General features: G+C 43.6%; 2 protein-coding genes and 1 pseudogene across 6 annotated transcripts; 2 read left to right on the plus strand and 1 right to left on the minus strand.

Annotated features, from left to right (window-relative positions):
* The first annotated feature begins 15,740 nt into the window (after window positions 1-15,740).
* On the plus strand, window positions 15,741-48,273 carry ZSCAN23 (zinc finger and SCAN domain containing 23). Of its 5 annotated transcripts, none has more exons than XR_005990344.1 (7): window positions 15,741-15,852; window positions 21,073-21,542; window positions 21,760-21,907; window positions 22,263-22,888; window positions 31,466-31,988; window positions 33,623-33,785; window positions 48,154-48,273. XR_005990344.1 is itself a non-coding variant. In XM_041771810.1 (5 exons), exons 2-5 carry the CDS (start codon window positions 21,150-21,152, stop codon window positions 31,493-31,495), a joined length of 1,197 nt encoding a protein of 398 aa, XP_041627744.1. In that variant the 5' UTR covers window positions 15,741-15,852; window positions 21,073-21,149; the 3' UTR covers window positions 31,496-33,084. The 5 variants fall into 5 exon arrangements, 2 of the variants coding, with proteins under 2 accessions (XP_041627744.1, XP_041627743.1); XR_005990345.1 differs by having other exon boundaries at window positions 31,466-31,676; XR_005990343.1 differs by lacking the exon at window positions 33,623-33,785 and having other exon boundaries at window positions 48,154-48,264.
* On the minus strand, window positions 33,519-35,065 carry LOC121499853 (annotated as a pseudogene).
* On the plus strand, window positions 45,020-53,676 carry ZSCAN12 (zinc finger and SCAN domain containing 12). The gene is given in 4 exon segments (XM_041771811.1): window positions 45,020-45,643; window positions 48,154-48,301; window positions 49,868-50,291; window positions 50,293-53,676. Coding segments are annotated over 4 exon segments (1,845 nt in total). The 5' UTR covers window positions 45,020-45,211; the 3' UTR covers window positions 51,134-53,676.
* The last annotated feature ends 12,416 nt before the right edge of the window (window positions 53,677-66,092 follow it).

Consider the following 66,092-nt stretch of genomic DNA (forward strand, 5'->3'; position numbering starts at 1 on the left):
TTCAATTCTCACACTACTCAGAGTTAGCAGAGACTCCACAATTCAAGAGCTCAGTCCCACAAAAGCGGCCTCCACCTTGGACGCCAATTGCAAGTCCAGACCACTTGTACTTGTGACCCAGCAGCCAAATAAAATGTTCCTACAACCCCATCTTCAGATTTGATAATTGGCCAGAACAGTTCACAAAACTCAAGGAAACACTTTGCTTACTTTAACAGTTTGTTACTAAAACATACAACCTAGGAGCAGCTGAGTGTAAGAGGTGCATATGGCAAGGTTTGGCAGGGAGGGATGGTGGGTGAAGTGTTCATTCACTCTCAGGGCATGATGCCTCACAGTACCTCATACCTGGAAGTTCTCCAAATGCCATTGTTTTTTTGTTTGTTTGTTTGTTTGTTTGTTTGTTTTACAAAGGCTCCACTACATGTTTGATTAAATCATTGGCCATTGTAAATCATTGGCCATTGGTGATTGACTCAATCTCCAGCCTCCTCCACTCCCCAGAGTCAAGGGAGGGGGCCAAAAGTTCCAACCCTCCAATCCCGGTTGTTTCCTCTGGCAATCAGGCCCTTCATCCTGAAGCCACCTATGGGCCCACCAAGAGTCAGGTATGGTTGGATTGGCTTGTTATGAATAACATAGGATGCTCCTATCACTCCATCACTTGGGAAATTCAAAGTTCTGTGTCAGGAACTGGGCACAAAGATCAAATACATATTTCTTATTCTCACACTTCGCTTATGAAAATAAACACCCTTGTTTAAAAAAACACAATTACAACATGCATTGTTAATTATAAAAAAATAAATGTAAATCAAAAAGTTGGTACGGTAAATACTTAATTTGGGTCTATTCTTCATACCATAAATTACAACAAATTAAATTTAAATCAAAAGGTTAACATTATAAGAAGCTTTTCATTAAAAATAAAATACTTTACTGTCACAGTTGTAGAAGAGAATTGCATTTCTGACAATTGAATAAATAGAAAGACCAAACAAGATGAATAGAAATGATAAAGATGTGTGTAACACAATAAACACAAAACAACATAAAAAGTTGATAAATATACAGATATCTTAGGTATAGGAAACATAGGCATACCTTTATGTGACAAAACTTGGTCTTACAAACAAGTTTTTAAAAGTGCAGACGAGGTTGCAAAGTGACATGGACTTTTAACTCCTGCTAATACAAACTGGGAAATGTGACACACATATGAAGGAAAGTTGATGGATCTTAGAAAGTAATATTTTTTATTTATTTAATCTTATTTATTTGTTTGACACAGAGAGAGAGAGAACACAAGCAGAGGGAGTAGGAGAGGGAGAAGCAGACTCTCTGCTGAGCAGGGAGCCCAACTTGGGGCTCCATCACAGGACATGACCCAAGCCGAAGGCAGATGCTCAACTGACTGAGTCATCCAGGCACCCTAGAAAGTAATATTTTTTAAATGTGAGCAATACTTTAGAATATAGGAATTAGTTTTATCCCGTTATCTGGAGGGAATAAATAGCACCCTAGAGAAAGAGATCTGAGGGCCAAGGATCAAGGATAAGCTTGGGAAAACTTTCTCTCCCATGTGACATGAGGCCATCCTGGTCTTCATTTTGAAAAGCTATAATGACTGTTGCTCTTTGAAATATGAGATGTTACAGCCTTTTGGAAAGCAATCTAACAGCATCTTTCATTATTAAAAATACACTGGTGGTTCAGTTTGTTAAGCATCTGATTCTTGGTTAATGCTCAGGTCATGATCTCTGGGATGTGGGATCCAGCCCCACATCTGGCTCCACTCAGTGGAGCTCCACTCCACTCCACACACACTCTCTTTCTCTCTCTCATAAATAAATAAATAAATTGATTAATTACTTAAAAAATCTTTAAAAAGATATATATATATATATACATATATATATATTCTTCCATCCAGCAATCTTACTGTGAGAACTTATCCCCTAGAAATAAAATCATATGTGTGCAGAAGAGATCATGTATAAGAATGTTGCAAAAAAAAGAAATGCTGCAGACTTGTTCATTATAGCAAAAAATATATTTTAGTATGCTTATTGATAGTAAGTTAGCTATTAAAATAAATGCCTTGAGACCATTAAAAATAATGCTTAAGAACTATTCCAGATGATTTGCAAGGATCTACCTGGATGCCAGGGGTTCTTTACAGGTTAATACTCACGAATTCAATACTCACGATAACTGTCTGATGAGTGTACTATTATTTTTACTTTACAGATAAGGAAAATGAGGCACACAGAGATTAAGTAACTGCATTCTGTAGGGGCCAAGGGCAGGCTGCCTCAAGACATGCTCCCTAAGCATGATGATTATTTTGAGTTAAAAAGCGATTGAAACCCAGGAGATTCAGGAAAAGCTCTTTACCTCCCCCACAACTGCCTAAACATAATGTAGATAGAGGTCCTGCTTCAGGAAGGGAGGTGTCACCACGGATAACAACATTATGGTGTGAACTAGGTATGGTGGACAGGGGGGAACCTAGCAAGGCCAGTTTCATCAAGGTCCTCTATGCCCCAGTATTTCTGAGTGGCCAAGAAAACATTTGTTTACCAAACAGTTACTCTTTTTCATCTTCCTGAGGATTGCATTCCTTCCCTGTGAGTCCCAGACCCCTACCAGGTTCTCCTTTGTTGAGGACATTTATATCTTGATTTGCTTGACTGTCTTTGGAATTTCATGTCTGTGTGACTTCCCCACTTGTAGGCTATCAAATTTGATTTTCTATGGTTCATCTCTAAAGGAAATTTATTCAAACCCCACCCCCCCTTCCCCCAGCCACCTTACAGACAAAACTTACAGGTGTCTACACTTGGCCCTACCCCATTGCTTTTCAAGTGCCCTACATCTTCGGAAAATCGACTCCACGTATACAAAACATTCTTCTCTAGTCTGACCACAACCCACATCCCAAGGAGCCCCTGCAGAGCCCCGAGAGGACCTGCCCCTCCCGCTCTACCTGGCCAAGAATGGACCCCCCTGTCCCACCTCCACCGGCGCTCCTGCAACCCTCTCACATCCTTAAAACTCCGGGCCAGCCTAAAAGAACCGAGCCCGCAGCTCTGCGTATCTGGGCCCTCTCCTTCCCCGGAGAGAATCAAATCCGTCCTGCTCGTCGTTCCACTCCTGGTGCAAACCTCTGGCCCCCGGTCACCGGCCACCCCAACAGTCTCATCTGATTCTCCGTCCTCCTACAAGGGCCTCCAAGGCGACAGGGTATCCAGAGCACTAAGCGGGGTTTCCAAGTCGAGCTCGGACACCGAGCTATCCCACTGCAGGGTGCAGATGTGCCAGGCCGGGGGTCACGTGAGCAGGAAGGAAAGGCGGAGGAAGGGGCTCGGGAAGAACCACACACCCGGCGGGAGGGGGCGGTGCAGGCTCGGGGACCCGCAAGTGCCGAGGGGAAGATGCACACAACCCCGGGGTGGGGGCGGGAGGAAAGCATCAGGAACCGCAGACCCAGCGGTCATTTCCGGAGCAGCCCCGCCTCCACCCGGGAGCGTGGGTGTGGGGGGCGGTAGTGTCCTGGGTGCTAGTGTCCTGGGCGGGGGGGGCAGGCATGTACCAGGCGGGGCGCTGCAGGGGCCTGAGCCGCCGGAGGGGGACCCCGCGGGGCTGACGTCGGGCGCCGCTCCGCTGTCCAGCGCGGGCGGGAAGCCAGGGACTCCCGGGAGACGCGTGGCTTTCTTGGAGCCGGTGGGTCCCTGACACACAGAAAACTTTTCTCCAACCCTGGGGTCAGAAATGATTTTGGAACCAGATTTGGAGGGATTGTTTGAAAAGCGTGGTGCTTATATGGTGTTTTAAACGCATAGCACCTCAGGAGTCTAGGGCAGCCGCGTGGGCAAACGTGTTAGTTCTGTACCAGAACATGAGTCACACTAAGACTATAAGCCTACTGTCATTTCAGGACAAGTTTTGTTAATAAACTTATTACTTTGAGAATTGCCTTCTGGTAACTTAAAGAAAATGCTCTTGGTTTTCAGAGCATTCGGGAAGTTCACAACTGTGGACCTATTAATGTTTTCACTGCTGTATTTGTCTAATCATTGATGGCTTACTATGTATCATGCACTGCTCTGGCACCACCTGTTTCCTAATTGAGCTGTTCTGAACAGACAAAGCCCTGCCTGTGTTATTGTGGGAGTGAGGAGTAAACATACAACCTCCGGTGGTGGTGAATGATACAAAAAACATTGTAGTAGGATAAGAGAGTGATGGTGGGTGGAGAGCTATTTTATACAGCACGATCTAGAAATGTCTCTTGGAGGAAATGCTTTTTGAGCATGCTGTAATCAAATGAGGGAATATCCCATGCAAATATCTGCATAAGAGCATCCCAAGCAGGTGTCGAGGCCCTCAAGTAGAACACATTTGACACATCTAAAATTGAAGGGGATTTTATTGGGGTAGAGTGAGGACAGGAAAGACAAGAAGGAAAAAAGATTACTCTTTAATTTCCAAAATAATCATTTAAATTTTCATTACCAAGAGTGTCAAATCCTTAAATCATCTATGTCACTGTTAGCAAAATTTCAAAAACTTCTTCTGTTGTGTTTTTCTTAAAGTATCCTGGGCAACCTTTAATAGTACATGTAGATTTTCTTTTTTAATTGGTGGCAATTTTTCATCTTAATACTTTTCTATATTCTGTGAAAGGGATTCTCCTTGGGGTATAAAGCCATCCGCAGGGACCCCTCACCTGAGAGAAGATGGCTACGGAGCTCATCATCCAGGATGGAAAATAACAAGAACCTGTAATAGTAAATAAAGATGGAGGAAGGTAAGTATTTGTACAAGAAATTGACTTGCAGAAGAACAGCCAGTCCAGTCAGGAGCTCTGCGCCTCAGACAGTTCTGCTACCAGAAACGGGCCCTCACCCGGCTCTGGGAGCTGTGCCAATGCTAGCTGTGCCCCGAGACCCACAGCAAGGAGCACACCTTGGAGCTGCTGGTGCTGGAGCAGTTCCTGACCATCCTGCCCGAGGAGCTCCGGGCCTGGGTGCCAGAGTAGTACCCCAAGAACAGGGATGAGGCTGTGTCTTTGTTGGAAGATTTGGATAGAGAGTTTGATGATCCAGGATTTCAGGACACAAGAGCAGGTGTTCTGTGGTGGCAAAGTGCAGTATCTGCGGGTTAGGTTAATAGGAAAGCAGTGAGATTCCTGGGAGTCCACCCCCCATCATGGTTCATGGTTTCTGTCTCTCCCTTGTTCTGAGTCCTTGAGTCCTTTCCCCAATCCTGTCTCCATGGGAAATGTTTCCTGAAGCTTTAGCTCTGATTCTCACAGCAGCTTCTTCCGAAGCCCAGTAGTCCCTGCTTGTCTCCATGGCACATCCCAAGCAGATGGACAGGAAGTGCTCTGGGAGGAGGTGATGTCCCTGGGAGCCACACACCAGTCACGAAGTTATCCGCTCCAGCACATGCAGACCCTGCTCCAACATGCCTCTCTGAAACCCCATTCCCAAAAAGAGAGAGGTGAGGACAAGAGGAGGAGACTCTCTGGGGAGATGTGTTAGGGGAGCAGGCTCTTTCTTGGCCAATCAAAGCCGTCCGTGACAGCTTACTCATGGGTGCTTCTGCCTGACTCACCCGAAATCCTTACTGTCTCATCTACTTCTCTCTTTACAAAGTACAGCCTTTATTCTTGGCCTTCAAAGCAAAAGGAGTTTGTTTTTCAGATACCTATTTATGCTTTTTATTAAAGCACTGAATTATCACATCAGCCTGTTGCTTCTTACAACCACCTCTCCTTTACCTCCTCAGTGTCTTGCCCTACCCTCTGTCTCTCTAAGTTTTTTCTACCCATCAAGGATAAAGCCACCTTTTAAACCTTTCACTTTGACTGCATTTCTGTCTTCTTCCACATTAAATTCTCTCCTCTTTTCATGCCAATACTTTCCCTTTCATTTCACTCCAGTCTACATTTGGTACCTTTTCCTTTCCACATTCTCGACATGTCATATATGCTTTCCATTTACAAACTACCCCCATTTTATATCCTGATCCCCTTGACAGTCTGTCTAGATAATAGCAATAAAGTGACCAGAAGAGCCAAGAAATCAGTCCTTTTCCAGATTTCCTTTGAATTCAGGTACAATCTTCATTTTAATGAGTTTGGTGGAACACTTATCTCCTTCAGGCCAAATTTCACTAAAACTGTATTTTTCTGTTGTGTTCATAAAGGAATACTGATCTTAGTTAATATGAGGGAATTATTAGTTTACACTGAATCTGCAAGCAATGTCCTATTTGGGGGAAGATTAAGACAAAGAATTTTCTTTCCAAGCAATAGAATAAATACGTTTTTGCCTTTCCTCTATAATTGTATTTGAATGCAGTTTGAAGTACTCTTCATACCCTCAGACTTTTAACAAATGCTTTAATAATTTGTGCCCTTTTCATGGTAAAGATTGCTCCCGATCCTACGTTAGTAAATACGACATAAGTTATTTATTTTAAGATGTGTTTATCTCACCTTTCCTCTCTAGCACTTTCCTTAATTGAGCTGAAGAGATATTTATCAGTTGAGGGAACATGACTAAGAAAGAGACAAATGGTCCCTTGGTGTGTAAGACTCCATCAGTTCAAACAGGTGACACTTCCATTTTGTTTGCTTTTATTTATTTTTTTTTAATTTTTTTTAAAATTTATGATAGTCACAGAGAGAGAGAGAGAGGCAGAGACACAGGCAGAGGGAGAAGCAGGCTCCATGCACCGGGAGCCCGATGTGGGATTCGATCCGGGGTCTCCAGGATCGCGCCCTGGGCCAAAGGCAGGCGCCAAACCGCTGCGCCACCCAGGGATCCCCTTGTTTGCTTTTAAATGTGTAAAACTTTCTATTTAAAAAAAAGCTGAAAAAGAAAGGGACGTTTCAATGATCTATTTCCTATTTTAGATAATGAGACCAAGCCTGAGACTGGGAAATTGGCTGGAAAGCAGGAAGTATCCAAAGAAATGGAATCACAGAAGATGATACTCCATAGAATCTGCAGAGGTAGGAATATTTTTCTGTTTCTCTATTTTGGAGACCTTCATGAATGCAAGGACAGGCTTGGCAGGTGTCAAGGAAATTCAGAGGAAGGACGACAATATAATGTGATCGGTGTGGGAAAAGCTTCATGCACAGCTTGAAGTTCTTGAACATCAAATAATCCACACAGGGAAAAGCCCTTTCAGTGTCAAGAGTGTGGGAGAACCTTTAGTCAAAACACAACCCTGTTTAAGTACCTCATAATTCACATGGGTGAAAAACAGTATCAGTGTAATCAGTGTAGTAAAAATTTTAGTCCAGGCTCAGTCCTTATTAAACATCAGAGAAATCACACTGGGGAGGAACTGAACGGGTGCAGTGAATGTGGCAAAACCTTCAGTAACAGCATAGGACTTGCTGTGGCAAGCAGAGATACCATAGCTTAATAAAATGTTATCAGTGCCGGGAGTGTGGGAAGGCTTTTAGGGAAAGTTCAGACTTCACTCAACATCAGCAAACTCATACAGGAGAAAAAGCCTTAGAATGCAGTGAATGTGGAAAAGCCTTCAGTGTAAGTTCTGACCTTAATAGACATTACGGAATTCACACTGGGGAGAAACCCTGAGTGTGATGAGTGTGGGAAGGCCTTCCATCTGACCTCAGGTCTCACTGAGCACCAGATTATCCACAACAAAGAAGAACTCTACATGTGTAATAAGTGTGGAAAATCCCTCAAACAGAGGTCAGGTCTCTTTCAACATTAAAACACACACACACACACACACACACACATACAACTAAGCAAAACCCATTGCTTTAATTATTGTAGTAAAATTGTTGGGCAGCATTTGCATTTAGGCAAGTCTCCCATGCTTTCTGGGCATCTGTGAATTATGGGATTAAAATAGTAGAATCTGGGCAGCCCCCATGGCGCAGCGGTTTAGCGCCGCCTGCAGCCCAGGCGTGATCCTAGAGATCCTGGATCAAGTCCCATGTCGGGCTCTCTGCATGGTGCCTGCTTCTCCCTCTGCCTGTGTCTCTGCCTCTCTCTCTTCGTCTCTATGAATAAATAAATAAAATCTTAAATAAAATAAAATAAAACAGTAGAATCTCTCAAAGGTCCCTTCCACCTCTAAAAGTAAGTGGTTTTTGCGAATACCGTCAACCCTCTATATTTAATTCCTAAACATTCAAAAGTGTCCTCCACAAATTTGTCCCAGGATTTCCGTATTACTTTCCTTTTCTGGTCTCACTTTGCCTAGCTACCCAAGTACATTCCAGCTTCCATGTCTGTCTTCCATTCCTCCCCCTGCCCTGAATACCCCCCCTTTTTTTTTGGAGGGGGCATTGATTCCCTAAGTTTATGTATGTCCTGCTGTAACCCCATTTGGGATAAATAACCTTTCTGAGTGCTGGGTCTCCCAGAGGTTATAGCAGTGCTTCTGATGTGTCACTAAAAGTGGCCTGGCTTATGGATTAGTGAACTGTCCAGTACCTCCCCTTCAGAGCCCTGGAAGATTTGTCTGCGCACATTCAGTAAATGTGGTGACAGTTGGGATTACCTTCTAAAAGATTTTGCTCTGGCAGCTCTGGTGGCCCAGCAGTTTAGCGCCGCCTTCAGCCCAGGGTGTGATCCTGGAGACCCTGGATGGAGTCCCACGTCAGGCTCCCTACATAGAGCCTGCTTCTCCCTCTGCCTGTGACTCTGCCTCTCTCTCTCTCTCTCTGTATGTGTGTTTGTGTGTGTGTCTGTCATGAATAAATAAATAAAATCTTTAAAAAAAAATAAAAGATCTTGCTCTTTCATGGAGGTCCTAGGAAGTGCTCCTTCCAGGCACTGTTACGTTAATGCTATGTTAATGCAGAGAAAAATAAAATGGGTTGGTTCTGGAGAGGAGTTCTGAGGTCTTCCCAAAACAAAGAGCAGAGAATGGTTCAAGTCAAAAGAATGTAGATACTTTGTTCACTCAGAAGATGGGTAGCAGGGATCAAAAAGAGTATACCCTAGTGAGATTAAACTGGATAAGCTAGAAAATATGCTCCTTTAGCATGGCTCCCACATGAGAGTTAACTTATTTCAGGACCCAGTGACCCTGAGGGCATTAGCTGTCATTTCTATTAAGTGTCATATCACTGTTAATGTAGAGCTATCCTTTTTATATTGATTAGCCAGCATACTTACAAGTGGAAAGACCCTAACTTCCCCCAGGTTTCAAGGGAGAGATCAAACTTCCAAGCATAACAATCTTGGAGGGTAACTCAAGCTATGGACACTTGAGCCTGGCTTGACATTATGGCATTTTTAACATAATTTACTGAGTGGTTGATGAATCACTGAATGCGGTGCCATTTTTTGCCTGCTGTCTCCTCCCTTTTATTCCCTGACTACTTATATTCTTTCTGCCACATCATTGCTGCCTAATTATCTACATTCTTTCCAAATTGTGTTTCCTAAATATCTATGTTTCAGGGAGGAAGCAGAGATAGTTCAGTCAGAGATGAAAGGATCACATTTTACACAAAAAGGAAAAGAAAACCCTAGTTTTCTAAGGTGAGAGAGAGAGAACATAATTTTAGATAATGAGTTTCAAATTTTTCTCATCAATTTTATCAATCATCCTTATTTTTAAAAACACTCAATGTTTCTATATAATCACCTTATGACTTGATAATAATTTTAGGTCACTTTAGACTTAAATATATATATATATCTATATTTGAGAAGCATTTCACATAATTGCTGAGTAAGAAGATTATCATACATCTGTATCTAAGTCAAGGAGCAGACGCCCTATGTCAGAATTTATGATCGACTATTAGTAACAAAAATCTGAAAAATTCACAAAATATATTTCTCTCATGTAAAAGACATCTAAATGCAGATCATTTACAGTTGTTGGTTTATTTCATGGGGTCCTTGGGGATCCAGGTTCTCACATTTTCCCCATCTTCCTCATATATCTTCTCTTCCCATGGCTGCTGAAGCACCACCCATCAATTCTGCATTCCAGGCAGCAGGAAGGGCAAAAAAGGGATTCTGCCAGCTAACAGCATCTTTCATGGAACCTTCCAAGAACACACACATTTCCTCTTACATTTAATTAGCCAGAATTGAGTCACATGACCACACTTGGCTGCTAGAGTAGGTAGGAAAAAGGGCTTGGGTGGCTCAGTCAGTTAAGTGTCTGCTTTTGGCTCAAGTCATGATCATGAGCCCCAAGATGGAGCCCCTACTCCAGCCCCATGTTGGGCTCCCTGCTCAGCCTAAGTCTGCTTCTCCCTCTCCTTCTGCTCCTCTCCCTACTCCTTCTTTCTCTCTCACTCTCAAATAAATAAATAAAATATTTTTTAAAAGTAGCCAGGGAATATAATACCAGATACCAAAGTACACAGATAAAAATTGGAGTTCTGTTACTTAAGAAAACAGAATACTTATTTGGTAGGCAAACAATCTCTGCCAACAGTCTCAAATCTTTTGAGTTCTGAATTGTTAAATAAATGTGTGCTAAAAGACTGATTTACATATGAATGCATGAATGAATGGTAAAGGGTGCAAGGCACAAAATTAGAACTAGGAGATACAGTGGTGGATGGATATTAAGAGATTAGGATTAAAAAAAGAGATTAGGAGAATAGAGCTAGGAGGGACCCCTGGGTGGCTCAGCGGTTGAGCGCCTGCCTCCAGCCCAGAGCATGATCTTAGAGTTCCGAGATGGAGTCCCACATCAGGCTCCCTGCACAGAGCCTGCTGCATGGAGCCTGCTTCTTTTTCTGCCTATGTCTCCGTCTCTCTCATTGTGTCTCTCTGAATAAATAAATAAAATCTTAAAAAAAAAAAAAAAGAAAAAAGAATAGAGCAAGGAGAAAGAAAAGTGGGAAGCAGGGAGTGGGAATAGGTAAAGCTCATGAATTGGAGATTCTTTAAACTTGCCAGGCTTCTTTTATTTTTTTATTTTTTAAAATATTTTATTTATTTATTCATGAGAGACAGAGACATAGGCAGAGGGAGAGGGAGAAGCAGGCTCCCTGCAGGAAGCCCTATGTGGGACTCGATTCTGGGACTCCAGGATCGCATCCTGGGCCAAAGGCATCCCGAGCCAAAGGCAGACGCTCTACCGCTGATACCACTGAGCCACCCAGGCGTCCCTACCAGGCTTCTTTTAATGTTATTAAAAAGACTTGGGGAAAAATACAGCCCAAATCCATTTTAACTTAGTAATAAAGGATATATTTTTTAAGGTTTTTGTTTTTTTTTTTTAATTTGAGAGAGAGAGATTGAACATGAGTGCGTTGGAGGCAGAGGAAGAAACAAGCAGACTCCCTGCTGAGCAGGGAGCCTGAAGGGGACTGGATCCCAGGACCCTGAGATCATGACCTGGGCCCAAGGCAGATGCTTAACTAACTGAGCCACCAGGCACCCCAATAAAGGATATTTTTAAAGAAAAAAATTCCTCTAGATTCTTACCTCCCTAATTTGAGAATTATTTTCATTTATTTACACTATTTGGAGATATATATATATTTATTTATTTATTCATTTGTTTACACATTTATTTATTTATATATTCATTTGTTTACATATAGTAAACAAATATATCTATATATAGATATATATCTAACAAATATATAATATATATAGAGAGAGAAAACATAATTTTAGATAATGTGTTTCAAATTTTTCTGAACTGTTCTATCCATAACCCCTATTTAAAGAAAACATTCCATATTTCTATATAATCACCTTATGGCTGGTATAATAATTTTAGGTCATTTTAGACTTTATATATGTCCACCTCTACTTGGGAAGCATTTTTGGAATAACTGAGTATGAAGATTATCATGTATATGTATCTAAGTATTACTAACAATTGTATTTTTGCCTAATGGACACTGTGTTAAACTTGCAACAAAAGTAATGGCCCCTTTAAGACCCATATGCAAAGATTACTAGCTAAAGGATTTTTCAGAGTCAAGGAAGCTACCTTATCAGGAAACCTGGATTTAAGTCCTAGCTGTGCTGACTTCAGCAACATACTTCACTTCTCTGAAAGTTGATTTCTTCAACTGTAAAACGGTTTGAATTTAAAACACCCGCAGGGGGATCTGGGTGGCTCAGTGGTTGAGCATTGCCTTTGACTCAGGGCATGATCCTGAGATGAAGTCCCATATCAGGCTCCCCGCAGGGAACCTGCTTCTGCCTCTGCCTATGTCTCTGCCCTTCTCTGTGTCTCATGAATAGGTAAATAAAATCTTTTAAAAAATAAAATTAAAATTAAAAACACACACAAAGCCTTTTTATTGACATATACCTATATTTGAAAATATAAGTGTACAGGTAAATGAAATTCATAAAATGAAACTACCCACATAGCCACCACCAAAGTCAAGAAAGAGAACCTTACCAGTTCCCCAGAAGACCCACTTGTGCTCCATCCCCCCTTCCTGTTATGACTTCTAACACCAGATATTAGCTTTCCCTGTTTGAACTTTATGTAAACAGAATCATGAAATATGTATCTTTTTGTGTCTGCCTTCTTTCACTATTATTTTTGTGAAAATTATCGCTGTGGCTTATAGCAGTAGTTCATTCCTTTTTATTGTTGCATAGTATTCTATTGTATGAATAAACTTAAACTTTTGTATGTATTCTGCTGTCAATGGATGTTTGGGTTGTTTCGATTTTAAAGCTGTTAAAATGCTGCTCAGTCATGCCTTTAGATGCAAATATATATTCATTTCTGGTGGCTATCTCTGAAAGTGAAATTCCTGGGTCATGGACTATGCATGTGTTCAGCTTTAATGGATATGTCCAAAAGTTTCCCCCAAATAATAATACTAATGTACACTCTCATCAACAGCATATGAAAGTTCTCATTGCTCCATAATTCTTGCTAACATATGGCATTGTGAATCCATTTTTTCTTATATCCATGGATGGATACTAGGTTGCTTCCATATCTTGGTTATAGTAAATAATGCTGCAATAAACATAGGGTACATATATCTTTTTAAATTAATGTTTTTGTTTTCTTTGGGCAGATATCCAATAGTGCATTTACTGGATCATAAGGTAACTCTATTAATTTTTTGAGGAACTTCCATACAATTTTTTCAAAAGTGGTGACACCAATTTTACATTCCCTCTGACTGTGCATGGAGACCACGTTGCCAACACTTGTTATTTCTTGTCTTCCTGGTCTTGGCCATTCTGACAAGTGTGAAGTGATATTGTGGTTTTGATTTGCATTTTCCTGATGATTAGTAATGTTGAGCATCTTTTTGTATGTCTGTTGGTGATCTGTATGTCTTCTGTGGAAAAATGTCTATTTGTGTCTTCTGCCCATTTTTTAATTGGATTATTTGGGGCTCTTTGGTGCTGAGTTGTATAAATTCTATATTTTGGATATTAACTCCTTATTGAATATGTCACTTGAAAATATCTTTTCCCAATCTCATTCAGTATTTTGCCTTGCTATTTGATCGATATTTTTCTTTGCTGTGCAAAAGTTGTTTATTTTGGTGTAGCCTCAATAGTTTAATTTTGCTTTTGTTTCCCTTGCCTGAGGATATGTATCTAGAAAAATGTTGCTGGGTCAATGTCAAGAAATTACTGCCTATGTTTTCTCCTAGGAGTTTTACAGTATCAGGTCTCACATTTAGGTCTTTAATCCATTAGTTTATTTTTGTGTATGGTATAAGAAAGTGGTCCAGTTTCATTCTTTTGCATGTAGCTGTACAGTTTTCCCAGCACCATTCATTGAAGACATTGTCTTTTCCCTGTTGTATATTTTTGTCAAAGATTAATTGACCACATATGTGTGGGTTTATTTCTGGGTTTTCCTTTCTGTTCCATTGATCTATAGGTCTAATTTTATGCCAGTACAATACTGTTCTGATTACTAGAAGTTTGTAGTATACCTTGAAATCATGGATTATGATACCTCCATCTTTGTTCTTTTTCAAGATTGCTTTGGCTATTCAAGGTCTTTTGTGGTTCCATAAAAATTTTAGTATTATTTGTTCTAGTTCTATGAAAAATATTGTTGGTATTTTGACAGAGATTGCATTAAATCAATAGATTGTTTTGGGTAGTATGGACATTTTAACAATATAGGTTTTTCCAACTCATGAGCGTGGGATATCTTCAATTTCTTCCATTAATGTTTTATAGTATTTGGAGTACCCTATGAATTCATTTTTAACAGGGATTTCAGCATTGGAGTTGTGGTTGCTTAAGAAATACTTAATGAGGGATCCCTGGGTGGCTCAGCCCTTTAGTGCCTGCCTTTGGCCCAGTGTGCTATCCTGGAGCCCCAGGATCGAGTCCCACATCGGGTTCCTGGCATAGAGCCTGCTTCTCCCTCCTCCTGTGTCTCTGCCTCTCTCTCTATGTCTATCATGAATAAATAAATCTTATTAGAAAAATAAATACTTAATGACCTCCATATTGATAAAATTCAAAAGTTTGAAAACATACAGTTGGGGAGGTTATGTGAAAACAGGCACTCTCACACTTTGCTGTTGAGAGTGCAAAATAATATGTTTACAAAGATACTTCCCTTTCTCTCTCCTCTCTTCTCTTTCTTTGTTGTTTACCTTCAGCATTATTTATTAAAACAAAATGTTGGAAACAATCCAAATACCCATCCCTCACAGACTGGCTGGAAAAATTATGGTACAGTTACATGATGGTACTATGACACTGTAAAAAAAAATCAAAGAGGGATATTTCATTGAACAGATAATTTCCAGGTTATTTTAGTAAGTGATAAAGCAAGGTACAAAACAATATGATAGTTTATAGACGGAAAGAAGGTAAGTGCTTGTCTTTGTAAGGGAAAGAAGGGAAAGAGGAAGGAAAGGCAGGATAAGTTAAAACTACTGGAAATGGGGTGTATACAGTTGACCCTTGAACAATGCAGGGGTTGGAGAACTCACCCCAATGCGGTAAAAAACACATATTGACTCCCTCAAAATTTAACTACTAGTAGCCTACTATTGACTGAAGTCTTACTGATAACATAATTAGATTCACACACACTTTGTATGTTATATGTATAAGATACTGTATTCTTATAGTACAGTAAACTAAGAAAAATAATTAAGAAAATACATTTATAGAACTCTATTGTATTTATTGAAAAAAATCTGTGTATAAGTGAATGCACACAGTTCAAACCCATCTTATTAAAGGGTCCACTGTAAATGGAGTAAAGGAGTTAGGGATAGAGGCAAAACTTTGGTTATATCCTTTTATATCGATTTTGAAGATTTTTAATTAGGTGTTTTGCATGTTCAGAAAGGAAATGAAAAGGGATGAAAGGAAAATAAACCCTGAAACAGAAAAACAAACAGAAAGAAATGATCCTAACTGTATACCAAGTTTATAACATAACTATAAAAAGAAAGAATTCATTCAAATTAGGTACTCTATGTTTTTGTATTTGAATTGGAGACATTCTATAAAATCCTAAAGAAAATAAGAATTATTGATAGGGCCTACAAGCAAGTAATGCGGGTCAGTTTCCTCTTCTGTTAAATGGGGATCACTGTACCCGACTTACAGGGTCGCTATTTAGAACACCAAGCCGGCTGTCACTCCGTTTGCCCGCCTGGGGGCTCCAGGCCAGCCAGGCTCTCACTCCACCTGGAGCGGTGACTCCGAGGGGCGACCACCGAGGCGCGAGACCTCCGAGCTTGCTAGAGCGAACGCGGCCGGAACCGCTGTCGCCGGGGGGCGGGCCGCGCCCAGCACCTCCGACTGCCGCCGTTCGCGGTGTGGGCTCCGGTGGTCGAGGACTCGGAGGTGGAGCCGTCTGGCCGAGGGCCTCTCCGCCCACGGATGCCCGGTGAGCTTCGAAGTCCGGCTGCGCCAGGGCCTTGGGAGCGGCGGGGCTGGGGCCGTGAGGCGGGGAGCCGAGGGGTCCCGGCGGGCAGGGCGGCGGCGGCGGCCCTGGGCCCTCACCCCTCGCCCGGCCCTTTCCAGCTCGTCCACCCGTTCGCGGACCTAATTCGCTCGCTGACCTGGTCCCCGGACCGCTTCGCGCCCTCCCTGTCCGGGTCGTAGGACAGTGTTTGTGTTCTCCCGCGGCCGGCAGTCGGCTGGGGACTTGCTCGAAGCAGCGAGCAGGGTCGTTTCGTCCTGTGCCGCAGCCTCTCGCGGTCTGGCCCACAGCCGGCGCAGGCTCTTGCCTTCTGTTGGTTTTTGTTTTTTCGGCGACTTTAAATAGCAGTTATTATGTTCCAGGTAGGCATTGCTGAAAGCACACGTATTAACATATTTACTTCCCATAACTCTAGGAGGTAGGCACTGCTCTAATGTAAGCCCCCTTGCCCCCTTTTTAACATCGAGAAAGAAAATCAGGTCAAGTAACTTTGCTAGGGTCGTGTAACTGCTCAGGGCTGTAGTCACCTTGCAGATCCAGGCTGTCTGGCACCAGGGTCTGTTTTCTTAGACCTTTTGCTCTCTCTGTTGATTCTGCTCTCTCTCTGGATTAGCTTTCCAGCCACAACCCAGGAGGTTACTTCTCTTGTTTGAATCTGATCCTGCACCTTTTGGACCTCAGGAGACCTAGTCTTCTAGCTAGGATTTAAAATTGCAGAAGAATAGATCTGAAGACTTGAATGTCTTGCAGAATATGTCTGCAAACTTGATGAAACAGCGATTTCATTTGTGTGCTCACCTGTGTGGTACCCACATTTCACCACCCGCATACCCATGCTGTGCTTTGGGAAGTAGAAAACACTACAGTCTTGGCTGCTAGGGTAGGTAGCAGCTATTGATCTAGCACCTTAGATCAAAAATTGTATATTATCTCTTTCGAAGGTAGTTGATTTAAAGCTTATTAAGTGCCAGGTTTTGTGCAAAATCCTTTTATATGCATTATCTCATTTAATACTCTTGCACAACTTTACAAAGTAGTTGTCCTCATTTTGTAAGAGAGATTGAAGGTCAGAAAAATCCATCAGGAAACTTGCCTGGAATCACATTGTTCATAAGTCAGGATTCATAACTAGATCTGCTACCTCATACTACCTTCTACTTACTGCAGGTAAACAGGAAACATAAGAGGTGTGTGTGTGTGTGTGTGTGTGTGTACATGCACACATTCACGCCTCTGAGATTGAAGATAAAGTCCAAAGGATCCATTCTTATCTATAACAGTATCTACTTCTGGAGAGTAGAGCTTGATGAAGGAATTTATTCTGTACATTCTGGATTTTTTTTTAATATGAGAAATAACTGCAAGATAGTGACTTGAGGGAAAAGAAAAGGTTCATAATAGAAGAGCTGGGAGGAGGAGGGGATGGACTGGAGTGCATGGGGAAGACCTCAGAGGATTTGAGAGTCAGATCAATGTGCTGAGTTTGGATAGGGTTTGAATAAGTACAGAAAGTAAGACCACAGACATGGAACAGGGAAGAGGAAGGCCTGATTAAAGAACAGTGAGAAGGAAAGCCTAAATGGAGTTGGCAGTTTTTGCATGTGGAATAGAGAAAACAAGAATGTGGCCCAACAATTGAGCTAGAACTGTGACTGGTCTTAAACCAAGCTTGAGGGTTTGAGGATATGTCCGGTAAGTAGTGGGCGGTCTCAGATGGTGACAGAGAGAGAAGAGTGTGGGGATGAATCCAGTAAGTGGTGGGGACCTTGGATGGTGACATCATGGGGGGAATGTGGGCATGTGTCCAGTAGTTACTGGGCACACTGGCTGGTGACATCAGAGGGGAGTGTGGGATTGCATCTTGTAAGTAGTGGGAGCATTGGATGGTGACATCAGAGGGGAGAGTGTGTGGATGCGTCCAGTAAGTAGTGGGAGCCTTTGAAGGTGACAGAGGGAAGAGTGTAGCATGTGTCCAGTAAGTGGTAGAACCTTGGATGATGACATCAGAAGGGAGAGTGTGGGCATGTGTTCAGTAAGTGGTGGGGGCCTTGGATGGTGACATCAGAGGGGAGAGTACGGGCATGCGTCCAATAAGTGGTTGGGGCCTTTGATGGTGACATCAGAGGAGAGAGTGTGGGGAGGTATTATGATAGAGACATTTGTATTGCATGCTGCTTTGTCTTAACCTCTATGCCTGTTGGTAAAGAACATTTCTCTGAGAGTCATGGTAGATTTTGAGGTATTGATCTTGCTGAGGCTCTACAGAAAACTAGCTTTAAAATGCTGATGTAGGGCAGCCTGGGTAGCTCAGCGGTTTAAGTGCCTGCCTTCTGCCCAGGGTGTGATCCTGGAATCCCAGGATCGAGTCCCACGTCAGACTCCCTGCATGGAGCCTGCTCCTCCCTCTGCCTGTGTCTCTGCCTCTCTGTGTGTGTGTGTCTATCATGAATAAATAAATAAAATCTTTAAAAAAATTGAAAAATAAAAATAAATAAAATGCTGATGTGCTTCTTTTTAAACTGAGAGATTATTATGCTAATTATATTCCTGACCTGTTTCCGAGGCCCCAATGATGTAGGATGATTTTTCAACCTAACAATGATGGAAAGTGATAGATGTTCAATGCTACTTCAAATTTTGAGTTTTGATCTTCTCGAGTTGTTTACAAGAAACAACTGATAGACTTAAAACCATTCTGTACCTGTACAACCATTCTGGTTTTTACTTTCAGTACAATATTCGATAAATTACATGAGATTTTCGACATTTAATTACCAAATAGGATATGTTAGATGATTTTGCCCAATTGTAGGCTAATGTAAGTGTTCTGAACACATTTACTGTAGGTGAGGCTAAGCTATGATGTTTGGTAGGTTAAGTGTATTCAGTGCATTTTCAACTTGTGATATTTTCAACTTTGATGGGCTTATGAGGACATAACCCCATTGTAAGTCAAGGAAGACCTGTACAATGGGTGGTGAACCTAAACAATATTAAAAACTATATGTTTGTGACTGGGAGGCTAGGGTTATAAAACACTTGGGAAGCATTTTAGAGGCACTGGGTTCGAAAAGGGGCTAAGATGTGCTAGGGTCATGACTATCAATGAAGCCAGAAATGTCAGAAGTTTGTGGAGGAGGATTATGTTTGCAGATTAAATATAACTAATAATGGCAATATAGATTTAACTTTGTGGTTGTAGTGTGACCTGTATTTAGTTGTAATGTAAATATGCTCCTAGTTTTTTTTTTAATTTTTTTTTTAAAGATTTTTTTATTTATTCATAGAGACACAGAGCGAGAGAGAGGCAGAGACACAGGCAGAGGGAGAAGCAGGCTCCATGCAAAGAGCCTGACATGGGATTCAATCCTGGGTCTCCAGGATCATGCTCTGGGCTGCAGGTGGCGCTAAACCGCTGTGCAACGGGGCAGCCCCCCACCCCCCAACTCCCCCACCCCACTCCTAGTTTTTTTATTTTGTGATGCATGCCAATGCCTAAGAATAGTGTTGGGATACACACACACACACACACACACACACACATGTATGTATGGATATGCACACACACACACACACATATATTTTAAAGATTTGTTTATATGAGAGGAGGGGGTTTGGGGGAGCACAGGAAGAGAGAATCTCAAGCAGACTCCCTGCTGAGTTTGAAGCCCAATGCAGGGCCCAATCCCAGGACTCTGAGATCAGGACCTGAGCTGAAACCAACAGTTGGATGCTTAACTGACTGTGTCACCCAGTTGCCCCAGTATTTACAGTGAATTTTAATAATTTTACTTAAATGTGGAAACTTTTTTAATCTGTATATCATGACTTGTGGATCGTGAAATCTATGTGGTCAGCTGTGAGCAGGGTTTTTTGTTTTGGGGTTTCAAAAAAGAATTTAAAAAATAATAGTATATATGATGTAATTCAGGATACATAGTGTTTTGTGAAATTATTATTTTAGCTATTTGTGTGTGTGTGTGTGTGTGTGTGTGTGTGGTACCTCACTCATGTGCAAACATGCATTCTTGTGCATGTATACATACATGCTCTGGGTCTCAATGTAAAAATGTTTTGTTTCGATATAAAATATTTCTGAGAGTCCTGGTCAAAAAGTTTGAAAGCCTCTGCCAAAACATGATCCTTTAAAATCACTTGGTTTATATAATATTCTTTCAGAAAATTGCTTTCATTAATTACTCTCATGGTTAAGATTTTACCATAAGTTTTACGTGGTCATAGACATTTGTCTCTTTATGTGCTCTAATTTTCTTTTACACACAGTTGCCATCCTCCATCCTCAATATTCAAAGAGAAAACAGTTTTCAGAAAATTAAAGAACAAGAAACAGCTCAAACTCTACCTCTGTTTTAAAATATCAGAACCAATATTTCTTTCATTTTAATATCTCTGAGTCAAGAGCAGTTCAAGAGCATTTTTTTGCCATAATGTTTTGACCGCTAGGATTCATTAAATCTTTCAACAACATTTATAAGGAAAATAATAATATTGGTAATTTATAATACTTGAGAATATCCCAAGCTCCCAGCTTCTTGTGCTCTTTATCCATGGTCTTACTTGATCTCTATATCCACCCACAAAGATAGGTCAGCAGAGGTTGTGCCTGGAGGACCAGGTCTCCATCCGGATTTCTCCCACCCCACACAGACCTCGCTCCTCCACACCCCACCTGACTGCAAGGATGGAGCCTTTCTCCTCATTCTGTCTTTTTATCTTTTTTTGCTTTCTCTCTCTTCTCCATTTTGTTTCCCTTTGCTCCTATTGTTAGTGTCCTCTGTGACCCCTTGGCACCAAAATGTTGGTTTACCTCGAACTGAAAACTTAACTCCGAGTCCAGTATCTTGCCATTCAAATGGAAACCCAGTATGTTCCCGCCGATTTGTTTGAGCTGATTCATTCATGATGATCAGAATGGTCCCTTCCTTCAATAAAACTCTGTGTGTGTGTGTGTGTGTCTGTCTGTCTGTCTGTTGGGATAGGGTGGGTGTTCTATTTCCCTTCCCATATCACCTGCATCAGAATTTTTGTAGTCCTTACCGTTACTCGTGCATTCAGAGTTTTTCACCAGACAGTGACTGCTTTTGGTACAAGTACTCCCTGTGCCTGCCAGCAGAAAGGATTTTCTATATTTTAATATTTTTTTTCTCTGCAATTACTTTATAGATTTTGGGATTTCTAGGAGAAAAGATCAAAAAGGCATCATCGAGCATAGACTCTTTTCCTGAATAGTTAAGCCTAAAATGGCCACAGCCTTGGCCCTTCAGACTCCAGAGATGCAGGAGGGACATCTGGCAGTAAAGGTAGAAGAACAAGAGGGGGATAACCCTCATACAAGAGAGATCTTCCGTAGACGCTTCAGGCAGTTCTGCTACCAGGAGACCCCTGGGCCCCGAGAGGCCCTCACCCGGCTCCAGGAGCTGTGCCGACACTGGCTGCGCCCCGAGACCCACAGCAAGGAGCAGATCCTGGAGCTGCTGGTGCTGGAGCAGTTCCTGACCATCCTGCCTGAGGAGCTCCAGGCCTGGGTGCGGGAGCAGCACCCCGAGAGCGGGGATGAGGTGGTGGCCGTGCTGGAGGACCTGGAGAGGGAGCTGGACGAGCCAGAAGAACAGGTGGAAGATAGGAAAACAGAGGTTTGTACCTACAGGGAGAGTGTGGGTTTCAGTGCAGCAAGAGGAAGAGGAGGATTTCTTTGTTCCTGATGGGGTGTGTTGTGGGTTTTCTATCTCTCTGCCTTTTCCTCTTTGCCAGTTTCTTGGTCCTTTCTTTCTTGTGCAGTGGACCTGAGATGGCTCCCTTACAGTGTCTTCTCTGATATTTGATTCCTAACTGTCCTTAATTTCTCATCAGGTCCCAACCTATGTCTGTGAACAGGGAGAGTTTGTGAAGGAGAAAGCATCCCGGGGAACAGCCCACGAGTTGTCAGGTGGCCGGCTCCAAACCTTGGAAGAGCTGCATCAGTGCAATTCTCGAGAGATGTGCCCAGTTCAGGACATCGGTGAGGATTAGAGTTTCCTCAGGAGGCCTTCCTCACTCCCCGAGTGTCTATCAGTTCAGCACCTCTGTTCCATGTCTGCTGTGTGCCAGGCAGTGTGTTTGGTTTTAGGGATACTGTGACAGGCAGGGGAGACATGCTCCTTGCCCTCAGGAAGTCTGCAGCCTGGTGGGAGAGGCAGACAGTCACAGCAGTTATGGTTCCGTGAGTTTTCTCCCTGGGGGCTGGGCATCATTGTTTACCCAGGGACAGTAAACAGAAACCATGGTTATTTGTCTCCTGCCACCTACTCTCCTGGCTGGTTTTTCCCATTTTCCTTTGGAAACATAACATTCTTGTGATCTACTTATTATTTCAGGTGATGGGGCTGGGACTTGGAATGTGCAGTTAGCCCCAAAGAGGGAGCTTTCTAAAGAAATGAAATCTCTTGTGGAAGCACCTGAAAAATCGAATGGTGATATTATTCAGACGCCTGAATGTGGAGACACCTGTGACCATGAGGGCAGATTGGAAAGGCAGCGGGTGAGCTCTTCAGTGGAGAGACCCTATATCTGTGGTGAATGTGGGAAGAGCTTCACCCAGAATTCCATCCTTATCGAGCACCAGAGAACACACACAGGTGAGAAGCCCTACGAGTGCGAGGAGTGTGGACGGGCCTTTGGGCAGCGGTCAGGCCTGTTTCAGCACCAGAGACTCCACACTGGGGAGAAGCGCTACCAGTGCAGCATCTGTGGCAAAGCCTTCAGCCAGAATGCGGGGCTTTTCCATCACCTCCGGATCCACACGGGGGAGAAGCCCTTCCAGTGTGGTCAGTGCAGTAAGAGCTTTAGTCGACGCTCCGTCCTCAGTAAGCATCAAAGGATTCACTCTGGGGAGAGGCCTTACGAATGTGAAGAATGTGGCAAGAACTTCATTTATCAATGCAACCTCATTCAGCACCGGAAAGTGCATCCTCTGCTGAGTCCAGCCAGCCCCTTGGAACAGGTAGGGCAACATTTCCTGACATTAGACCACTAGGCAAGGTTGCAGGGCGGGTTCTCACTTTGTCTCACTATTACCTTTGAGCAAGGTAATAGTAAAAAGTAGTGTAATCCTCTCGAGTAGGAAGCTCCTAGGAGAGCCAGTGAAATTGTATTTTTCTGCTGAGAGAAGTGTTAATACCGTAAGTACCTCTGTCAGGTTTTCTGGGGTCAACAGCATCCACAGTATTCAGTCTCACACACACCTGTGCAAAAAGTTTTCTAGGTGTGCTTCAGGAAGCCTTCTTCATTCTAGTTCTAGGAAACTTTTTAAAAGTTTTAAAAAATTAAATGCTGCCTGAACACAAATTATGTTAAAAGTAGTTCACTCACTGAGAATTTAAAAATCAATTGAAAAGTAATTGCAGTGAAATATATAATATAAACTATTTGGCTATTTTCTGTTTTCATTAAGGTATGATAAAATTATCATACTTTTCTGACCTGCAACAGGGGGGCAGATGAATTGTCCCATAGACATACACAAAACTTTTCCCTACGGAAGCACTCTGTAGCTTTTCAGTAACTCAGCCTCTGGATAGGATCCAAGGAATTGAACAATCATATGTTACTAGTAGCTCAGTGGCTAGACATAGCAGACATTGCCTGAGATACTCAGTTGGCACAGGCCAAGAAACTTAGCTAAAAATCTGGTTATCTCGCTTCTGATCTTTGTTATGAAAATATAGGCCTCTGTATTTTTCCTGTGACTTACAAGCGTTTTCAGTTTTTGCTTTCTTTAACCCCTAGTTATGAATATTTTCAAATACATAAAAAAGGAGAAAAGTATGATCAGTCTTCTGTGTTGTTGGCCTTTTATAAGCTCCATGCCTCTCAGCACTACCTATTGATTACCACCAAGGTCATGCATTAAAAAAAACTTCTTTCCCCTAAAGTAACGGAGTGTTTACTTTATACTAAGCCCAGGACACAAAGAAATGGAAACTCTCTGGTGATGACAATCTGGATTGGAGTACCAAATACGCCTTAATAATAGAAACACTGTAAGGGCCCTCAGAGATCACTTCTGCGCCCCCTTGTATGATTGATATAGAAATGGAGGTTCTGGGAAGCAACTGTAAGATCATACAGATAGCTAATTAATGAAGCTGGAGCTAGAACTCTGTCTCCTAATTCCCAGTGCTCTTTCTATTAAGCCACTGGAAGCATTTTATCTCCAAATAGAAATTACTAGTAAATGGAACTTACAAGAATTAGAAGGCACTGAGGCTTTGCTTTTTCAGCTCAACAAAGCCTCCCATCTGTGTGTTTTAGTAAATGCACAGCTTCTCTATTCAGTTCCAGGAAAGACTCACCACTTATCCCTCACTTGGGGCATTTTGTTTTTAAGTAATCTCTATACCTCAAATATGGGCCTTGAACTCACAACCCCAAGATCAAGAGTTACACACTCCACTGACTTGAAACAGCAGGCAACCTGATTATTTTTAACTTTTAAATTTTAATTTACTTAGCCAGAGTTTTCAAGAAAAATAACTCATTCTTCATCCAGTTCAAGTATCAGAACAACATTAAAAAGGGAGCCTATCTTTGACCTTATAGCTATTTTCCTAGTATCTTATGTATCCTCAGTGTTTATGTAAATACAAGAAAACGTTAGTATATATAACCTTATTTCCTCTGTTACACAGAAAGATGATATACTCTAGACCTTTCTGTGTTCATGAAACAGTAGTCTTTAGAGTAACAGAGCTTCCTCGTTCTGTTTGCTAGTGGGGACAGTATTTGACTTATTGGTGCTCTTGCAGTTTGACACACTCCCATAGATGCACAATCACTACTTTACAATGTCACAGATTGTTTCATTCTTTTCCCAAATCTGGTTCAAGCCAAACCATTTAAAAGCTAACAACTTCGACATGAGCTAGGAAATAGGGTTTGAGTAACTAGAGTTGCACCTAATTCTTCTACAGAGAAATGCAGAAGTGATGAGGTGATTTTCAGTCTTGTGTATTTGGCTCTATTATATACCCTTATTTATAATATTTCAAACCATTTCTGTCACCATTTGTGGCTAATTGCAGGTCTTTCCCCAAATCTTAAATTTTCTCAAGAGTGTATTTTACTGTGTCTCGAGCTTAAATGATTTCCAAAAGTGATACATGTGGATTTTAAAGTGAAGGAAAATATAGTAGACTTAAGTTTGAAATAAAATCTACTTCTCAAATAAATATATATTCCATATAGTAATTATATATACAATTATAATCTGAGTTCATAAATATCTCAAATGCATTTGCATATACCGAAGCAGCATATATCGGATAATTCCACTATATCAGCTCTTAAAAGATTTAAAATATGAACAGATCAGAATTTTAAAGAATGTATTTCTAATGGATTGTTTTTACACCTGCAGTTGAGGATTGGATGTTTGGTTTGTGTTGTGCTTGTCTTTTTGTTTTGTTTTGTTTTTTTCACAGCTTCTCAAAAATTCTAAATTTTCTCAACAACTGATGAAATACCAAGAAACAAAAGATGTTATATATGCTGTACAGATATGTGCCACTTAGAATGCAGTGATGGTTAATGTGATTAAAATTACTTACAGTTCACTAAACTAACTTTACTTGTTTCTGATACTAATTGTGCTAATTCTCTTATCTGGGATGCATATTTGTCATTCGCTGAAAACTAATGTTTGATGTGGCCTGTAGACAATGGCATGCAGACCCTGGCTATTCTGTGATTATTCCAGCCTTCCTGGCCAGAAGTTCTTGCTTGTGTCCCTTTTACATTCCTAAATTACCCTCGCTTCTCTTCTTTCTCTACCCTGGCTCTTTTTATTCAACCCACGAAGTCTCTGGCAGTGATCTCTGTTAAGCCAGCAACCATCTATCCGTATGCTTTTGAAAGTCTAATCTGAAAGAGGAAGTCAGTTTTACAGCTGAGCAAGGTATAAGAAATACTGATTGAAATCCAATTAAAAAGCCTGTTGGTTCTTGAGGGATAGTCCAGGACCCCTCTGAACAGGAGGAGACTGGACACTGTAAGGAAAAAATGGCTGAGAATTTTGCAACTAACACCTATCTAGAGATGTAGATAAGAGCCCTAAAGATTCTTTCACTGTAATTTTTATTTGAAGGTCAAGACACAAGGAGAACCAAGTCTCTGTCCACATTTTGTATTTGGAAATGACTCCTATTTTCTGTATCTGACAATACTTTTCCTCTAAAAATTATTATTTATAGTGGAAGACTGTTTTATACTTTTCCAGTAAGACAAAGTTATCTCTGAGGAGATTTTAAAACAAAAGTATACCTAAAGTCAAGGTAGCTGGGTGGCTCAGTTGGTTAAATGTCTGCCTTTGGCTTGGGTCATCTCAGGGTCCTGGGGTTGAGCCTTGCATCTGGCTCCCTGCTCAGTAAGGAGCCTGTTTCTCCCTCTGCTGCTCCCCCTGCTTGTGCTTGCTCTCTCTCTCAAATAAAATCTTTTTTAAAAAGTTTATCTAAAGTCAAAATTATAAAATATGAAGTATTTTTCTCAGGAGCAATTTTGAAATATAAAGTCTGTACCACTATACATGTGTGTCTGTGGTTCAATGTTAATTTAAGTTAGAAGTTGAGAGAAAAGTAAGGGTGTCTGTGTGGCTTAGTCAGTTAGGCGGCTGCCTTCCACTGGGTCATGATCCCCTCCTTGGGATCAAGCCCTGCGTCGTCGAGCCCTGTGTCAGGCTCCCCCCTTAGCAGGGAGTCTGCTTCTCCTTCTCCCTCTGTTCCCCCTGCTTATGCTCTCCCACTCTTTGGCAAATAAATGAGTCTTTAAAAAAATTCTTTTAAAAAAGAAGTTGAGAGGAAAATAGATTATTTGTAGAAGGAAATGGAGGATAGAGAAAAGTTTTTGTGGCAGAGAGAAGAGGGTGAGGAGGGCCCGATTAAGATATGCTCAAGATCCACACGTTTTCCAGTTTGGCCAGGTCACGGAGCTCCTGCAAGGAAGTGCAGGAGTGGGGCCAGATTGAGAGATCCTTAAACACTTTCCTGTGCATTTGGTAAGCAGAGTGGAATCACTGAAAGTATTTGTTGTGCTATAGGAGGAGGTTTTTAACATAGAATCAGAGAATTCTACCTTCAAGAAGAAATTTCGAGTTTACCCATTCATATCTACATGAGACAGGTGAAGCCTAGAGTGGTTAAACACTTGTACTGATCTATTTTTTAATCACTTTAAAATTTTTAAAAGCAAAACTATGAACAGAGATCATTGTGAATTATACGTAATTTCATGTAGCCCGGGACACAATTCAGGCATCTGCAAACAGCAGTAGCAACAAAATGAGAGGGAAAGAGGAAAGTGAAGAACAAAATGTGAGAACTTAAGAAGGACTCAGGCAAAATTACACGTTAAAACTGGATTAGACCAACAGATGCTGACCAAAGATAAGGAAAAATAAAAAGATGCAGAGACTGTTACCAAAAAATGTGCTTTATCTTTATAATACCTTTTACTAGAGATCCCTTTGTCTCTGTTAGTCCACTTGTCTTAACAGTGAAAACAGTCCCACTGCTCTTCACCCCTTACTCATTTTGGTGCTTTACATAAAAAAGAAAGAGAAGGGCACAGTGTATACATTACTGACTTTTTTTTAGGTCTCTGGACCCACACCCAGTTTTCCATGCCAGCATCTCAGCTCTTTGATGAAGCCACTGATTTGAATATATACCTGTGTTAGAACCCCCTGCGCTGTTTGAACTGCAGTTTCCTGGGCACTACCCCAGACTGGCTGAATGTTTCTGAGGGCAGAACCTGGGAGTATTTTAGCTAGTTTATCAGTGGTTCTCAGACATAAGGTAATTATATATATAATTTATTGCCCAATTTGGGACACTTGAGAATGAAAGGAACGGTTACTAATTTCACCCAGATAAGAGGCCTAAATCAGCATGTGTGGTCTTCCCACTTAGGACTTTTCCAGCTGAGGAGATAGAAAATGAGATAGAAGCAGACAGAAGTCAATGTTCTCATGAGAGCAAAGGTAGAACATCTATGAAGATCTCCAATGGGAGATTTAGATGAAGCCACCTAGACCAGGGTCACCACCAATTGCCTGGTTTGAAATAACCCCTGTTAATGCATCTATTGGATTAGGTAAGAAAGGGTGAGTATGCCTACAAAAAACACCCAAAAAGGATCCCCTCAAAACACAAACAACAAAGCTGTTAATATAGGTAGTCACCTAATGTGAACCTGTCGAGAGAAGGGTTTACCAGACAAGATGGGTGACATTTCAGAAGCATAAGGGCCGTGCAGTGCATAGGGACTATGGACTAGTATGGGATGTGCACTTTCAAACTGTAGAGGGAAGATGGGACAGTAGGGCACTAGATGGGAACCTTGAAGGAGTAAGGCAGAAGGTGAGCCATTTTAAGCAAGTAGCTCGGATGAATGGGGACCAGATCCTGTGCCAAGTAGCTTCCTGAGTTACTATAGCTGAGCCACTTACTTCGCTGCGGCCAGCACGGACGCTGCCCCCCTGCCCCAGGCCCGTGTGCCGTTGTTCCCGAGGGTAGGGTGGGGTAGGGTAGGGGGTGGTATCCTCCTAGCTTTCTGCCAGCCCAGTAGTCAGGGATCTGATGCGGTTCCGTTACTCAGAAGGACCCAAGTTGTGTGAACAAGGCCTCAGACAATGAAGGGCAAGCCAGCCTTGCTCCGGGGGCTGCTGATTACTGCTTCTGGTCCCGGGGGCAGAGTGGACTGTTATCTGGACAGCGGGCATCTTCAGGGACCCTGCGGGCAGGACCTCCAACGACCAGGGGCCCGGCGTCCTCAGTGGAGTAGAGAGATCTGGGCCCAGGCACCAGGGCTGCCGGACACCAGGCCAACCCGCCTTCCCGAGCGGTTCCGAGCCCACCGCGCCAGCGAGGCCCCGCTGCGGGTGGGAGCCAACTAACCACTGAGATGACGGGCTCTCTAACTTCCTAGAGAGGCGGCGAGGAGCCGGCGGAGGCGCGCTCGGGGGTCGTGACGCACTTCCGGTCTTGCGGGCGCCGCGACCCCAGGGTGCCTCTTCCGTCGCGGGTGCGGCCGTGGGCGGGAGGCTGGTTCTCTGCCCGCAGGCAGGATGGCTATAGCGTGGACCCCCAAGACCTGGGCAGCCTCGGCGGACACAGGCGCTGCGCAGCGCTGGTGTGGTCCGCAGGTGGTGGTTTTTGCCGGAGTGCTAGTGAAAAATCCTGGGGGGATGATCGCGGGACTGCATGTAGTGCTGGGGAGGCTCTCACTGAAATACGGAGCGGGACCTGCCTACTGGCGAGGAGCCAAGGCAGCGCCTCGTGAGATCCTATGGCCAAGAACGGGTCCACAAGGTAGCACGGCAGTCTGTTGGGCGCCGAGCGTGCCTTAAGCACGGGAACAGACATTACCGTGTGATGAGGAAACTATTACAGTATAGTGTAAGTGCCTCAGGGAAGTAAGCTTCATATAGGCCTTGGGAGGCGGGCAGGGGCGAGTTAGAGGTCACCCCCCTGAAGCCATTAGAGCGGTCTCTCAATAGGAGGCAGACAGGGAAGCGGAAAGAAATGGCCCTTAGGGGATTGTGGGTGACAGATGAGAAAATTGAACCGAAAGAAGGCGGGTGTGGTGTAGCTGGGGCCCAGAGGGAAGTAGTAATGACTGGGTATGCCAAGGGTCCTAAACATTGAAAGGCACTGTGCTGCTCCATGTTTAATGTAACAGCTCATACATTTAACATAACAGTTAGTTATGTCAGTGCAGCCGCCTTGCAGAAGAGACCAGGCCGAGGGCTGCAGCTGTGCCAGTTATGCTCATCAGTATGCTGGCACTATCTAGGCACCCGGTGAACTGTGGCATCCACGGTAGATGGGAAGGTCTACTCTACAGACAGCTTAGTAATATAATCCTACCAGGCTACTAGGAATATTCTAGAAGCATTGTGGTAAATGAATTGGAAGGGGGCAAGACTAGAAGCTAGAGAAGAGATGTGCTGTTGTCACAGAAAGAACCAATACTATAACTTGGTGAAAGGCCTCCATGTTCAGCTTGGAGTCCGCTTGTCCTGCTCCCTGTTTCTCCCCTGTTCACCCTCTCAAATAAATACAATCTTTAGAAAAAATAATAAAGCAAAATATAGCCAGGGATAATTAGTTTTTTTAATTAGATGATTAGGTGAATGAATATGCCATTTTTTCTAAATAGGTGCCACACCCAGGATGGAACCCAATGCAGGGCTTGAATTTAAAATGCTGAGATCAAGAGTCCAATGCTTAACTGACTGACCCATGTGACCCAGGTGCCCAGTGAATGTGCCATTTTAAAAGAGATGGGGGAAGGAAGGAGTGAGGTAGGTAGGTAATTTTGGAGGAGACATTGATTATGGGGGAAAAATGAGTTAATTTTGGTGGTGCTGAGATGCCTTTTTTTTTTTTTTAAGATTTATTTGTTCATGAGAGAGACAGAGAGAGGCAGAAACATAGGCAGAGGGAGAAGCAGGCTCCCTACAGGGAGCCCGATGTGGGACTCAATCCCAGGACCCTGGGATCATGAGCTGAAGGCAAACACTCAACCACTGAGCCACCCAGGCATTCCAAGAGATGCTTTTAATACATGCAAGTGGAAGGGTCTGATACACCATTGGACTATAATGGTCTGGAGCTCCAAAGCAAGATTGGGATAAAAAAGAATCATATTTAGGAGTTCTTAGGTGACAACATCTCACTTCTCAGATGCTACTACTGAATGGACAAGGTTGCCCAGCATGAAAATGGAATGAGAAAGACGGCTGGGTCTCAACTTACAGTACCAGACATTTCTTGACAAGCTGAAGAAGAGCCATAAAGTAGACTTAAGAATGAGTTATGACAAGTGTTATATAATACATCCGGGGGATGCCTGAGTGGCTTAGTGGTTGAGCATCTGCCTTCTACTCAGGGTATGATCCCGGGTCTGGGGATGGAATCCCACATTAGGCTCCCCGTGAGGGGCCTGCTTCTCTCATCTGTCTGTGCTCTCATAAGTAAATAAAATCTTAAAAAAAAAAAACAAAAACTCCCTGAGCACCAGGCATTGGTCTAAGCACTTTACAGAGACCAACTTATGGAAAACAGCCACAAGATTGCAGTTCCTTGTAAGACTGGGAGTGGCTAGCAGTGTTAGGTGCTGCAGGGCATCTGATAAGTAAAGGACTGAAAAATACTCACTGGGTTTGTGTACAAAGGGGGCTTCAGTTAATTGACTTGGGACTCTTGACTCAAATTTGGGACACATTGACATGCACACTGTTCTTTTTTAAAACTAAGAACGCCTTGGAACATATCTAGCACAATTCTTGGCAGACAGGTTGATTTGTAAATCTAACTGACTAAACCTGTGACATGCAGCTTAAGCGGACAACTGTTTGCATTGTTTTTTCTTCGTTACCTGAATATTTTGTTATCTGAATATGCCACTGAAGTTTCTAGATCTAAAAGTTACTAGTATTGTTCTTTAATCCTAAAGTAATGTGTTTTGCATAATTTTATGACAGTATTCTAATGACAGTCTGTGTTCATTTTATCTTTTACAGAGCATCTCTACCTTCAAATCACTGGCTTGATCACAGCGATTCACTCTGACTAAATATGTTCTTCCTTTGGAGCTGATCTGTTAAGTGTTGTGTTATGTGTTATCATGAGCCTTAAGCTCCCCCTGCTGTTATAATGAGCCAGTCTTCTGAGCAGTTTGCCCAGGAATGGATTCAATCCAGCCCTTCTGGGCTGCAGAAGAACAGAAGGAATGTGAGTAGCAGAATCTAACCTGCACAGAAGTGGTCCTTCTGACAGGATTTGTTCAGACGAAACTTAAGGCAGTTCTGCTGGGAGGATTCCTCTGGGCCTCAGAAGGCCAACTCCAGACCCTCTGCTGTCAGTGGCTGAGACCAGAGATGCACAGCAAGGAGCAGGGCTTGGACTTTCTGGAGCCAGGGCAGCTACTGACCACCCTGTGGGAGAGCTCCTGGCCCAGGTGCAGGAACAGCCCAGGGGATAGGGAGGAGGCTGTTGCTGGACTTGGAAGGCTTGTCCAGGAAGCTGGATCATCCCAGACAAAAGGTGAGATAAGGAAGAAGTGATCTATCATCGGAAGGCAGGTATTCTTTCTCGAGAGAGATAAGAGAGTTGTGATCTCCTCTCACATGTAGGGAGGGAAATTGTCAAGATGTATTGGCCAGGGACACCTGGGTCGCTCAGCGGTTGAGCGTCTGCCTTTGGTTCAAGGTATGATCCCAGTCCCAGGATCTAGTCCTGCATTGGGCTCCCTGTGGGGGGGCCTGCTTCTCCCTCTGCCTGTGTCTCTCATGAATAAATAAAATCTTAAAAAAAAAAAGATGTATTGGCCAGAGTTGTGTTCCCCTCCCTGTCCTTTTAATCCCTGCCGTTGGTCAAGGAAACCTCTGTCCTCCTGATCTATGTTCCCCATTGATATTGGGATTGAAGCTCTAGAACTCTCAGCATATAGCTCCCTGGTCAAATTTATCTCATTGTCCCTGGGTCCTAGTCCTCCTGCAGCGACAGGAAGGGACCCAGGGGCAAACAGCTTATGTGGCAGCAGCACAGGACTCACCCCAGAGTTGGCTCCAGCCAGAATGGGTCAGCTCACTTCTGAACCTTGGGAGCTGCACCCTGTTCAGGAGAAAGGTGAGGAGATCCCAACGGGGGAAAAGATAGGAAATGTCTTCTTGTGTTTTTCCAAACAAACCTCATCACTAACATTTTTCCCTACCTTTCACTTGCTCTTTTTTTCCACTTTTAACCTGTTCCTCTAAACACATTGTTTTCACCTTGTGATTCTTCCTTCATTTCTTTGACTAAAATTGTTGAAAATTAACTCCTATTGAATGGCTCAGTTCCTCCATTCTAACTTAATACTACCAACTTCCCTGATCCCTACCAACTTCCTCTTATCCCAGAGGCAGAACATTTTTCTTCATTGAAGCCAATAGAAAATGACTCAAAGGCTACGTGCAATACAAAAATTTCTAAATGTGCATTTTGAAAAAATTAGTACAGGAAACAAATTTAGTATTTTTATGTGCTTGTTAGAGAAGCACACGTATATGCTCAAATATAATCATACTGAACATATCAACTGCCACTACTATTAAATTTAATAATACATTATGGACATATCCATAAGAGTTACATGTTATGCATACATATTGCTACCATAAATTTTTTTCTTTTTTTGTGGGACTTGATCCTGGGTCTCCAGGATCATGCCCTGGGCTGCAGGCAGCGCTAAACCGTGGAGCCACCGGGGCTGCCAGATTTTATTTATTCATGAGACACCAAGACATAGGCATAGGGAGAAGCAGGCTCCCCATAGGGAGCCCAATGCAGGATTGGATCCCAGGATTCCGGGATCACGCCCTGAACTGAAGGCAGACACTTAACCACTGAACCACCAGGCATCCCACTTAACAGGTTTCATTTTATGGGTATCAAATTATTGTTATTTTTTGCCTTTGATCAGGTCTTTATTCAAAATTAGCTGTCCAAAATGGTTCAACTGTTAGAGAACAAACAAATTTAAGCTTATGCAGCAGGCTTCTTGTCTTCTGTGATGGGTTTCTTCCCTACAAGCTACTTCTCAGCTACTGGTTTCTTGGTAGCTGTGGCCTTTTCCCACCAAACGTTCCTTCTGCTTCCAACACCAACAGCCTTTTTTACTTTCTTCCCTAACACAGGCTTCTTGCCCAGAAACCCCTTCTCATCTGATTTGGCTTCTAAGGCTGCTGCTCTGGATTGTGACTCGGCCTAGCGAAGAATGATGTTCTGGCACGTGGTCTTTGTGTACAGGTCTAGCTTCACTGTGATTCCCAGGTTTTTCAGTGGATTCCAGGCTTTAAGGTTTTTTTCTTCTTCTTCTCCTTCCTTTTTTTTTTTTTTTAAAGATTTATTTATTTGAAAGAGGGAGAGAAATGGGGGTATGGACAGGCAGAGGGAGAGAATCTTCAAGCAGATTCCCCACTGAGTACAGAGCCCAACACAGGGCTCCATTCCACAATCCTGAAATCATGACAAGCCAAAATCAAGAGTTGGATGCTTTACCGACTGAGCCACCCAGACATCCCAGGCTTTAAGTTTCTTAAGAAGCAAAAACAGCCTCCTTGGTCTTCTTGTAGCCTTCAACTTTATCTTTAACCAACAAAGGAAGTTCAGGAACTTCCTCAGTACAATGACCTATAGACATGACCAGTGCTGGAAAGGCTCATGCAGCCAGGGTAGAGCAGATAGCATTGTTGCTTCTGTGTTGTTTGCTTGGTACAAACGTGCAGCTCCCACAGCACATATTCCCAGAAACCCTGGCTATAATGGTGAGTCCCATCACCTTGTAGCCTGGGAGGCCAGTACCCCAAGATGCAGCACTGGCTAGATGACCTGCTAATTCACTGACAGCATAGGGTCATCTGTTGTTTTTGCACAAGTTGGTGTGAACAGAGTTCACAATATCAGGTTGAATGGGAGCCTTGAGCACAGCAGGCAAGGTAACATTTTTGCCAAATGACCTCTTTTCAGAGTACACAGATATCAGTGGATGAGTACACACCATGAAGAGGAGAGGACTGCACTCCTCTCAACCCAGTGGCTCCTACGGGAAAAGCTCAAATTATTTTTTAACTAGCCATGGAGGGTTTTTAAGTTGCCTCTTTTTTCTTTCTTTTTTTACATACTACCAACTAAAAGCCACAAACTTTTTTCTTCTTTTTATTCTGGAAAAAGTACAAATCTATATATAAAAATTGCATAATGAATCTCCATGAACCTGCCACCCAGCTTCAACATTATCAAATTATGACCATCTTATCTCATTTATAACTCATTGCTGTATTATTTTTTCCATATAATTTTGAAGTACATCTCAGATATATTTTTTCAAATGTAAATATTTCAATATATAGCTCAAAAGATGGATTCTTAGAGGTATGACTGAAAGACAGGAATTTATTTAACCATAATAGTATTATGACATGTATAAATATTAGCAATAATCCTTTGATACCAAATTTCTAGTTGTCTCAATGATGTCATGAATTTTTAAATTTCTTTTGTTTGGGGATCCCTGGGTGGCGCAGCGGTTTAGCGCCTGCCTTTGGCCCAGGGTGCGATCCTGGAGACCCGGGATCGAATCCCATGTCGGGCTCCCGGTGCATGGAGCCTGCTTCTCCCTCTGCCTGTGTCTCTGCCTCTCTCTCTCTCTCTCTCTCTCTCTCTGTGTGACTATCATAAATAAAAAATAAATAAATTTCTTTTGTTTTAGCTTATTTGTTTGAATTAGGATCCCAAGAAGAAAACATACTTTGGTTGATATGTCTCTTAAGTTTTTTTTTAATAGATAGTTTCCTCTTCCTTATCTCCCCACTTGCAACTAATTTATTAAAAACATCAAGTTGGGGACCCCTGGGTGGTTCAGCGGTTTGGCGCCTGCCTTTGGCCCAGGGCACGATCCTGGAGTCCCGGGATCGAGTCCCGCGTCAGGCTCCTGGCATGGAGCCTGCTTCTCTGTGTCTCTGTCTCTGTCTCTCTCTCTGTGTGTGTCTATCATAAATAAATAAATAAATCTTTAAAAAAAAAAAAAAAAAACATCAGGTTGGGGGCGCCTGGCTGGCTCAGTCAAGAGGAACCAGTCAGTGACTCCTGATCTCGGTGTCATGAGTTCAAGACTCATGTTGTAGGTAAAGATTACTTAAAATAAATAAACTGGGGATCCCTGAGTGGCTCAGTGGTTTAGCACCTGCCTTTGGCCCAGGGTGTATCCTGGAGTCACAGGATCGAGTCCTACATTGGGCTCCCTGCATAGAGCCTGCTTCTCCCTCTGCCTGTGTCTCTCATGAATAAATAAAATCTTAAAAAAAAAATAAAACAGCTGGTTGTGGACCTGGGGAACTCAGAAACATTAGGCATTTTACCTTTTAAGTAACATCTTGTAGAACTATTTGTCAGTGTATTTGAGGTGCTCAGAGCCAAACCCCTGGGACTTTGTTACAGTCCTCCCTTCCTCTCTCTCAGACTTTCCTTAGAGCTCTCATGGTTTCTGCTGTTGGTTCTATAAACAATCTTTGTCTCCTCTCAGCCTTTGGTGGAGAACTGAGAGGCAGTCCTGGCTGAGTCCCTCATGTCCTGGCAAGGTGGCCACCACAGAGTTTTGTTGCTAACTAATCGCTTTCTTGTCCTTTTGGGGAGGTCAAGGCCAGGCCCCAACTTGGCTTGAAGGGACATTTTCAGAATTTTCTTCCTGTCACTGGAGTGTCTTTGCTTCTCATATTTCCCTAATAAACTTCTCAACTTAAAAAAATGTAGCAAAAAAAAACATGTAGCATATCTTCCACATCTTTTTCTGGTTAGTAGTTGAGAAATCAGCTCTGCCTATTTGCATCATACTTAAGATGTTTTATTCAGATAATTGACATTGCAGATGAGATAAGAGAATGACTAGAAAATGAGATAATTCTTTTCAAAACAGAGCCATATGGGGGATAAAACACAAGTCAGTTGCCAAAGGATTAACTGAATTGCTGACCAAACTGAATGTGCTGAGTGCCTCATGCAATTCTTTGTGTAACTGCAAAAATGTTGAAAGGTTTTTTTGCCCCCAGTCTGAAGACTCTTTTTATTCAAAAACAGTTTCCACAAAACACATCAAGTCTGTTCAGAAAAAGATGAGTTATGGTTTGGCTACACGTACCTTTGGGCATACCAATGAAAGAAATTTGAATGTTTTTCACCAAGACCTTCTACAGTCTGTTTATGGTCTTCCTGACTTCACCTGGATATAATATGAAGCTCTCTTGGAATCTATCTTGTCAATGTAGCAAAGGATTGTTTTCATACATGGTATGTTTGTTCTTGGAAATAATTTTAAAAACAGCTTTTACCATGTATTTGCTCCATTACCCTAAGATGTGAGGAACAAATCACTAATTAGAAATCTTACAGGCCTAACCTTAAAGAGTATTGGCTAATTGTGAAATCTTCTACCAACATTTTTTAAGCATTATCCTCTAAATTTTGTTTTCAGAAGACTGTAATAAAGGTGTAAATGCTACTCTATCTCTCTGGTACTTCTAGTGAGAAATCCCTGAGTGTGACGCGTAGGGTCCTATTCAGCCCTAAATTCTTCAGTAGGAGGCTGTGTTATGGGAGACCTCAGAGTTTTGCCTGGATTGCCTTGAGTCATTGCTTTTTCTTAGACAAGTGTCTGTATATATTGTTACCTTAAACACAAGCATAGTTTTGATAATATTTTGCAGGATCTATGCAATCAAAAACTAACTTACTAGAGCATCTGAGACCTTCTGAACCTTCTGGTTTGCACAATTCCTTTCCCTTTGTCAACTGTTACCCAGAGCTTCTCCCTGAAGGATGACACAGCTGTTGTTGGTACAACCATGTTTTATCACCAGCATCAAATTTGCTCAGTTCTGCTTGCTGACATTCAATCAGCTGTCATTCACAGGGCCAAAAACCACCATTTGCCATAATCACAATGGATTGTTTCTCCACAGCTAATTTGGAAATATTCTCTTAGATAAAAAAAAAAAAAAAAAAAAAAAAAAAAAAAAAAAAAAAAAAACCTTCCTTATAGTATTACCTTACAGATTGTGGAGGGGCAAAGATACCAGTTAGAGTGCATAAGAATTCAATTTCTCCAGTCAACCTTGAATTTATGAACATCTTAGGATGATTTTCAAGGGGCTCTCATGCAAGAGAGTGGGGTTGAGGCTGGCCAGAGAGTTACCATCTTTATTTAACAACTCTAACTTCTATGTTCAAACACAGAAAATAAATGATGCCTCAGATAAGGATCCCAATATCTGGGATAAAAACAAGAATTTATAGTGATTAAAGGGAAACATGAGAAAAAAAAATTACAAATTGAAAATTCCCTGTAGACTATACCATTTAACCTAAGGAAATTTAATATTCTCAGGGAATCGTCTAACCAAGCCGTAATAGTAAACATGCTCTGGTTATCTCTTGCTGTATAAAAAGCTACCCCAAAACAATGGCTTAGATAGCCATCCCATGATGTCTTTGGCCAGGAATTTTGGAAGGGCTCATCTGGGAGTGTTGGACCCTTGCTCATGGGTGCCAACGTGTCCCGGTGGACGCCCCAGAGACTCAGACCCTAGACAGGCAGATGCAATTAGCAAGAGGGTTTATTGAACGTTTGCGCAAACGGGCTCTCCGCCTCAGAGGTGGCAGAGCCCCGATTAGCAATTACAGGCATCTTTTAAAGGCAAAAAACCGCGGGAGTAGCATAGCATTCGGGTTATGACATGATTGATTTCTTTGAAGGTCAACACGACCATGTTCAGGGACTTTTCCAGTCAGGGCGAGGGGGGGATAGTTTTCTTACCTCGGAAAAACAGAATGTTTTTGTTGCTTGAATTTATGGGAGGCACCTGGATGGGCTGCCTCAGGGTTAGGCCTGGTCCCACTCGGGGGGGGGGGGGCCGTGTGTGTGTGTGTGTGGGGGGGGGTTTCTTCATTCCCTCCTCTTTGTTTGGACTGATTTTAACCTTAAAATCTTAGGGAACTTTTATTTCTTCAGTTTGGAGGGCCCGATATTGTTGAGTTAGTACCAGAGCTTGGGTAATGGACAATCTTTCTCGGATGAACTGGAGCAGCCGGTTGAGGATGCAGGGGCCAAAAGTTAGCAGCAGGAGCAGGATAACTAGAGGGCCCATAATGGTAGAGATTAGGGTGATCATGTAGGGAGACTGGTTAAACCAGCCTTCAAACCAACCCTGCTGTGCCTCCCAGTCCCTTTGTCTTTTATTTAGCCTATCTCTGAGTTTGGCCATGGAGTCCCTGATTACTCCAGAGTGGTCTGCATAGAAACAGCATTCTTCTCCTAGGGCCGCACACAGTCCTCCCTCTTTCAGGAATAGTAAATCCAAGCCTCTCCTGTTTTGAAGTACTACTTCTGAAAGTGAGGTGAGGGATTGTTTTAACTTAGAAACGGACTGCTCTAGTGCCCATAGATCTCTATCTACAGCTGCTTGGAGTTCTAAATAATGTTTAACGTGAGCCCTGAATCAGAGCAGCTGCGCCAGTACCCACCCCAGTTGCGACCCCTAGTCCCAGCATAATGGCTAGGCTTAGGGAGACAGGCTTGCGCTGAAAATGGGTGGGATGTCTGTCATATTGATTTTTTAGAGTTTCAGCAGGGTGATAGAATACCCTGGGCATAATCTGCACCATAACACAGAAGTCCTCAGAGTCATTTAGGACCTGAGCAGATACACAGGGGTGAGGCCTTTTTTGCATGCCCACCAGGTTCCCGGCTGGGGCACCAGGTAAGAGTGAGTCCCTAAAATCAGGGCGGCAATATTGCAGAGTTCGTGGTAACCCGGGTGAGTATAGTTAGCCTTGACAGTGATGTAATCCCAGGAGGAGGAGGGCCTCCCATCCTGTGTCTCCCGTAGTCTCGCACCCCCAATTTTTACAATGGCAGTGTTCCCCCCCCCTCCATAGGTGGGATTTAGCCTGCGATCTCTGTGGTACTCGGGACAGACATAGAAGGGGAGGGTGCGTAACATGGCCCTCCTTAGGCATCCCACATCCTCCCCAGGGGTTTAATCCTTTTCTTCTGGGGGGCTTTAGAGGTGTCAGAATACCCCTCTAGGTCCCATGGGCTGGGGGCCCCTATGGTTAATTTACATAAGTCAGGATATAGGTTGGGCCACCAGGTTCCCATGGGAGTAGTTTTTGTTATTGACCAGACCTTGTCACCCCCAGATGTTAATACCTGCCAGGTTAACTTTTTGGGGGCATGACGGTTACCTTTGGTGGGGGTGAAAAGCGCTAGGAGAGGTAGGAATATAACAATTGTCATTGAACAATTTTTGAAAGTCTTATCTTGAACAGGTTTTGGGTGTGGTGGAGCTTCCATTGGAGTGGCTCGCCCGGTCCATCCTGGCTGGCATCAGCGGTGCTCATTGATGGGGCGCACTTGACGTGTGAGGTGTGGACCCAAGCAGCAATACCGTCTACTTTTAGGGCGGTTGGGGTGGTTAGTAGTACGATGTATGGGCCCTTCCAGCGAGACTCAAGGGTCCTGGACTGATGTCTCCTGACGTGGACGGAGTCACCGATCTGGAACGGGTGTGGGTCGGTTGCATCTCCGGGGCAATAGACAGCTGCCAGGGGTCTCCAGATCTGGTGCTGGATAATCTGGAGCGCCTTTAGCCTGTCCTGTAAACCGGGAGTGTTAGCAAGAGGGTCAATAGCAGAATCTAGTAAGTCCGTTACTGGTGGGGGACCTCCATAGAGAATCTCGTAAGGAGTTAGTCCATGGCGCGTGGGAGTGTTCCGGACTCGGAACAGGACCAAGGGGAGGAGTTGGACCCAGTCTCTAGTGCCAGTCTCCAATGTCAATTTGGTTAGGGCCTCTTTAATTGTTCTATTCATTTTTTCTACCTGCCCTGAGCTCTGGGGTCGGTATGCACAATGTAATTTCCAATTTATCCCCAGTAATCTGGCCACCAACTGACTTACCTGGGAGACGAAGGCAGGTCCGTTGTCCGACCCTATTACCTTGGGCAGTCCAAACCGGGGGAAAATTTTTTCTAGGATTTTCTTGACAACCACCTGGGCAGTTTCTCGTCTGGTGGGGGATGCTTCTGTCCATCCTCCTGTGGGCCTAGTGCAGTGGCTCATGCTGTTTCATCGGCCATCCTGTTCCCCTCTGCTACTGGGTCGTTGCCGTGCTGATGCCCAGGACAGTGAATTATACTCAATTTTCTGCTGTCAGTATAAATGTTGACCTTTTTGTCCTTAGCCTTTTTAGGGCCTGAGTTAGGGCTATAAGCTCCGCCCTTTGAGCTGAAGTTCCAGGCTCTAGGGCACTGGCCCAGATGACAGTTTTTTTCTTTTTCTGTTTTTTTTTTAATTTACCACAGCCGCCCCGGCTTTACGTCCACCATTTCGTAGAAAGCTACTCCCATCTGTGTACCAGGTTGCTTCAGCATCTGGCATAGGCTGGTCCGTCAAGTCCCCTCTGGTGCCATGGACCTCGGCTAGGATCTGGTGGCAATCATGCATTATCAGGGAGGGGGACTCGGTTTCTGGAAGCAAGGTGGCTGGGTTTAGGGATGTAGCCGTTCCGAACCGTATCCGCTCAGAATTCAGTAACATGGCCTGATAATGGGTGACCCGAGCGTTTGAGAGCCATGGATCAGGGGGCTGGCGGATGACTGTCTCTATGGCATGGGGGGGGCCACCATAGTGAGGGGTTGGCCGAAGGCCAACTTATCTGAGTCTTTTACCAGGACTGCCACAGCCGCTATTATTCGGAGACATGGGGGCCATCCTGCAGCCACGCTGTCTAATTTTTTTGAAAAGTATGCCACGGGCCTTTTTCAGGGTCCCAGTTTCTGAGTTAGGACCCCTTTGGCTATTCCTCGGCGTTCATCAGCATATAGTGCAAATGGCTTGGTTACATCTGGGAGGCTCAGGGCAGGGGCGGTCAATAAGCCCTTTTTATTTTGTCAAAAGCCAATTGTTGCTCCTTTCCCCAGTGGTAGGGGGTGTTGGATTTCGTGAGAGGATATAGGGGAGCCGCCAGCTCTGCAAACCCGGGTACCCAGAGGCAGCAGAACCCGGCACTGCCGAGGAACTCTCATAGCCCTCTGGCATTAGTGGGTGCTGGGATCAGGGCTACAGCCTTTTTGCGGCCCTCCGTCAGCCACCTCTGGCCTTCTTCCAGGAGATATCCCAGATAGGTCACTTGTCTCTGGCCTATTTGGGCCTTTTTGGCAGAGGCCCTATACCCCAGTCCTCCCAGTCTCTCGAGCAGGGCCCCGTACCTTTTACACAATCCTGTTCTGTCTTAGCTGCTAGGAGCAAATCATCCACGTACTGCAGGAGGATGAGGTCCAGATGATCAACTCAGAAGTCTGCCAAATCCTGGTGCAAGGCTTCGTCGAACAAGGTGGGGGAGTTTTTGAATCCCTGTGGCAGCCTTGTCCAAGTGAGTTGTCCTGAGAATCCCGTCTCAGGATCTTTTTATTCAAAGGCAAAAATAGGCTGGCTTTGAGAGCTTAACCTTATGCAAAAGAATGCATCTTTTAGATCTAAAACCATATACCAGACGTGGCTCGGGGGTAAGGTGCTGAGTAAGTTGTAGGAATTCGGCACTGTGGGGTGTATGTCCTCTGCCCTTAGGTTAACTTCCCGTAAGTCTTGTACCGGCCGGTAATCTCCTGTGCTGGGTTTTTTTTTTTTGTTTTTTTTTTTTTTGTTTTTTTTTTTTTTTTTTTTACGGGCAACAGAGGAGTGTTCCAGGGCGACTGACAAGGTATTAAGATGCCCACTTGTAATAGTCTCTGTATATGTGGCCGAATGCCCTCTTTGGCCTCTTTGCTCATTGAATATTGCCAGATCGATATAGGGGTGGCCGAGGATTTTAGGTTTATAATTATGGGTGGCTGGTTAACAGCTAGTCCCATTCCAGCCGTTTCCACCCAGGCCTGAGGGTAGTTAGTGAGCCATTCAGAATTTAGGGGCTGCACGGACGGTGGAGAGTCCTCATGCAGCTGGTGTTCATCCTCTGGGCGCAAGGTCAATACCTGGAGGGGCTGCCTTTCTGCGCCAGTAATGGTGGCCCCTTTCTGATGAAAATAGATCTGAGCCCCTACTTTTGAAAGAAGGTCTTTGCCTAGGAGGGGGTAGGGGCAGTCTGGGACCAGTAGGAAGGAATGTGTTACTTGCCCAGTGCTCAGGTGGACCTTCCATTCGGTTGTCCATCGATATAACTTGCCTCCAGTTGCTCCCTGAACCCAAGACGTTTTAGAGCTCAAGGGTCCTTTTGCCTCAGTTAAAACTGAATGTTGAGCTCCCGTATCAACCAAGAAGGTCACTGGCTGGCCCCCCACTTTAAGGGTTATCCGAGGCTCGGGGGGGGGGGCTCCTGGCCCTGACACCCCTAATCTTTATCTTTTAGGGACAGAACGGCAATGGGCTTCTTCTTAGGTCCCTGCGTTTGGCCCTTCTTTGGACAATCTTTAACCCAATGTCCTTTTTCCTTGCAGTAGGCACACTGGTCTCGTTCAACCCGTGGTTTTCTTTTGTCTTCCAGGTCCCTACTCTGTCCTGACTTACTCTGCCCTGAGCCCTGTACTATGGTGGCCAGTATCCCAGTCAGTTCTTTATTGCGTTTCTTTTATCTCTTTTATTCTCTCGTTCCTCTTGCTCTTTACGGATCCTTTCCTCCCTTTCCTCTGGGGTCTCTCTCTCTCTCTCTCTCTCTAAGTCCTGTAAGGTGTATCCCTGAAGTCCCTCCTACCGTTGTAACTTATTACAAATACCCGAGGCCTATTGTCCGATGAAGGACATGATTACATCTGGTTGCCGATCTTTGGCCAAGGGGTCAAAGGGAGTATACATACGGTAGCCCTCCATTAATCTTTCCAGAAAACCTGCCGGCGTCTCATCTTTCCCCTGCACTCTAGCACGTACCTTTGCCAAATTGGTGGGGCATCGCCCTGCCCCTTTGAGACCCGCTAGGAGTACCTGGCGATAGAGACGGAGCCGCTCCCTACCAGCAGCAGTGTCGTAGTCCCAGGTCCGGCGAACCAAGGGGAAAACGTCCTCAATTTCATTAGGCAGCTGGGTCGGCCTCCCATCCGCCCCCCGGGACGCTTTTCCGTGCTTAGAGGTAGACGCGCTGTCTCTCCTCCGTGGTGAGGAGAGTCTGCAGGAGCTGTTGGCAGGCATCCCAGGTCGGCTGGTGGGTCAATAGAATTGGCTCAATTAACCCGGTTAGTGCCAGGGGGTCTCGGGAGAAAGTGGGGTTATGAGTTTTCCAGTTGTAAAGGTCAGAGGCAGAGAACGGCCAGGATTGCGTCTGGCCGCCCACTGATCGGAGGGGAAGTGCCTGGGAGGTCCGGACGTCTTCCGACTCCCCCCGCGCTCTCCTCCAAAGCGGAGGCGACTGGGGGGGGGTGAAGCGAGGGGTCGCCTCTCTACCCCAGTAGAGTCGGGGGATGGAGCTGAGGGAGCGGAGGGAGAGGTAGGGCGGGGAATAAGGGGAGTGATGCAGGGAGGGGGTGGGGGTCTCGGCCCGGTCCCCCCTGAGAAGGGGTGAAGCATTTTATCCAGGGGGGGGTGGGTTTTTAGCGAGATCCTCCCAAACTATGATGTACGGCACCTGATCAGGGTGCCCACTGGGTCCTGGCTGAAAGACCAGGGCCTTCACCTGCAAGATAATACCAATGTTAAAAGTTCCGTTCCTGGGCCACTCTGAGAGTGGCCTGAGTTGAGAGTCGACTCTGAGTTGAGAGCCGGCCACTCTGAGGAGCAGAAGGTGACCCATTTTCATCTTCTGACTTCGACCGAAAGGTTGTGTGCCCGGCCGGCGACTTCTTTCCAGTGATCTAGAGTGAGGCTTAAAGGGGTGGTTGCATTATAGGACAAAGTGGCACCTACTCGAGGTGTGCCGGGCCTCGCCCACCGTGGGGGGGACAGGGAGAGCTACTGCACCTGCTCGCTCGCCCCTCCCTGCGGCTGCCGCGGAGGGCGCACGCGCTCCCACCCGCCTAACTCTCGCGACCTCGCGGGGCCCGCGGGAACTGCCCGGCGAGTCGCCCGCCCACCTGCGGCGGTGGCGGAAGTGCGTGCTCGCGGACCTCGCTGGCTTCCGGCCTTTGTGGGGCGCTGTCGGCTGTTCTGGCTCCGGGCCTATTCTAGGCCACGGCCCTTCGTGCCCCAGAGGGGTAAGTGCTCTGGTCTCTGCCGGCCGCGGGTGAGCGAGCGTGCGGCCCTCTCCCGCCCTCGGAGGGCCGCGGGGAAGGAGCGGAGGCTGCGCCCGCGGGGATAAAGTCCCGCGGCCGCTGCCTGCCAACTTATGGGCTTCCGCCGCACTTCCGGCCGTCCCAGGACAAAGGAGACATGAAGGATGTCTCCACCTTTTATTACTGCTTATTTGCTCTAAATGTTAGTTGTATGCGCTTTGCCCTTTTTTCTAGAACAGAATGCAGGTGTTTCTGCCGCGTCGTATTCGTTTGTAAATCCTCAGACCACTTGGCATCTTTTACTTAATACTTCTTTTTAGTCTGTTCTTAAGTCTCTTGTAATCAGAGCATTTCCCCGAGTATCGTCAATTAACCTGGAGGAGGCTTTCAAAGCACAAAGTAAATTGTTAGTTTGCCATTTTTGCCTGTGGTGTAGCCTGTGTTAGAAGGGATGGCTTCTCCCTCGGGTCCGCCCAGGACGAACTTGACCAGGGATTCTTGCTAAAAGCGTTGACAAAGCTTTTGAAGACAGACACGATGGCATCTACTTGGACAGTCCAGGCCCACGAGGACCCGGATGAGCTTTTGGAAGTAAAGATCGAGGAGGAGGAAAAGCAGTGTAAGGATACCACCACACGGGATCAGAACCTGCAGAAGAACAACACCCACAGCAGAGAAGTCTTCCGGCAGTACTTTAGGCAGTTCTGCTACCGGGAAACATCTGGGCCCCACGAGGCCCTGAGCCGGCTCCGGGAGCTCTGCCACCAGTGGCTGCGCCCTGAGACCCACAGCAAGGAGCAGATCCTGGAGCTGCTGGTGCTGGAGCAGTTCCTGACCATCCTGCCCGAGGAGCTCCAGGCCTGGGTGCGGGAGCAGCACCCTGAGAGCGGGGAGGAGGTGGTGACGGTGCTGGAGGACCTGGAGAGGGAGCTGGATGAGCCCAGAGAACAGATGAGAAAAAGAGATCTGGTTTATGATTGAGAAAAGGTGGATTATGGATTTCTAGGCCAGAGTGAAGTGCAGCATTGTTTCACAAAATGTGTTCTTGACAGTCTGGTGCATCAGGCTCGACCCTCTTGGAAAGTTGGTTAAAATTATATTTTTTTCTGTGGAAGGATCGTGTATTTCTGTACTAGGCTACAGAGTTCTAGTTGGTGAAATGCTGCTCAAAAACATTGGAAACAGATTTCTAAGAGGAAATGTTAGAGAGGTCATGGTAATGGGGTGGGCAACAGTCGTTTGAAACAGACATCACTTCTGTTTTTGCAGTATAGTGTATCTGCTGCCCTGCCTCCATTAAAGAATTAAAAGATGGCAAAATCAAAGTCTCCACCTTGGAGACGTGTGAGGTTGGAGCAGAGTGGAAGGTTAGGATTGAGGGCCAGGGCAGGAGCCAAGTTACCTGGAGTAGGAGAAAGCCCATTTAGGTTGGACAGGCGAGTTGTAAGTAGAAGGGTTGAGAACAGAGAGTCCAGGACCTTGAATATCATCTCTGGAGTGTAGATTTTATTCTGTAGGACACAAGCTTGTTTCTCTTTAAATCTAAATGAGTTTCTCTAACCCCAGGATGTAACCAAAGATATAGAAGCTTGTTCTGTTCTGTTTTGTTTAAACATTGTTAAAAGACAGTGGTTCCCAACCGGTGGCAATTTTGTGCCCTTGAGGCATCTGACAGCATCTTGGGACATTTTGGGTTGTCAGATAGGGTGAGATGCTACTGGCATCTAGTGGCTAACAGGCAGGGACATTGGGGAATATCTTACAGTGTATAGGATGGCCGCATACCACAAAGAATTATCTGACCCAATTTGTCATAAAGTCAAGGCTGGGAAGTCTTGGTAGGAAGAGTGTAAGATAGGTAACTAATCAAACAAGAAGTGCATTCCAGCATTGGAGCAGAAACACTGGAGAGGGATGTGAGTTTGAAATGGAGTTGTGATGGTGAGTCTACAAGGATGAAGCATGTCGTCCATAAGTTAATTGGAAACAATGACAGACTAGTGGATGAAAAAGGCAGGATGAAAACTGTCTACTGAGGATTCTGTTCTAGGCTGAGCACTGGGGATTTCCAGCTTAAGATTTTCCAGTGTGATCCAGGTGCTCCTAACAGAGTTCAAGGTATAGGGGAAGGTGGATTAAGGAAAAGTCCACTCATTCAGAAGACATATACTGAATGTTGATTTTTGTACCAGGCACCATTCTAGGCAGAACCAGAAGAAAGAAGCAGAGTTCTCAAGTGCAGCACAGTAATTTGGTTTTAAACATGTTGAGTTTGTTTACCAACTAGCCCTTTCCCTCAGAGCACGCTGGGGGCAGCTAATGGAATTTAAACTTGATTTTTGAGGCCCTGCCAGAGATCCATGGGTGGAAGGCATAGCTCACTGTACCAGCCTTTTTCTCCTTCCACTTTTGAGGTGGACACATCTTTTTCTGTCCATCTCAGATAGCATCATGCTAATTCTGGCTCTTATTCTGGGGTCAGAGGTTACAAAATGAAACTGAGTCGGAATAGAGGCAGTGTGTGGTGATTTCTTATTTACAAAATTTAGCCACTGTAAGGGATTGGGGAGCAGTTTGAGGACCTGGTGTGTGCCAGTGCCCACCCCCCACCCCACCCCACCCCCGCCCGGGTGAGGTGCTTTGGTACACAATGCCATACGGTCCGAGTAACTGGGCCATGGTCACAGAGCTACTGAACTAAGAAACAGACTAAGCGGTCCCTGGCCCCTGCATTTTGCACCCTGCTGGGGAAACCTATTATTTTCAAATACAAGGGGAATTGTTTTGTCCAGGCATGGAAGCTACAAGGCAGCTTAAACTGATAAATAAATGAGTTAGTTGCAGGAGCAGGGGTTAAGGGTGCAAGAAGGGATGGGGTTGAAGGCAAGGGTGGAAATACAAGCCTCAAACAAGAAAAGGCCTTTTCCTCTAAGTGCGAACCAAAGGAGAAGTGTGTGTGTGTGTGGGGGGGTGATGAAATGAAGGGTGGGCGGTCCCTGATGTGACTGTGACCTTGACTGTGTACAAGGAGAAATCAAGGTCATCTCCCAGAAGGAAGTGGGGTGGGGGCCTGGGCAGGGCAGAGTCTGTAGGGAGGAGACCTCTTCTCCGTCCTCCCCCGCCTTAGTTTCCTTCTGCCTTCTTCAGCACCTCTGTCCTTCGTTCCTCTCCGCTTATCCTCGCCCTGTTTTCCTTCTCCTGTTTTATTCTCCCCCAAGTTCTGTTTTCTTCCTTTCTGCCTCCCTTCCCTTTCTCCACTTCTTTGAGCATAAATGAAGTGAAGGTGGTACAACCAGCATTTTGTAGCTGCGAAGAACGAGAGAAGGGAAGGTTTCCCAGAGGAGGTGCCATGAGTAGGCTTAGGACAGACTGGTGTCTGGAGAGAAGTTCAGGTATCGGGGAGCTGGTGTCACTACCCTGGACTGTATCCTCTTGTTTACTGTTTGCAGAGTGTCTGAACTGTGTCTCGTCTGCCCCAGGTCTTGGTCCACACTGAGGAACAGGAAAAGCCCTTGCAAGACATGGGCCCTCTGGGGACAGAGCAGGAGCCCAGCACGTCCCTTCCACCCCTGATGGTGCAACTAAAATGTGAGTCTCTGGAACCTGAAGCCCAACCAGAGGAGCAAGGTAAAGAAGACAGAACCATCCTGGGAGAAAGGAAAAGGCAGGCTGGCCCATGACATGGGGCCTCTAGTATTTTGTTCTGTGTCTGATCAGTATAGTCAGGAAGGGCTCTCATGCATGGACTCACCCACTTTGGTTTGTCACTCTTCCGTTCTTGTTTTCTCTTTGTATTTAAATTTTTTGTGTGTGAATTCTTGCAATATTTTATTTGAGATCACTTAATTTAGTCCTTCTGATAGTTATTTTCCTGTCCTTATCTCCCTGCTTTCTCTAGCCTTTATCCGATCAGACAGTACTACTGTCTTCACTTTGGCTGTCAGTCAGTAGACAGGCCTCTGCCCCACGATGTCTGCAAGTTCCAGATGGTTCGGGGAAAAAAATGTATAAATGTGTATGCTTATAAAGAGCAGGAACGACAAAGCAAATATAGCAGAGTGTTAAAAGTTGGTGAATGAGGGATGTCTGGGTGGCTCAGCGGTTGAGTGTCTGCCTTTGGCTCAGGGCGTGATCCCAAAGTCATTGGATCAAGTCTCACATTGGGTTTCTTGGATGGAGCCTGCTTCTCCCTCTGCCTGTGTCTCTGCTGCCTCTCTCTCTCTCTCTCATGAATAAATAAAATCATTTTAAAAATAAATGAATACAATCTTTTAGTAAATAAATAAAAATAAAAGTTGGTGAATGGGTGAAAGAACCCATATTTTCCTATCTCTACTTTGTCTATATTTATTTTTTAAAAATAGGTAAAAATTCATATAGTTCAAAAACAAAAGTTACCCAGTGAAAGGTTTTTCATTCCACTCAATTCCTTTGGCAGTCTGGTCTCCTCCCATCCCTGAAACAGATTGTCACTGTTTTTAAGTTCTTATGTGTTCTTCTTAGAAATTTTTTTACATACATATGTTTTTCAAATTCAAAATATGTATTCATATTCAAAATAAGTATCTTTTTTTCTTTTTATCACTAAGATAGTAAAATTTGCAGTTTTTATTTCTTAACAGCAGCTTGATATTAAAGTGTATGGACGAGCCACACAACTTACCCATCCCCCAAGCTGTCCTCAGTGTTTTATTTTAACAGGTAGTGGTGGGGAATGTGTGTGAGTACTTCAGTATAGATTCTTATATGTGGAGTTACTTGGCCAAATGTTGAGTACATTTGTAATTTTGATGGATATTGGCAAATTGCTCTCTGTAAAGCCTGGGTCAGTTTACACTCCCACTGGCGATGTGTGACACCCATTTCATGAACACGATGTTATACTCATGGGCAGAGATGATGGGTGAAAATTGTATCCTGATACTGTTTAAATTTGTTTTTCCCTTATCTTAAGGTGGAGTATCTTGTGTTTAAGAGTTAATTATTTCTTGTCCTGGAGACAGTCAATTCTTCCTTTGACCAGTTTCCTTAGGGTTTGGTCTTTTCCATAATAGTTTTTGAAGTGCTTTATATATTATGTCAGTCCTGTGTTTTAATGCCATTTCATTGTCCTACAGAAACTCTAGGTTCTTATGTATTTTTCACCTGAATAATTTTATGCTGGAAATTAGCTGACTTGGTGATCGATTGTAGTTTCAGGTGTTGAGACTGGAAAGGAGTACAGGAATTTAAAGCAAGAAGTTTCTGAAGAAATGGAACCGTGTGGGAATATGTTTAGGTTTGAAAGTGAAGTATTCTGGTCCACTCGATACAGAAAAGTTAATGAATCTGCAGCAAAAGCAGAAGAGTCTTCTGGACACTCCAGGGAAGATGAACAATCTACAGGTGATGAAAACAGAGTCAGTTTGGCTGGACAGCAGATGGTCTATCTGGGAGAAAAACCTCACGAGTGTGAGGAATGTGGGAAAGGCTTTAGTCAGCACTTGCACCTCATAGAGCATCAGAGGGTCCATACTGGGGACTGGCCCTACAAATGCGAGGAATGTGGAAAAACTTTCCGTGGGAGAACTGTACTTATTCGGCACAAAATAATACACACTGGAGAGAAACCATACAAACAATGAATGTGGCAAAGCCTTTGGCCAGTGGTCAGCTCTTAACCAACATCAGGGGCTTCACATAGGAGAGAAGCACTATCACTGTAATGAATGTGGCAAAGCCTTCAGCCAGAAAGCAGGCCTCTTTCACCATCTCAAGATCCACACAAGAGACAAACCATACCATTGTACTCAGTGTAATAAAAGTTTCAGTCGGCGCTCGATACTTACTCAACATCAAGGAGTTCACACTGGGGCGAAGCCCTATGAGTGCAGCAAGTGTGGAAAGGCCTTTGTTTATAACTCATCCCTCATTTCCCACCAGGAGATCCACCACAAAGAAAAGTGCCATCAGTGTAAGGAATGTGGGAAATCCTTCAGTCAGAGTGGCCTTGCTCAGCATCAGAGGATCCACACTGGGGAGAAACCCTACAAGTGTGATGTATGTGGAAAAGCCTTTATTCAGAGGACAAGTCTTAGAGAACATCAGCGAATTCACACTGGGGAGAGACCTTATAAATGTGATAAGTGCGGGAAGGCCTTTATTCAAAGGTCAGTCCTCACAGAACATCAGAGAATCCACACTGGAGAGAGGCCCTACAAGTGCGATGAGTGTGGGAATGCCTTCCGAGGAATAACCAGCCTCATTCAGCATCATAGAATCCACACTGGGGAGAAACCCTACCAATGTGATGAATGTGGCAAAGCCTTCAGGCAGAGGTCAGATCTTAGTAAACACCAGAGAATCCATAACAGAGGTGGTCTCTGTAAATTTAAAGAGTGTAGGGAATCCTTCAGGTAAACTTCAGCTCTAATTCAACATCAGATTATCCACAGAGGAAAAAAATCTGTTTCTGTATGACAACTATAGGGAAGCTGCCTCACAATGGAGGCTGGAGAGAAATACTAGCTTTCAAATCCTTTAGGGCAAAACGTTAGTCACTCGCTAAAAGGAAACCTCAGATATTTTACAAAGAATTCACTGTGTGCTGCCCATTCTCTCAGGTGCTGTGGAGAACAAGAAGCAGAACACCAAATTATCCTTCTCAAAAGTTTTACAATTTAGTTTGGGATTTCTAAGATCCACGTGTGAGGTTAGATCATCAAATGGCAGCAGGGCAGGAGGATTGATGAGTCCTGTATCTTTGAAGTGGCACCTGGCACACAGTAAGTGCTACCAATTCTGGAGGACAGATCACTGATGCCTAAGCAGGTCAAGAAAGATTCTATGGATGATGAGGGTTAGATGGGCAGATTTGGAAGGCAAAACGGGAAACATTTAGGGTAAAGGAGATGTAAGCAGAGGCAAGAGTGCTCATGGTTTGGAAGCATGCATGCCAACCTGAGGTAGACCAGCTTCAGTTGGACAGTTGATGGCAGTAAGCTGGAAACAGAACTTGGGGACAGATTGGGAGGGTGAAAGAGCCTCTTAACCAAAGGCACTTACAGAACACTCTTACTGAATTCCTAAAATATCTCTGTAAATTAAAATTCTTCTCCTTTTTTTTTTAAGGATTTATTTATTCATGAGAGAGACAGAGAGAGGCAGAGACACAGGCAGAGGGAGGGGCAGGCTCCCTGTTGGGAACCCAATGTGGGACTCAGTCCTGGGTCCCTGGTATCATGCCCTGAACCAAAGGCAGATGCTCAACTGCGGAGCCACCCAGGCATCCTAACATTCCTCTCCTTCTTAAAAGCAAGACTACCCTTGCTTATGGAGATGGTGACATAGCTCTAACATCACACAAAGGGAAAGGCCAGCCCCTGAAGCCTGGGTCTCTGACTTCAGGTCCTGTCCGTTGCTCTAGGGATTCCTCTGAGCATCGGAATCACCCATGGAGCTTGTTGAAATGCCTGTATCCCACTCACAGACATTCTGCTTCATTAAGTCTGGAATGAGGGCCAAGAATCTTCATTTGTATAGCTCTGGTCACCTGATTGTAAATCTGAGAAACATTGCATTGAATCCCAGCTCCCTTCATGGTTGCCTGTGGAGTGATTATGCCTGGAAACAGTCTGTGTAAACAGGGACCCATGCAGATTTGAGGCATAAAGAAAGCCAGGTGCTACCAGTGCTTTAGTGGACAGGGAACTAGACCACTGTCCAGCCCCTAGGGCTTCAGAATGGCCTTCCTACTGTTTCAAACTTAAGGCTTTCAAAATAGACTAACCTACATTTGAAGGCTTCCAGAGGTCATCTGAGCACACGGCTGTGTATGTTTAGTTAAGGGGGTGCCAGAGTTCTGTTTTACTCCTAACCTCTCTTTTTACCCAACTATATGGTTCTCACGTTCTGAATTCCCTAATAACTGCTCTCTAGAACTAGTTTACAATTTTTTGGTCTATATACCTTTTTGAGCACATGAAAGAGCCAAAGATTGGTGACTTTGTCCCTTGGGACTTGTGAAAACACAGATCAACTGATAACTGGTTAACTTTACTCCTGTATTACTGAGTAAATAGTTATGTCCTAATGAAGGCCTATGATTATTGTTGTGGATAATAGGCAGCCATGTAGAGGCATGTATGGCTCCTGGTCTTTTTATTTTTACCATTTTTTTAAACTTTCTTTTTAAATAAATTTTTAAATTTATTTGACAGCACAAACAGGTCAAGTGGCAGGCAGAGAGACATGGAAAAGCAGACACCCCACTGAGCAGGGAGCCTGATGTGGGGCTGAGGCTCAATCCCAGAATTCTGGGATCATGACCCGAGCTGAAGGCAAATGCTTAACTGACTGAGACACTGAGGCACCCCTGTTTATCTTTCTATTTACAGAGACTATAACCTTCACTGAGCTGTCTCCCCTTATTTCCTTCCCTTTCTACCTTGCCATGGCAGACTACAGTTTCTGGGGCTACCTCCTCACCCCACCTTATCCCATATGGCTCCAGAATCCTCTCCACCCCTCACCTCTAGCTGGTTAGTGGGCTTGAAGTGGTAAGATAGTGACAAAAGGGGGTGGTGAAAGACAAGGGTAACTATCCTTTGGCTACTCCTAACTCCCATTGCATCCAGCCCTGTGTCTTTATCCCATTTCCTCCCTATTCCTGTAATGTACTTGGTGTCCTTTCCCAGTGGCCCCTTTCTCTTGCCCCTCTATCCACAGTCCTTTACAGAACATAAGCATATCATCACTGACTTGGAACCAGAAGAGTCTCTGGAGAAATAGTTATGTAGCTTCTAAGCTTGTAGGTGTGAGCACATTTTCCCATAAAAATAATAATGGTATCACTACTATAATTTAGGCATATTATGTATCACATTTGCTTTTGGGATTGGAATTTACATGACTGGGAAAACATCCTGAGTTCACAATAGGGGAAAGCAAATGAACATTTGAAAAACAACTCAATCATAAGTTGAAAACTCTTTAGGATGTTTTTTTTTTTTTAATTTTTTTTATTTATTTATGATAGTCACACAGAGAGAGAGAGAGGCAGAGATACAGGCAGAGGGAGAAGCAGGCTCCATGCACCGGGAGCCTGACGTGGGATTCGATCCCGGGTCTCCAGGATCGCGCCCTGGGCCAAAGGCAGGCGCCAAACCGCTGCGCCACCCAGGGATCCCTCTTTAGGGTGTTTATCCTACGACCAGCATTGGTGCTGAGCCCATGAAACACTGAAGCCGCCAGGGCTGGACACCTAATTTTTTTACATCCAGAAAGCAGTTTGTTGCCCCGAGTGAGCCTGAGTGTACTCAGCCGTATGTTCCTGTTCCCCAGCTCACCCTGCCATGTGTCTCTCACTCTCCTGCAAGTTCTCTGCTACTCAGTGATGAGAACCCACGTGCGCCTTTCCTCTATACCAGCTGATGCTATCTGTCCTTGCCATCCGATCTGGTTTCAAACACGGTGTCCAAACTGGTTACTCTTCATAGTCCCTTCGAGCCTCTCTCATAATCTTACTGTTCACTGGAACTCAATTCTTATTTTCTGTTTGCAATGCTGTTACTTGCAGGTTGTGCAGTTCATCTGCTTAACACCTTTCAACGCAGACACATCCTCCATCTGCCTCTGATGTCCTTAACTGCCTAACATAAAGGAGCTGTAGACAGAGACCCAGAGCAGCAGGATGTACCCCTTCAATAGGATACAGTTCATCACTGGTTTAAAAGTGAAGGTGGGAGCTTTGTTCTGATCGCTTCTTGCACTTATATATAGTTGCAGGACCAAGAAAGGGTGGGATGGTATGGAATTTCCAAATAGGCATCAGAGGGGTCAAACTATCCAGAATAAGGAGAAAATAGAGTGGAATAACGCCAGCTAAACTGGCAACACAGAAGGTGAAGGCCCTGAGGAGCAAGTGGGGGACATGACGGGTTAGAGATGAAACTGGGGAATGTGGTGAACAGAGTGCCCCATGACGAAGTCCAGAGTATATCTTTATGGATAAAAGGTAGACATGCTATAACCGTGACAGCATCTAGAAATTAGGGTCCTTTGGAGTAGCTTACCCTTGTGGATGTTGAAATCATCAACAATAACAGGCGGTAGGATGGAAAAGAAAAATGTGAAATTGAAGCAAGTCCAAGGTAGAAATAAGGTCAGTTGAGAATAGTAACATAACAGCCAGGTTGAAGAACTGGTGTAACATTCAAATGATGAATCATGAAGTGGTGGCTTAGAAATAAGGATGAGTGAGATTGCCTGGCTTTTCTAATTGATTCAAGGTAAACAAGATATTGAGTGTTTAAGACAAAAAAAGAAAAAAAAACCTGGAGAGATTGGGGGAGAATCAAAGTACTAAAACAGTGAAAAGGGGGCTTTAAGTGAAAAGTAACCTGACAAACAGGGGGTCCAGGATTTAATGGAAAGGGACAAAGGGATGAAAGCTGGGGCCTCCCTCAAAAAAAAACCCAGTTCTATGAAGAGGCTGCTGGAATTTTAGGTGGGAAATAAAGCTAATAAGGAAGCAGAATGAAATTGAGTAGGGCTCTTAATTGAGAATGTCTATTGTGTGGTGAGGCCAGCTGTAGAGAGCATGAAGATCCAAGAGCAGCTCTGTACTCCTGTGCTCTGAACAGATCCCTTACTGGCTATCTTTGCAAGTCAAGAAAAGGATTTGTTAATGCCTAACATTAATGGCTTACCAAGGGCCAGGCACTACTAAGTGTTTTATTTTATTTTTAGCTGGGGAAACTGAAATCAAAGCCATCTGAGGTCACAAAATTATTGTGTGGTGGAGCCAAGCTTTGAACCCAAGCAGCCCAATTCCAGAACCCACACTTCCTGTTTACTTCAGTTGAGGGAACCCTGTGTTGCAGTGGTAATCAGTGTCTCTAGTAATGATCTGTGGAAACTTTCTTACTCTTGACATTATTCTGAAAGATATGTTAGAAACCCCAGAGTCCTAGGTCTAAACACCCAAGGTAATATCACCACCCTCTTTGCACACCAAATCTTGAATGAGGTTTGGTCAGCCTAACATGAACCCCAATTCTTGTTGCCTACCCAAGGAGGGTGTCCACAGGAGACATTCCACTAAAAGAGGGCTCTCTATATGTTTATAGGAAGGGATCACCCTCCATTCTGACAGAATTCAGGGTATTTGGCAGTTTTCACTAATACAAATGATAAAGATTTAGATGTCCCATTATGGGTCTATCCAATAACCCATATGGATCTACCCTTGATGAGGGTTTTATATTTGTAGCTAACACCACTTCTAAGATTGAAGGAAACATAAGTATATAAAATAGTTTTTTCAGGTGTCTCTCCTGGCGTCACAAGCCCAGAATTTGAGCAACAAGTTGCCCTATTCCTCTTAGGGATTATCATTTGATAACCTTTAACTAAATATTCTCAACTTTTGTCCTTTCACACCTAAAAGTTCTCATACCACAGTCTCTAGCAGTTCATTTTATTGGAAATTTCTTTGAATTCTCTCTCATTCCAAATGTTTTTGGGGGTAATTGGTAAGGAGTCCTTGCACATTTTTTACTCACGTATAGTTTTTTTGTGTATATATATAGAGAGAGGATATATGTATGAATGTATTTTATAAAAATATGTTGTATATAGGCTTTAGACGTAATTTGATTTTGACAAAGCCAAATAAGTAAAGTCAGTTGAGTAACTCCTTAGCTCTCACATGGTAAGACCATCATTGAAAGCCAGCAGTTTTCGTATTGGAAACCACTGACTCCCTGGTCTGAAAACCCATTGGCTCCCAGAGCTTTCAGCCAACACAGTTGAAAGTGGTCTTTGGGGAACGCATGTTTGTTCCACCAATCATCTTACCCGGAATGGCCTGGTCCAGGCTATCCCAAGAAGGACCTCAAGTGGGGGTCATTTGTCCCTTTTGATTTATGGTTAGGATTTTATTCATTCCTCTATAAGCTTGATACGTATATTTCACTTTCATCTACTGCGACAGTTGTGCCTACTTGAAAAATATTTAGGAGTGGGCATCTCACCATCTCATACCCGCTAAAGGACCTGGCAGTGTAGGTACTAGTTTTCCAGGCATACTAAGTGAATTCCGGCAGACCGGCTATCCTTGTGTCAGTGTCTCCATAGGGAAAGTGGCGGTACTAGCCGCCACGTGATTGGGCCGGTACATGAGTCGCTGGGTTCTGTAGACCGTGCTGAGAACAGGGCTTGGCGCTCTGAGGTTCTTAACAGCCATCTGCTGCTGCTGTGTCCCCGTGGGCGCTCCAACCGCAAGCACCGGCCGTCTGTGGCCACTGCAGGATTCCCGGGCCAACTGCCTGCTGCGGCTCCTCAGGGCCCATCTCACTCAGGCTGAGAGAGGGCTCCCCGCCCTGTCTCCGCCCCTGCTCGTTAACTCAGTACAGCCCGGGTTAGCGACCCTTGTCCTGGGAGGGTGGGCCCCCTCATCTGCCCGTGCCTCGGGGATGCTTGGCAGGGCGGGGACAGCCAAGGCAATCACCGAGGGGAGGAGGCCTCCAGGTTCCTAGAGGAGATCCACGGCGCAGCCGGAAGTGCGAGGGCCGGGGACGGGGCGCGCTTGTGCAGGAGGACGGGAGGCACGCTGGGGTGGGAGTCCGTCCGACAATGGAGCGCTGCATGGGAGGGGCACGGATGGCTTCCGAGTTGTGAGCTGTATTAGGATACCTGGGTTGTTAGGAGGAGGAAAGTCTGGGGCCCAGCTCTTGTGAAAGCAAAATTGGGTTGGTCGGGAGATGATCCGCCTCATGACTCCCTAGAGTATAGGTGACGCTGGAGTGCGAGAAAGGATTAGGATGGTTGTGTGCTGTATTGAGTGATTCAGTCTCTACCATGGTGTCTCAACTGTCTGTGGGATTATGATATTATCTACTTAAATGAGTAAATTTGTAGTCACTTTTAAATATTAGCTGTTATTTCTGTTTATTTGGGATTCTCTGAAAGGGGAACCCAAAAGAAGAGGGTCATGGTCTTTCAACATTTAGGAAGTAAAATTTTAGTACTTAGTGTTGGTGCTAGCTAATAATTTGCAAAGTCACTCCCACTCTCCTAATTTATTTAGCTTCCTGACAGAGTTCTTTTTTCCTTCAGTGCCTTGTCTCCTAAGTGAGCTCTTGAGGAAAAGAACTTAAAATTGAGAGTTTCTGTTAACAGTGTTACTTTGTTCCCCAGGAAGAAGAAAACTGACTACAAGGAAATACTTCTGAAGAACCAGTGTCAACTCGAGGCTGGAGTGAATCTTCTCCTGAGCGCTCTCCTCCCAGAATGGCGGTCCTCCTGTGCAAAGGTCCCTACTAGTGACTGATGGCAGAGGGAGAGGGCTATGCCTGGGATGGTGCTGGCAGAGAAATCATGGACATTCCTTCAGACTTGAAGTTGCTACTACCAAGAGGCAGCTACCTGGGCTCCAAGGGCTGTCAGAAGACTCAGAGCTTTGCCTACAGTTGCTGAGATCAGAAACAGACCAAGGAGCAAGTACTGAAGCAGATCCTGACACCTACTGGGGAGCTGCAGACTCAGGAAGGGATAATATCCAGAATGTGGAGAAGAGACATCGCTGATGCTGGAGAAGTTGGAGACAGCTTGGAGGAAGAGCCATCAGGTGGGAAGGGTTAGGATAATCACTTATGTTATGGCTTGACTAGTGAAGGTCTTCTGGAATAGTACAGAAAACGGTAAAACTGAACTCTAGGATCCACTACATGTCTTTGAGCCAAACCCAGCACCTACCTCATGGACTTTAATTCTCCCCTTGGTATTCGTGTGCACCTCTGGAAACTTTTTTGAAATTGGGTGGTGGTGGTTTGGGCAATTTTACTGAAAGTTTAGCTTCAAATTCAGTTTTGCAAGACCAGCTTCATCCCATTTCCTTTAGGGCCTAGGCTAAAGGATAGAACAAGATATGCTTGTGGCAGAGATAGTACTTTGGAATCCAGAGTGTCAAGTGCAGCCTGTTAAAACCTTGTCTTAGTTTGACTTTGAGCATTATTGCCTTTTTGAAATGGAAAGCCGTGTCTTCAGAGAAAGAAGAGATCCTTGAAGAAAGTTTCTTGGAATTCTCATTAGTAATGCCCTTTCCCTTGAAAACTTGGCCTCTACCCATCTCCTCATTATCTGCCCAATTCTTGAGGTAGAAACTCCAAGCCATATTTGTAAGGGGTTCTGTTTAGTTTGTTTTGACCTATTCAACTCCTTGAACTTCAAAGTGCGGCTTTCTTCCTATGATTTAGTCCTGAACATTGCTGGAAAAGTTATTTTCCCCACTTAAATTTTTCCCTTTCAAAACAGTATGTATTTTGGGGTGCATTGGTGGTGCAGCTGATTAAGTGACTGACTCATGATTTCGGCTCAGGTTATGATCTCAGGATTGTGAGATCCAGCCCCACATCAGCACCCCCATTTAGTGCCGAGTCCGTTTAATATTCCCTCCTCCTTTGCCCCTTATGCTTGTATGCACTTTCTCTCTGAAATAAAGAAACAGATCTTTTAAAAAATACTACGTGTTTTGAAACTGTTCTAGCTATTGCTTTGAGTTAACTTTTATCATATCTCACTGTTAATTGGTTCAATAAATATTTGTGGAGCATTTTGTTTTTCTATAATAGTGGCCTAAGTACATCTCACTTGGTATAAATGGTCCTTTTAACTCACACTAACAAAATTTCTCTTGATTGCATAATAACTTCATTTTTCATCTCTGGTTTCAAGCTGATCTCTTAACTTTTTTGATTATACCTACCTGATTCTTTGTCACATTTTATAAGAAAATCCTCCAGACTTTCTGCCCAGTTGTCTCTTCTCACTAAAACTAGAACCTCACATGCCTTTTTCAGCACTTTGCCAAATTGAGATGACAGTTTGGATACATAGAAAAGGGATGCACTTTAGGTAAAACTGGGTTTTATTTTTATCACTACTCTTCATCTTAAGTCTTATTATCTCAGGAGAAGAGATAACCAACATTTGAACTGTCTGCATTTTTTTTTTAGATAGTGTTACTGAGAATGAAAATAAGGACTTGTCTCCAACAAAAAAATTATGAAGATGCTAAATCATGTGGTAGTTCTATCTCTGTAGAACTGCAACACCTATGCAGTAAGTGTAGTAAAAGATTTAGTAACTGGTGAGTCCTTACTCGACATCAGGGAGTCCAAATGACAAAGAGAATCTCTTGGAGAACAAGTTTGGAAAGGCTTTTGTTTATGGCGGGTCCCTCTTTTCCCACCAGGAGATACATCACAAGGAAAAATGCTCAGTGTAGGAAATGTGGGAAAGCTTTCAGCTATAGTGGACTTATTTTACATCAGAGAATCCACATAAAGGAGAGACTGCATAGATGTGATGACTGTGAGGAGGCCTTCATACAGCACTGAAACCTTATAGAACCTTACATGGAGGAAATAGGAATGCCTTCACCCACAAGTCAGGACCAACTGTGTACCAGAGAATCTATGCAGGAGAAAAATCTTATAAATGTGATGAATGTGGAAATGTTTTGCATGGAACCATCAGCTTTATTCATCATTGAAGAATTCACACTACAAGGAAACCCAGACAGTGTGATGAGTATGAAAGTCTTCAAACAGTGGTTGGACCTTGTTTAACGTCAGTGAATCCATACCCCAGAAGTTCTTATAAATGAGAGGATCATGGGATGTTGCGTGGACAGAGACCAGGTCTCAACAACAGAATCTCCACATTATTGGAAAATTAAATTAATGTAAAAAGGCAAGTTGTATGGGGAATGGGTATTCTTAATTGCCCAATTTAGCCAGTAAAAACATTCAATGAATGTCTCAGGTCAAGAAAAGAAAATGTCAGCCATTCTTTTTTGCATTCTAGAGGAATCTATAGATGTAAGCAACCAGAACTTTTGAAATAAGGTGCTCATCTGCATCCCAGGATCTGTGTTACCGTCTTCTTGATGACTGTGTGTACATGTTTCTGCCAGGCCTGCTGTAATCTCATATTTTAATTCATTCAACAACAGTAGATATTGTCTACTGTTATATTTTAATTTTTTTTATGAGCTAAATAGGCTTATGTCTGTACCCCAGGACACAAAAATCACATTTATAAAGTTGGACACTTTCCTAAATTTAAGACTGCTTCTGTGTTCTCCAGCATAAGACCATGTCAGTGTCCCTTAGAGAATATGTATTTTTCTACCTTGGGTTTGATTGTTTAAGATAGTGAAAGATAGGGATGCCTGGGTGGCTCAGCGGTTGAGTGTCTTCCTTTGGCTCGGGGTGTGATCCCAGGATCCAGGATCGAGTCCCACATTGGGCTCCTGCATAAAGCCTGCTTCTCCCTCCGCCTATGTCTCCTCTCTCTTTGTGTCTATGAATAAATAAATAAAACTAAAAAAAAAAAAGATAGTGAAAGATAATTCACAGACAACTTATTGAAAGATAATGATGGAAATACTTTCCCTTACAAATAATGCATAATATAATGTTGTGAAGGCTAATACTTTAACTTATTATCCTTTTTCATTTGTAAAACAGGCCAAAAGAGGAAAGCATCTTTAGAAGCTCTTCAGCAAGTTGTTAATATGGCCTAATCTCTGTGAGAGAGAATGAGGCTTATGTAATTAATCACTAAATATAGGAAACACAGATTTTAAAACTTTGCAGTGATTATTTTAGAACTCTGAGTGTATTTGGTGCGCATTCCAAAATTTTTTTGAATAGATACTACAGAGGGCATTTGGATGGCTCAGCCAGTAAAGCATCCAACTCTTTTTTTTTTTTTAAGATTTTATTAATTCATGAGAGACCCACAGAGAAAGAGGCAGAGACATAGGCAGAGAAAGAAGCAGGCTCCTCGCAGGGCACCTGATGCAGGACTCGATCACCTGACCCAGGATCACACCCTGGGCCAAAGGCAGAGGCTCAACCACTGAGCTACCCAGGCGTCCCAAGCATCCGACTCTTGATTTCAGTTCAGGTCGTAATCTCGGGGTCATGAGATTGAGCCCTATGTTGGGCTCTCTGCTGGTTGTGGAGCATGTTAACGATTCTCCTTTGAGGCCCTTGGGTAGCTCAGTCTGTTGGGCATCTGCCTTTGGCTCAGCTCATGATCCCAGAGTCCCAGGTTTGAGCCCCACAATGGGCTACCTGCTCAGGGGGCAGTCTGCTTCTCCCTCTGTCCCTCACCCTGCTTGTGCTTTCTCTCAAATAAAATCTTTTATTTTTTTTCAAAGATTATTTATTTATTTATTCATGAGAGAGAGGCAGAGACACAGGCAGAGGGAGAAGCAGGCTCCTTGCTGGGAGCCCAACGCGGGACTCGATCCTGGGACTCCAGGATCGCGCCCTGGGCCAAAGGCAGGCGCCAAACCACTGAGCCACCCAGGGATCCCTAAATAAAATCTTTTAAAATACGATTCTCATCCCTCTGTCCCCCCTCAACAAGTGCTCTCTCTCCCTCTCAAAAAATAAGTATTATAGTCATTTCATTTTTTTTTAAGGATTTTATTTATTTATTTATGAGAAACACAGGGAGAGGCAGAGATGTGGGCCGAGGGAGAAGCAGGCTCCGTGCAAGGAGCCAGATGTTGGACTCTATTCCAGGATTACGCCCTGGGCCATGGGCAGACACTCAACCACGAAACCACCCAGGCGTCCTCTATTCCAGTCATTTTAGAAGATGGACTGCATTCAGGGTGCCTGGGTGGCTCAGTCTGTTAAGCATATGCCTTTGACTTAGGTCATGATCTCGGGGTCCTGGGATCAAGCCCTTTGTTGGGTTTCCTGCTCAGCAGGGAGTCTGCTTCTCCCTCTACCTCTGCCTCTCTACCCCTTCTCCCTCTGCCCCCACCCCCTCCTCATGCTCTCTTCTTGCTCCCTTGCTCTCAAATAAATAAAATCTTTAATAAAAAAAAGAAGACTGCATTCTGCAAAAGGCCTTTTAGAAATTATATAAATCACGTTATTTTTTCTTATTATCTTTTGTTATGTGAAAGGATTTTCTAATATTGACTCAATCTTGCATTCTTCTAGTAAATCCTTCTTAGTCATGATGTATTCTTAATATGTGTGACTTCTAATATTTTATTTAGTACTTTATTCTTCAATGTTTATATGAAATTGGCCTGTAATTTATTTTTTTGTACTACATTTTCCAGGTTTCGGTTTCAACATTTTAATTGCATCATAAAAGCAATTCCTTTTTTGTTCATTTTTAATACTCTAGGACAATTTATAGAGCACTGGAATTAGCTGGTCTTGAAGCTTGAATTCTAATGTAAAACCATCTGAGTACTTTTCCTGTGTGATAGTTCTTTGGTAACTTGTTCTGTTTCTTCTACAAAAAATGGTCTATTTAGGCTATTTATAATGGGAATCAATTTTAGTAATGTATTACTTTGCCTAGAAAACTATCCATTTCATCTAGATTTTTAAATTTATTTACCTCGAATCTGCAATATAATCAGTTATAGTATTTTTTAAACAGCTTTACTGGAGCGCCTGGGTGGCTCAGTTGTTTAAGGGTCTGCCTTTGGCTGAGGTCATCATTTCATGGTCCTGTTATCAAGCCCTGGGTCTGGCTTCCTGCTCAGTAGGGAGCCTGCTTCTTCTTCTGCCTGTCCTCCCACTTGTGCAGTATTTCCCAAATAAACAAAATCTTAAAAAAAACAAATAAACAGCTTTACTGAGGAAAATTGATGTATAGTAAACTGCAGAAGTGTACAGTTGAACATAATTTTTAACATGTGCACATCTGTGAAACAATTACCACAATCAATATAATGAACATATCTATCACCCAAAAAAGTTAACATGTGTGCCTTGATAATTCCTCCCTCCCTCCCTTCCCTGCATCCTGCCCTCATCTCCAAGCAAACTCTGCTCAGCTTTCTGTTGCTATAAATTTAGTTTGCATTTTTTAGAATTGGATATGAAAGTATAAAACAGTACATTAACTGTTTTGGTCCAGCTTCTCTTATTCGGCATATTTATTTTGAGATTCATCTGCGTTGTTGCATATATCAACAATCCTTTCTTTATATTGTTGAGTATTCCATTGTATGGATACACCACAGTTTGTACATTTACCTAAATGTTCATGAAGTACAATTTATCTTTTTTTTTTTTAAGACGGGTCATGTTGGCGATATGACTAAGAAATCTTTGCCTAACCCAAAGTCACACACACACAAAAAAATTGTAATTCTTTTAGGTGCTTTGTAATTTTTAGTTTTTTCCTCCACTGAATTGCCTTCAAATGATTGCTGAAATGTTGTTCATATTCATGCGAGTCTATTTCTGGACTTGCTATTCTGTTCAAATGATCTATTTGTTTACCTTTACACTAATACCATTCTCTTTTGATTACTAATATCTTTATAGTAATTCTTGAAATCAGTTGCATTAGTCCTCCAACCTTTTCAAAGCTGTCTTGGCAATTGCAGGTCATTTCCATTTCCATATGAGTTTTGGAAACAGCTTGTCAATTTCTTCCAAAACATCTGGGATTTTACTTTGCATTGCATTAGATCTATAAAAAAAAAAATTGGGGAGAATTGACATCCTAAGAGTACTGAGTAGTCTAACATATGAACATTGTATATTTCTCCATTTATTTACATCTTTTTGGATTTATCTTGGCATCATTCAGTGCATAGGGTACATGTATAATCTCTTAATTTGTAGCTTGAATGAAAAATCTTTCTTTTTTTAATAAATTTTATTTATTTGAAAGAGAGAGCATGAGCATGAGCAGGGGGAGGGACAGTGGGAGAAGCAGACTCCTCACTGAGCAGAGAGCTTGATGTGGAGCTCAATCCCAGGACCCTGAGATCATAACCTGAGCCCAAATCAGGCACTTAACTGAGCCATCCCGATGCCCCCCACCAATCTTTCTTTTATCGGGTAAGTTAGGTTTCACTTCTATTTATTGATATGATTGGATATATTTGGTACCAACTATCAGTTTATTTTTAAAAATTTTTTAATATTGACTGTTGTGTTTGCTATATTTATTCTTGTGTATATTTTGCTCTTTTACTTTAGAAATATTCTTCATAGTTTTATTTTATTACAATGGTAACATTTGTATTTATAATATTTTTAATGCCCTTAGTCACCTATTTTCATATCCAGCTTTTACTATTGACTTGTCAGTTTTGTTTCCTTCACCTACAATCAGTGAGCTTCTCCTTTCTCCCATTTTTTTTTAAGTTTACTTATTTTTTTCTAAAAATCTATACACCTAATATGGGGCTCAAACTCACTACCCTAAGATTAAGAGTCTCCCACTCTTCTGAGCCAGCCAGGTGCTCCTCCTTTTTCCCATTTTGAAGTTGTATTAATTCTACTTGTCACAATAAATGATGTTTACATATTTATATTCTATCCTTGTTGCTGCTTCTATTTTAATTTTAGGCCTACAATAAAATATATTAAAATATTGATAATTTTGAGTTTTCCAAGTCATATGGTTGAATAAAGCCTGTTTCCAGGTGTCTCCTCCAGGAAGACTCATGGATTTAGAAATCCCTAAGTTCTTCTAGATCTCAAACTATTTTTGTAATCTTGATACTTGAAGGACAGCTGAGCTGAGTATTAAATTCTTTGGTCACACTTCACAAAAAAATTTTTTTAAGTCGGCTTCATGCCAAGCATGGAGCCCAGTGTGGGGCTTGAACTCATGACCCTAAGACCAAGACCTGAGCTGAGATGAAGAGTCAGACACTTAACAGACTGAGCTACCCAGGTGCCCCATGGGTCGCACTTTCCTTCATTGAATTTTTAAAAAATACTCCACTATAGTTTGATTTTGTGTGGTGTTTTTGAGAAAGCTAATATCAGTCTAATTATTTAGCCCTTTTAAGTTCTTTAATGTTTTCCCCTGGAGGCCTAGAAGACATTTTTCTTTATCTTTGAAGCCAAATATATTGACTAGCACACATCTCTAGTTTCCTGTTCCAGGACAATCTTCCCAGGTATCCAGTGAGCCCTTTGTACATTTAGGTCTTGTTTTCAGTGTTTTGTTTTTGTTTTCTTTTTAAAATTTTATTTATTCATTCATTCATTCATTCATTCATTCATTCATGACAGAGAGAGAGAGAGAGAAGCAGAGGGAGAAGCAGGCTCCGTGCAGGGAGCCCGACACGGGACTTGATTCCGGGTCTCCAGGATCACACCCCCGGCTGGAGGCGGCGCCAAACTGCTGGGCCACCAAGGCTGCCCTGTTTTCAGTGTTTAACAATGTAAAGTTTGGGATGCCTGGGTGGCTCAGTTGATTGAGTGTCTGCCTCTGGTTCAAGGTGTGATCCCAGGGTCCTGGGATTTAGCCCTGCGTCAGACTTCCTACAGGGAGCCTGCTTCTCCCTCTGCTTATGTCTCTGCCTCTCTCTGTGTGTCTCTCATGAATAAATAAATGAAATCTTTGGAAAAAAAACATG

This window comes from Vulpes lagopus, chromosome 10 (genome assembly GCF_018345385.1).
Source record: "Vulpes lagopus strain Blue_001 chromosome 10, ASM1834538v1, whole genome shotgun sequence".
NCBI classification, from domain to species: Eukaryota; Metazoa; Chordata; class Mammalia; order Carnivora; family Canidae; genus Vulpes; species Vulpes lagopus.

Bases quoted from the DNA above. Each gene is read 5' to 3' on its own strand.
- ZSCAN23 (XM_041771809.1), top strand. From the start codon at position 21,150: ATGGCCACAGCCTTGGCCCTTCAGACTCCAGAGATGCAGGAGGGACAT. The intron at 21,543-21,759 runs GTTTGTACCTAC...ATTTCTCATCAG, and splicing joins TGGAAGATAGGAAAACAGAG to GTCCCAACCTATGTCTGTGA. The intron at 21,908-22,262 runs GTGAGGATTAGA...TTATTATTTCAG, and splicing joins GTGCCCAGTTCAGGACATCG to GTGATGGGGCTGGGACTTGG.